The sequence below is a fragment of the Meriones unguiculatus genome, chromosome 8 (genome assembly GCF_030254825.1).
Source record: "Meriones unguiculatus strain TT.TT164.6M chromosome 8, Bangor_MerUng_6.1, whole genome shotgun sequence".
Lineage (NCBI taxonomy): Eukaryota > Metazoa > Chordata > Mammalia > Rodentia > Muridae > Meriones > Meriones unguiculatus.
Window position 1 is genome coordinate 62796297 of NC_083356.1, and position 70878 is coordinate 62867174.

The 70878-nt window shown below is 49.0% G+C and overlaps 1 protein-coding gene, 1 long non-coding RNA gene and 1 pseudogene across 3 annotated transcripts; 1 reads left to right on the forward strand and 2 right to left on the reverse strand.

The window, feature by feature from the left end:
- Nucleotides 1-7631: 7631 nt before the first annotated feature.
- Nucleotides 7632-32018, reverse strand: LOC110556930 (uncharacterized). Of its 2 annotated transcripts, XR_009593725.1 has the most exons (6): nt 29180-32018; nt 19813-24844; nt 18449-18602; nt 15181-15423; nt 14508-14718; nt 7632-14230 (listed from the first exon to the last, which is right to left on the reverse strand). It is a non-coding gene; the product is annotated as an uncharacterized LOC110556930 (long non-coding RNA). The 2 variants fall into 2 exon arrangements; XR_002476920.2 differs by having other exon boundaries at nt 18449-24844.
- A 259-nt stretch (nt 32019-32277) lies between these two features.
- Klf10 (KLF transcription factor 10) lies at nt 32278-38471 on the forward strand. Its single transcript, XM_021650960.2, has 4 exons — nt 32278-32601; nt 35065-35295; nt 35390-36302; nt 36812-38471. The coding sequence occupies exons 1-4, from the start codon at nt 32452-32454 to the stop codon at nt 37069-37071; spliced, it is 1554 nt and encodes a 517-aa protein (XP_021506635.1). The 5' UTR covers nt 32278-32451; the 3' UTR covers nt 37072-38471.
- Nucleotides 38472-45346: 6875 nt separating this feature from the next.
- Nucleotides 45347-45468, reverse strand: LOC132656140 (small nucleolar RNA SNORA17; annotated as a pseudogene).
- Between the last annotated feature and the right edge of the window lie 25410 nt (nt 45469-70878).

The following is a 70878-nucleotide window of genomic DNA, read 5'->3' on the forward strand; positions in this document are numbered from 1 at the left end:
TCATTAAGAAGTTGGAAGGGCATAGGGATAGAAAAGACACAGAGAGCTTTTCAATTCAAGTAGTGTCTTAGTCTGTTTGGTTTTTTTTTTTGTTGTTGTTGTTGTTTTGTTTTGTAAAGAGACACCATGACCACAGCAACTCTTATAAAGGCATTTAACTGGGGTTGGCTTACAGTTCAGAGGTTTAGTCCATTATCATCATGGCAGGGAGCATGGCAGAGAGCAGGCAGACGATCCCACGCATTGTTCTTAACTTTCTCTCTCCTTCTCCTATACTGTTTAAAAGATCTAAACACATTGTGTCATTCAGTTATCTTTTGCCCACTTAATGATTAGAGATATTCTAGTTTGTTTTCTGTTGTTATGATCAGTACCATGACCAAAAGCAATGTGGGGAGAAAATGGATTATTTCTTCCTCCTCCTCCCCCTCCTCCTGGAAAGACAAGGCAGGAGCTGAAGCAGAAAACACAGAGGAATACTGCTTACAGTCTTGCTCTCTCTGGCTTGCTATGCTACTTTTCCTTAAAAATAATATTTTAAAGATTTGGTTATTTTTACTTTATATCTATGGATGTTTTATGTGCATGTATTTCTATGTACCACGTGCATGCCAGAAGACTGTGTCAGATCCTCTGGAATCGGAGTGACAAATTATTGTTAGCAGACATGTAGGTTCTGGGAATTGAACCTGGGTCTTCCAGAAGTTCATTCAGGCTTTAGCCCTCCCTTTGGCCCTCCAGCTTCTTACAGAGTCCAGGCCCACCTACCCCTGGATGGCATTGCTAATAATGGGTTGGGTCCTCCTGAATTAACTGCAGTTTAAAATGCCTCACAGACATGGCCACAGAGCAACCTGACCAAGGCAATTCTTCAGGTAAGGTTCTCTCTTCCCAAGTGACTTTAGATTTGTATCACACTGACAGTTGAAGCTAACTATGACAGAGGGAGAATAGAAATGGCTCACAAGAATACAAAACAATATGGCAGATCAGATGTCATGACTTACGAGTCTGCCTTGGCATCTCTCAGCCTCAGCACAGACCCTAAACTGCTCCAAGGGCCCCACAGCTGGCTGGTCCAAAAGCACAGATGCCAGAGAAAGAAAAAAGTGCTTTTTCTCTCTCAGGGAATCTAAAGCACACAGGATCTCATAGAAACGGTCTGAGGCCTCCCCACAGAGCTGAGGTGAAAGAAGGGATGTGTCTCTTCTCAAGGGTGGGAGGCACCTTGCCTCGGGGTTAGCTTTCCAGTGGCAAAGATACATATTCCCAAAGCACTGGTGCTCTTGGGCCTGGTCCCCCTTCATCGATGTCCAGGAAAGTGCCCACACTGCTGGTACCCTTTCTCCTCTTTCTTCCCCCAGGCCCCAAATCCCTGGGTGCCCCAGCCTGACCTGTTGTAGGGTCTACTTACACCCACCTCTGCACCAGCCTGGCCTCTTTCCCTCTCTAAGCTTGCTCAGTGTTCTCAGACACACTGGAACAAGCTGTGGCCAGGGGTGTGATCACAGACTCACTACATGGCAGGGGTGGCTGTGGGGTGGGGTGGGGGCTCCTGGCTCAGAGCCGACACACACTGTTCACGTACTGCCAGAGGAACCCCAGTTGCATCAGTGCACAATAATTTCACCCAGGAACCTCTACCTCAGCATGCCCCACTCGCTGATCACAGTCGCCAACCAAGAATCCAAGTGCTTCCCACTGCAATACTTAAAAGAAAGACCTCCAGAGAAAATATCTAAGTGTTGCCTTAGCAGTTTACCTGGCCTTAATTTACTAGGTGCCATCAACGTCCCGTCCCTACCCCAAGCTGGACAAACAATTCTACTTTCAGACCTGGCCACATGACCGCTCAGTAGGTGGCTGGACACCCATTGGTCGGGAGCCACTGACCCAGACATGTATGCTGGTGGCACGGTGTCCAGCTTTGCCCTGCCCATCCGCTGCAGCTTCTGTGCTTCACACATTCTACCTGCCTGACATCCAGGTAGGCAGGCAGGAAGAGCGTGGCCATGCAGCACCTGGGGTCACGGATCACTATCGGCAAATAGTGGGTGGAAATTCCCACTCATTGGAAACTGGCCAATGACATCGGGTTTATGGATTTTCATACAAGTCAGCCAGTGTCTTCTCACAAAAACATCAACTTTACTTCCCCTTACGGCATGTATGTTTTCTTTCTTTCTTTCTTTCTTTCTTTCTTTCTTTCTTTCTTTCTTTCTCTCTCTCTCTCTCTCTCGCTCTCTTTTTTTCTTAAATACAAAGCACAGCCTTTGGTGTTGCTACAAATGCCGGTTATGGAGACTATGAGCAGTCTAAAACACTCATGACAAGAGCCACAGTACAGACCTGGAGGGAAGAATTACACGCTACAGAATTGCCTTGTGGGATTATGGGCAATGGTTTCCTTAGCATCTAGATTTCCTGTGATTTAGCTTCCATAATGCTGTCAGAACTTAGCAAATTCTCTGGCCATGTCCTGAGACCCTGTCTTCCCTAACCCCTAGCTGGGGAACAGGACAGAACAGTCAGCTCAAGCCTGCCAGTTGCTACCTGACTCTCAATTATTTCATAGACACACAGCTCAGTCGTAGACAGGGCATGTGGGTATATATCTGTGCTATATCTAAACTGCACTTAAGTTTATACGGCATTAGTTACTAAAGCTCAAAAATTACTGATTAGATTTAGTGTCTATATTTTAAAAAGATGTGGTTACTTTTCTCCTCTGACAGCACCACTTAGTCAGTAGGGGTGACATTTCCAGCATGACTTCCTCATGGTGGATGTCATGAGTAAGTTGTGTCATCATTAATAGGGTCTTTCCATCAGGCTGTGTAAAGGAGTTGATAGCCTGTGATATTTGGGGTGGAGGGTTCCATGGGACCCTTTTGGCCAATGCCTCAACACGATGTAAGCTGTTCTCAGCACTGGAAGTTTTACTTGGCAGTATGAGATGGGTAGTTGGTATCATCTTCCCCATAGAGTATGGGGAATCTACATAGAGTATGGTGACTCTATGTAGATTCCTTTCATCTCTGGATGGATTTCAGGAAGCTTCTAAAGTAGTGTTTCCATGGGATTTCTCAAGTGGCCTTTGGTGTTAGCTGTCCCTCCTTTTCCTACCCTCCCATCCCACTCCCCATTTAATCCTTCTCTTCTCCTTCCCCCTTTACCTCTCCGTTACTCTACATTCGAGTTCCCCTTCCTTGGAAGAGCCTGTCCTCTGCCCTTAGGCACCAATCTGTGTGGTTGTTGAGGCTGTAGCACACATACCAACAATTTGAAAACAGTATCTACAGATGAGAGAAACCAAGCAATATTTGCCTTTGGGGTCTGGGTTAGCTCACTCAGGATGCTTCTTTTTCTAATTCTATCATTTGTCTACAAATTTCATAATTTTATTTTTGTTAACAGCTAAATAATGTTCTAGTGTGTAAATGTACCATATTTTCATTATCAATTAGGCTGTTTCCATTTTCTTGACATTATGAGTAGAGCAGTAATTAACAGGGATGAGTAAGTATCTCTGTTTCCATTATCAATTAGACATCTAGGCTGTTTTCAATTTCTTGCTATTATGAATAGAGCAGCAATGAACATGGATGAGTAAGTACCTCAATAGTAGGATGTAGAGTCCTTTGGTTATATGTCCAAAAGTGGTGTAGCTGGATCTTAAGATAGATTGACTCTCAGCCTCCTGAGGACCCTCCACATTGATTTTCATAGTGGGAAATATCTAGTAAGAATTGGGAGGGCATGACCAACATACATGAAAAAAATTTTAAAGCTGTGGATGGTAGCACACACCTGTAATAACCAGCACTCAGAAGGCACAGGCAAGAGCATTGCTGCACGCTCAAGGCCAGCCAAGTCTATGTAAAAATTTCCAAGCTAGCCAAGGCTAAAGAATTAAGCCATCTCCGAAGCCTCTGGCTCCTGTTAGGAGATCCCCTGTGCCTCAGATGTCCCCGGGAGCCACTGCACCATTCCCGTGAGCCCCCGCTTTGTGGAAGACCCCCACTCCGGCACTGTGATCAGCAGCAATGCCTGTCATTTAGGCACCATCCTTATTCCAACAGGTGACGGCTGGCACCAGGCTGGGCAGGACCAGGCAAGAGCTCCCTAACCTCTGTGCCTTCTAAAATGTGGTAATTCACCTCTTGCTCAAACCCTCTACCACACAACAATATAGCTCTTTCTGTGTCTGTGTTTAATGGGTTCTAGTTGTTTCACTTCTTGCAATTAAATAACTTGTAAACAATTAAGTTTATTTGTTTTTTTTGTTTGTTTGTTTGTTTTTTTGAGACAAGGTCTTACCTAGACCGGATGGCCCCGAACCCAGTATGAAGCTGAGACAGGCCTTGACCTGACTCTTCTGCCTCCTCCTCCCGGTTGTTGGGAGTAGAGGTGTGCACCCCCATGCCTGGCTGCAACTAAATGAACGCTCTCCATCATTTGCGTAAGCATTAGACGCCAGGTGTCACCGGGTCTCTCTTCTCAAGCGTGAGTGCTTCGTCAGGCCTGGCTCTGCTTTTTGCTGGGTCCCCTCCAGGCAGATACTGCTAGAAGCAGCCTTAGGGCATGAGAGGGTCCAGCCTCTCTTTCCACCATGTGGGTCAGGAGACCAAACCCAGCTTGTCAGGCGCCTTTCACAGTGGAGCCGTCTTCAAGTTCTTTCCCTGCTGCCTGACATCTGTACTGAAACTGCAGGTATGTGCCCCAGCCCTGGTTTATGCACATCTAGGGATCAAAACAAGCGTTTCGTTCCTGCTGGGAAGTGTGCTGCCAGCCCGGCTACCCTGCCTGCTCCTTCCAGCTCCCAGACCAGCTCCCCCGGGAAAAGCTCAGCCAGCTGAGGAGGAGCTGGGCACTTCCTGAAAAGGAAGAGGAATTAGGAGCCGTTAGGTGCCCTCGGGCACCCTGCCTGAAAACAGAGAGCTGCCTCAGAAGCCGAGGGAGGGAAACAGCCTGAGAACTAGACCGTTCAGGAGGCAGATAATTCTGTAAATCTACATATCCTCTCACCTGCTGAGCAGAACCCTCCTTGGGTGTGGGCAAGGCGCAAGCCTTGTGGAGGTCTGAAGAGCCCCCCCCCAGCCTCTGTGGTCTGAAAGCCACGTGTGGACAGGGCTTGATCTGCAGGTGCCGTGCTGAGCCTGGCTCTGGGATGCTAAGATGCGTTCCTAGCTGTGGCAGCCCACCCTCCTAATTTTACTTGAATTTGGGCTTTTTGGACAATGTTTCACTGTTTTCAGGTCAGATTCTTCTAGGATTTCCCCAGTTTATGCTGAACCCTGAGGTCGGCCCAGAAACTGAGCGCCACATGTCTGGCTGGACACGGAAGTCATGACAATTTTGCCAGAACAGTCCATGCTTTGCTTTGTTTTAAAAAGAGGACTCCGAACCAGGTGGTGGTGTGCGCACCCCTTTAGTCCCAGCACTCGGGAGGTAGAGGCAGGCAGATCTGTGAGTTCGAGGCCAGCCTGTCTACAGAGTGAGTTCTAGGACAGCCAGGGCTCCATAGAGAAATCCTGTCTAAAATAAATAAATACCCCCCAAAAAACCCTCTGACAATTGTGGGGAGAATGGGGGTTGGGGACCCTTTAACAGGCTGGCACTGTGGTCCCTGTGTGCAATAGCACTGGCTCTTGGTGTGCGGTGGTGGCCAGGCCAGGGGAGGTGCCGCTTAGTGGATAGGAACACTCGCTGTGCAGGAGGTCCTGAATTCGAATCCCCAGCGCTCACTTAAAAAATAGCCAGCATGGGGGAGGGAGAGCGGGAGGAAAGGAGGGTATCAGGCAGCTCACTGATAGAAGATACCCACCCAGAATTCCCCTCTGGTCTCTTCATGCCCTTATGTGTGTGCCCCTTCCACCATGAGCTGCACCTCAGTGTTCTTGAGGAGTCTTACTGTCTCCACAAGATAACTATGTAGACCAAATGATCTCTAAAATACTCTAATTAAATGATCCATAGGTTTGCTATAAAACACAATGTAAGAATTCTGACATGTGCTACATTCTTGTTGCAATTATGTATGTGTGTGTGTGTGTGTGTGTGTGTGTGTGAATGTGTGTGTAAAATGTATATGTATGAGTTGTATGAGTGAGAGTGTGTATGTATGTGAGTGTATGAATGTGTATATGAGAGTGTGTATGTGTGTGTGTGTGTATGTGAGTGTGAGTGTGTGAGAGTGTGTGTGTGTATTTTTTCCTACTTTAGGAAAAATGAATTAGGAAATTCAAGCTCAGGGAGTTTACATGATTAACTCAAACACCAATAAAATCAGAGGCAGCTTTAAATCAGCCCTTTTCAGTGGAGAACCCGCCATTTCCTCTGTGCTGACAACTGGCAGCTTCTGAGCGGAGGTGCTGTGGAGACCACAGGCTAAGGGAGTTAAATCAGGGCAAGTGTGTTCAAGGCCAGCTTACAAACTGCTGTCTTTCCCTGTGGCATTCTTACACACGTATGGTTTTCTTTGTTACCTTCTTCCTCCCGCTCCCCACCTTAGCGCTGTTGTGTTTTTGTTTCTCTTTGCTTTTTTACTAAGAGACATTCTGTGTTAGGTTGATCTAGTAGCCCCGAAGGGATTGACGGTTCACACCTACGATCCCAGCTGAGACAGGAGGACGGGTTCCCCTGATCAGTTCCTGGCCCACACGAAGCAGGTATGAGCTGGTGTGAATTTGTTATTTAGTTATACACAGCCTTGTTTTTTATGTAGCTCAAGTTGGCCTAAACAGCCCCAGTCTTCATACTTCATCCCTGTGAGTGCTCAGAATCCAGGCCTCCCACCACACCCCCTCTGCAAGAGCACGGATTTTGTGGTTATTTGCTCACCCCTGCACATTATCAGAGAAGACTTCATTAGCTTTTGTACTCAGAACCACACAGATAAGAGCTTACAGATTTACGTGAAGTCCTATACGATGAGTGTGGGGGTGAGGCTTGCTTCTCTTTTTCCTGAGACACGGTCTCATATCATCCAAAGTGTGCTCAAACTTGCTAGGTAACTGAGGGTGACTTTGAACTTCTGAGCCTCATGCTCTTGCTTCCCAATTGCTGGGAAGGGACAACAGGCATGTACCACCACACTTGACTGTTCATACTTAACAACATATATATGCACATATATAATTCCAGCTGCCACATATATTAATATGTAATACATGCATACTTATTATATATAACACACATGCATTTTATATGTGTAGTGTGCGTGTGTGTGTGTGTGTGTGTGTGTGTGTGTGTGCATGTGTGTGTGTGGCAGCTGGAAATGATGCTTGGAGCACACAGTCATTCAACAAACACTGTCACACTCTTCAGTAGAGTCCTTGTCCTGAAGACAGTGGTGGTTTTATAGCAACTGTTGAGTTATCCTAATTACAGCAAAGGAAAACGCAACTGAAATGAAGCTTTCCACTCTAGAGGAGAGAGAGGAAGGGTGTGCAGTTGGGCAGGTGGTGGGTGAGGAGGCGAGGACCTGGGAGAAGCTGGATTTTCTATATGAAAAAAAAATTCAATTAAAAATGGAGTCTTTCTTATTCATGATTTCATTCGTTTTACATAAATTAAATGTCAAGATCTGGTGTGCAGTGGCTAGGCCAACAACAGCTCCCTCCAGGGGAAGATGGCACGTGGGAAGCAGAGCTGTCCGGGCAGCAGCCACCGTGCGGCCAGCAGCCGCCGTGGCCACAGCACCCTGTTAGAGTCGGCATCTGCTGTTGCTTCCCAGCCTTTAAGTTCGTCTCTAGACTGACTTACTTTGTTTACATGTCTGCCTGGTTGTATATATGCCACTGTCTACATCCCCACGGTTGTATGCATACCATGTGTGTGTGGTGCTCACCGGAGTCAGAAGGGAGCATGCGACTCCCCGGAACGGGAGTTACAGTTGGGAGCCGACATGGACGCTTTGGGACCTGAGCGAGAGTCCTCTGTAAGAGCAGCAAGCGCTGTTGACCACGGAGTCATCTCCCCAGGCCCCATTCTTTTCTGCTGACAGTGTTTCTCTCCGCTGCCCAGACTAGCCTAGAATGTACTATGTAGTGCAGGCTGGCCTCAAGCTCATGGCAATCCTCCTGTCACATACTCTGGAAAGTTGGAATTTCAGGTGAGTGCTCAAGCCCAGATTAGACTGGGATTACGGTGACGAGTTCAGAGGGTGTGGCTCCTTCGTGGCTCCTTCAGCTGCGGTGCCCATCACCCCTCCCCTAAGTCCTCAAGAGTTCTGTGACCTCAAAGACTGAGTGACCACTGCCATGGGAAAGTGGTGGACACCCCATCCCCCCCACGTTCAGACAAATACCAAATAATCAAAATCCACAAAAATCAGCCAAATTTCCACACCTTCCTCTTGCAGAATAATATTACTGTGGATATATGTACAGTTATGAAATAGCAAAGAAATTTTACATTTGTGAATTCTTTTTTTATAAGCAGACCACTGTATTAAGGTGTTGTGAGAAAAAAAATCGCCAAAGAGTTGGGGGGGGGGGTTTGTTCCAAGGAAGTAACACCTGAATTTTTATTTTGCTTAAGACAATTCTTTAGACCAGAAGCTGGCACCTTGGGGCCAGTGTTCTGTCCACAGTTCTGCCCGCCATGACCGGTTAGGCCAACATCCAAACACTCAGTGCTCTCACTCACACAAATGTCCTGGGGTCACTGTTTGATTTGAGAAGACAGGAGCTGCCTGCAGTGTGAGTCTCCACTGTCTGCTGTGTGCATCCAGTGTCACCGTGTGGAACCCCATGGCCCGGCAGCTACTGGCCTCTGTGACCATGGAGAGATTATTTTCCTTCCGGCTGCAAGCTGCTAACTCCTGCCCAGCCTTGCGTGGGGCAGCGTGTGCGTGTGTGCGTGGCAGTGGTGGTGACAGCGGTCACTGTTAACCTGTGCCCAAGTGGCTGCCTGCACTTGGCAGCAGAGGGTGCCGCTGGTGACACCACGGGGCAGCAGTGAGCTTCCGGGCCGTTATTTTGTGAGGGTACATGGCTGTGCGGAGCCAGACCTCTTGTCAGACTGGCCCAGGCTTGACCCTTTTAAGCAGTTCATTCTTCTGGAGTTGTTCTGGCTTTCACGTGATTAAAAGCAAGGCTCAGCCAAGTTCTAAGTCCAGCTCGGAAATGTTTATCCTTTACTGCCCAGAACACGAGGCGAGGAAGTGGCCAAGGCTCGTGGGTCAGGTATGTGTGTGTTTGCCTGATACACCAGGGCACATGACCACAGGTGGCCATTGGGTAGGTTTCAGGCCTTGAGCTCCTGGCAGTTTCTAGAAGCTGTGGCCTCTGCTGGTTTGAGGGGATTGGGTTTCCTTACACCTGTCACCATCAAGAAATCAGGTTTAATTTTCTGCCTGTGTAACACTTCATTTTAGATTTCTCCAGAGATTCCAAGTACAGTTGTATATTAAAGCCAATGTCTAGCTCACTTAACCTAAGTTCCACTCAAAAAAAAGAAAAATGACTGAGGCCTTAGAAATGCAAGGTTGTTTCCCAGGAGGTGTGGGAAGGGGGAGGGGAGAAGGCATGAAGCAGGGAGCAAGCGGGGGGGGGGGGGGTAGCAGGGGAGACAGATTGGGAGCTCATTTCCTGAGACTCCCCTCTCCTGCGGAATTTGAGCTCCACCGTCCACCCAGGCCAGAATCGGCTAAGCCACATTTGGTGCGCTGTATATGATTAGTGTTTTCCAGCCTAAACGGGAGATGTCAGCAGCTTCATTTTGGGTCAACCTAGTTATCAGCTCCCCCAACGTCGTCTGCCTGTCCTCCATCAGCCTTGTTTTCTACCTGTATGACCTCTTTCTCTACTCGGTTAGGAGGTTAATTGAGAGCAGAGGCCTTAGCTTGCTCATCTTAGCTCATGATGTGGTCTATAGTTCTTGAACACAGCTTGAGAGACAGCTACCAAGTTTAGATAAGGACACCTGGGGGAGGGGCAGATGGGTCTGGGCTATGTGCACAGTGTACGGGACTAAAGGCTCAGTCAACAAGGTCACTGCTCAGCATGGACCTGGGGCTCAGGGAGACCCAAAGAGCCCCTCTCTTACCACGAAGCAGGAGTCTTGGTCGTGGTACGGTGGACATTGGTGCGGGCAGCGGGCCGTGTGTCTGGGATGTCTGGCCTCTGTCTCCAGCAGCCGGTGCGCATCTGTGCCCTGCTATCCATCAGTTTAAAATGTCCTCCCCAACAGTGGACGAGGGGAGGGGCCTAGAGAAAGAGGGAGGGTGGGGCTGGGAGATGAGGGAGGGGGCCATAGCCGAGCTACAAAGTGAATAAATTGTAATAAATGATAATAAAAAAATTTAAATCACAATGAAAAAGTTTTTAAAAAGGCCCCAGCTCCTGCCAGGTTGCCCAGGCTCACTCCAGAACTGCTATCACGTGGAGCAGTGCCTCGCAGCGTGGTGGCTCAGAGGCCTCCGGGGAAGGCTGGCGCCTGGCTTAGGTTTTGAGAGATAAGTAAGAATCGTATGGTGACGGGAGACAGAGGCCACCGCACAGGCCAGGACACGAGCTCTCCTCACGGGACCAGGTGTACGGGTGACCCACACAACTGACAGTCAGGGGATCCAAACTCAAACTGAGCACAGCCCCTCTCTTCTCAAAGTGGCTTTCTGCCAAACCTCGGTTTCAGAGCTACCTGTTTTCCATGGCTGCCTCCAGCCCCGGAAAGCGAACGATGGCAACAGATCTCTGTGGACCCGATGAGATCACTTAGAGCAGGCTTGGTGCTAGAGCAGCTTGGGAACCTTCGACGGCACTGCTTTCCTGTGATAAGAGACTTACTAACTTTTTTTCTTTATTGAGGAGGTGCTGGAGTTTGAACTGTGGTCCTTGAGAACACTAAATGTGCACTGTACTGCTGAGCTACATCTCAACCTTGCATTAATATTTTAAAGTGTTTTCATGAGTTGATTAAAATGCACAAAAGACAGGCGGGCATGGTGGCTCACACAGGTAATCAAAGCCCTTAGGGAGGTGGATCTCTGTGAGTTCCAGGCCAGACTGGTCTACAAAGTGAGTCCAGGACAGCCAGGGCTACACAGAGAAACCCTGTCTCGAAACACTATCCCCCCCACAAAAAAAAGTACAAAAGACTTCACCATACAAGCAACAGATACAGTGTGCCCGTAACTGCCTGTGGGCAGAGACCTGGACTCTTCAGAAACCCAGTCAGCGCCCCACTGGGGACTTCAGCCCTTTCTGCTCACCTGTCTTCACACCTGTTCATTCCACAAACATTTCTCTAAACATTCCACTGTTGTACTGTGGTTAGCTGGGTGTGAGGAGCCATAAGAGCCTCAGGGGTCTGTGACCTACATGCAAATGCCACCAGAGTCTGACGTGGGTCCGGGGCTGCTGTGCGTGTGGTTCCAGTAGTCGTGAGGAGGAACTGGCGGTGACGTGGAGAATATCAGGGGCAAGCTGGCCCCTGCTGGTCCTCTACATCTGTTACCACAAACAGCTCAGAGGGGACCAGCGGCTGCTTCCCACCAGGTGGGCACAGCAGCTCTGCCCTTGCTCCCTAAAGCGTTTTCACACAATCCAGTATGACTTCCTGTTCTCAGGGACTCCATGAGAAGTGTGCACACAACTAACAATGACTCCCCTTTCACAGATGACAAAAAGGAGGCTCAAAATGTTGATTGTCCCTCCCAAATCACACGGTCTGTAGATGGCAGAGGTGGTGCAGGGAGTTTCATGGCTGTCTCTGGTCACCCACGACCACTGCATCATGGCCTCCCCTGACAGCAGGCACGCTGTGGGGTCCGTTCACCACTGCACAAGGCCAAGGCTTAGGAGCTGGAGAGGATTTGGGACCTCCTGGCTGCCCTGGAGGGGTGCAGGCAGTCTTCAGGGATAAGGGCCCACACAAAAGTGATGGCATTTCCTGTTTGTTTCTCCGGGGTGGATTGGGGGTGTGCTAGGTGTCTCTTATTCAACTTGCATAAACTTGGCACCAAGTATTTACCATCAGTTTCCACGGCACGGCAAGTATTGGCTTTCTTTGGTAAGGGCCTTTCCATAACCTCAAACACTGGTGATGCCTCAGTGGGCCTAGGACAGGAAGATGGGTCTCTGTGCCACCCTGAGGTAGAGGCGACTCTGTGGATGGCAGCTCTTTAGTTGGTAGTGGCTCTCTGGGCTTGGGACAGTTCACGGAAAGCAGGGTGGGCGTGTGGGTAGGGCTCGTGTGTTACATGCTCATCATCCTTGACATGGTCTGTCACTGGATGGTATCTACCACATATCAGGGCACCTCAGACCAAGCCGATCCTGGGTGGTCCCTGGCGCGCGCGCACACGCACACGCACACGCACACACACGCACACGCACACACACACACACACACACACACACAGGAAGGCAGAAATATGGTCTATGGTTCTAAACCCTTCCAAGCCAGATATGACCTCTGCATGACACCGTCACCTCACAAATATTTACTGCCTACTCCCCTGTGCCAGGTGCAATGCTGGCCACTGGGATCCAAAGGTGACCAGGTCAGGGACTCTGTTGGAAATGTGCCTGCTGTCTAGTGGGCAGAGATATAAAGTACACAGGAACCTACAACAACAGCAGCAAGGAGGCACCCAGCAGGGCCCATTCACAGTGGGCAGAAAAGCACAGCTACCCATGGCTCTGCGGCAGGGAAAATTTGCACACAGAACCAAAGAAGTCGGGCCCCTCCCTAGTACATTTTGATGCTTTTTGCCTGGTCTGTGCTTGACCACACTAAAAGGAAGCTGCTAAGTAAGCAGGTAAGAAGGTTGGATTCACTACGGAAGGAGCATGGGCACCTCAGGCTCCAACTGTGTAGGTTGTCGGACCTGGTTTATAGGAAAGGTAGGGAATAAACAGGAAGAAAAGATGGCTTTTACCCACATTGCTGAAGCTGCCGTCGGAGAGCCTGAGGAACCATGCATGGCCTCTTTTCTCCCTTTACCTTCCCCCACATTACTTTCTTTTTGTCCTTTGTTTGCAGGGTTTTGTATGCTAACACTGTAGCCCAGCCTTGCTTGGAACGCACAATATTACCCAGAGTAACCTAAACTCATGGCAATCCCCCTGTCTCAGCCTGGGATTATAGGTGTGAGTTACCATGACTGCACTTTTTCCATTTTCCTATAGTTGTAGAAGGAAATCTGATCCATTGCCTGTTCACTGCCCCTGTGGACAGATGTCCATGTTTCTTGATATTCTGTGACCCCTTCTTTGGATCCAAAGGGGAAACATGCTCCTACGCGTCGCTGTGTTTGAGACATGGGGCACACTTCTTGCTTGGTTGGGGCTCAGAGAAGCAGAGCCCCTTGAGTTGTCTCATGGGAGTGGATTCTGTGCAGCCAGCGGAGGAGCTGGGTGGTAAAGGCCGGGCTGGAGGAGCCAGCGGGCCGCTGGATGCCTAGCTGAGCACACCTCTGTGGGAGGACGCCAAGGGGCTCCGAGGGTCGGCCTTGAGGGGCGGAGCCTCGTGTAGGCATAAATACCACCTGAGCAGGGTGGGGCACCTGCATGGGCCTGACGCTGCCAGGGCCCTGAAGCCAGAACTCAGGAAGAGCTGCAGGCACCAGGAGGAGGGCTGGGCAAGTTACAACCTGGTGACCCTGGGTCTGCACTTAGTTGGTCTTGATCACCTTCAGAGAGCAGCAACCGCTTTACTGCCGTTTTCTAAATCATGTATCAGTTCATCTTCTGGCCTTTCCGGCCTGAGAACCATCCAGGGGACGGTTTCTGAGAAGAGCAACTCCATCTGTGACAAGCTGAAGGGTTCAACACTTACATTTGAAGTAAAATCATTGATGGAGACAGAATACCCTGACATGCTAGGCAGACATTTTTCAGAAATGGCTGAATAGTTCCTAGACCTCTTTTCTTAAGGGCACAGGGAGGGCGTGTGTTTGCCCAACAGATGGTAGTGGCACAGAGGAAAGACTGCAAACTTCTGTGCTCACAGCAGACCAAGTTGTAATTCATTCAGCTTGAAGGTCCTGCTGTGGAAGTCTTCCCTTGAGAGCCTGCTGTGTGAGGACAGAGACAGGGACCTAGTGCTGAGGTTGCCTCACGTTACCTCCCAAGCCCGACTTCGAGTCTTCCGTCCTCTCTCTTGCTGTCACAACTCTGCAGGTCTTCAGAGCAAGCTGAGAGCGTAGATGTCCCCAACACGAGCCCTCCGGTGAGCTGCTAGGTGTGGATGGCCAGCCACCAAGGCTCTCACGCTCATCCTGCCAAGGGGAAGAATGAGTTGGGCAATCAGAGGGGTGCCCCACCCTGCACACTGGGCTTACTGGCAGCTCACACAGTTGATTTGTCCCATTCCAGTGATCACATTAGAGAGCATGTATCTGACACCCCGAAGTGTGTGGGCATCTAAGTGGGGTCCAATATGAAGCAAGTGAAAATACTAGGGTGCCTGCCCTGGAGGTCAAGATGAACAGACTTAGAAACCCTCCCACAGGTCTCATTTCCTCTGCTCTCAGACATACCCACCCTCCCACTCACCCGACAGAGACCTGTGCCCCAATGTAAGGCTCCTGAGGGTGCCACTCCAGCTCCTTAAGTGGACAGTGCAGAGACTTGTGAAGAGTCAGAGGAGGAGGAGGAAGGGTCCAGGAGGCACAGTGCCAGGCCAGCTGAGATTCATGGCCACGCTGAATGAAGCATTCCTGCATGTGCCCCGCAGACAGCCCCTCCTGTGCCTTCTTGTCCTGTCCTGTCAAAGAGAGCAGCAAAGGTGCATGGGAAAGCCCTTCTTCTCATATGGGTCAGCGTTAGCGGTGGTCTGGTGGTTCTGCTGTATCCACATCCCCCACGCCCTGCAGAACATCAAGTAACTCTGTCAGTGATGTCTGCAGTTGAGTTCCTAGTGAGGCAAACTCGCTTGGTGGGACAGGGAAGCTGCATTTAAAACGTGCGCCCAGGGATTCCCAGGCACATTTATGGAAAACATTGCACAAGGCAGAATGCTTGAGGATGTGGGCAGGAAGGGGAGGAAGGGACAGCGTGGAATAAGGCTGTGACGTCGAGTGGGAGGGAAGGTCACACACAAACAGGTGATGTACACAACCTACAAATCTCTAGGACACTGAAGCTGGGGAGGCCTTATGGCCTGGCCCTGCTCCATGACCTTGGGGCATAGATCCCCTTAAATTCTGTACCTTGACTCCTCACTCACCTCATCTTCTTCAAAGCCCTGGTGTCCACAACCAAGCCTAGAGGTAGAAGGCTTTCTGAAAATGTTGATGAGTGAGTAAATACATGTATTTAACAGCCATGCACTGAGTGCAAACTATGACAAGAGGTATTGGCAACTATCCGCTGTTAGGCCAACCAGGCAGAAAGCGTGTCTGGGAATGGGCAGATCAGTGCCTTGGTGTGGTTTCTGCTGCTGTGGTAAAGCACCGTGACTGTAAACAACCTGGAGAGGAAAGGGTTTATTTTACTTCCACATCACAGGACATTGCTGAAGGCAGGCAGGGCAGGAACTGATGCAGAGGCCATGGAGGGGTGCCACTGCCTGGCTTCGTCCATATGGCTTTTTCAGCCTGCTGTCTTAATTACCTGGGACCACCAGTGCAGAGGGGGCCGCACAAGGGGTGAGGCCCACCCACACCAATCATCAGTCAAGAAAATGGACCGCAGGTTTTCCCCGCAGGTTAGCCTGGTAAGGACATTTTGCTCAGTTGAAGTTCCCTCTTCCAAAATTACTCTAGTCTTGTCAAGCCGACATAAAAACTCTGGCACAGATGGGGCCTTGCTGGGAAAGAGATTAACAGTTTAGGAGCTTGGCTGTCTTCACAGCTAGTGGGAAGGACAGGGCTGATGGGTCCACACACCTTCAGCAGACAGTAAGCTCCGAGAGGCAGGCCTGCTCTGTGGGGAGGAACCCATCCAGGGCACAGCCTAGGGACACGACATATTTCATGGTCACTTGACAAATGACAGAAAGACAAATGCCAGCCTCGGTGTTCTAGGATATCCACCCAGGTGTCAGCAGTCTGATAACTGAGCTAGGTCCAGAGGAGCAAGTGTTGCAATTAGTAGTGGTCCACCATAAAGGACCTGCTGACCACCTAACCCAGAGGCCCCATGTGTGGTCCATCTCCAAGGCTCCTGACCTCCACACCTGTAAGAGGGGTCTGTCCATATCTTGGCTCCTCAAGTTCCTGGTCACCTAAGCTCAACAACTTTCATTGAGGCTTGGGAGATCGGGGGTAGTTGTGAACCCCAGGGAGGAAGCTTCTACCCAAGACCCAACAGTGGGATTTAGAAACCTGATTTTGGAGCCAGGCTAGGTGGTGTATATTTATAACCCCAGCATTTGGGAGACGGAGGCAAGAGGATTGCAAGTTCAAGGCCACCATGTGCTATATGGTGAGCCTCCAAAACCGACAAAACCTTCCTTTGCTATTTGGGGGCTAGGATATAATTAAGTGGTAGAACACTTGCCTAGTACACTTGAGGCCATAGGCTCTATACTAAGTACTTCAAGATAAGAGTTGGGAGTGGGGAAGAAGAGCGGGAGGGGAGGCCGTGCCCCATCTTACTGTTATGAAGTGAAGACCCTGCCTGCTCTCATTCTCTGTCCCTCTTTACCAACTGCTGACGGCTGAACCTAGGTCTCAGCACATGGCAGGAAAGTACTGACAATCCTCTGTGGATCTCCAGTTTTCTTACAGTACCCCAGATCTTCCAGCCCTCTACAACAACTGAGGGCTGGGCAGTTTAAACGGCCGAGAGGATAGACCTGTGGTTTTGGAAGTGGCGACCTTGTGGGCCAACAGGGGCATCCCAGCAGGACTTGTTTCCCTCATGAGAAAAGGAGGTACCATCTTCATTCATTCAATCATTTTTGAGACAGGGTCTCACTCTGCAGGCTGGCCCCAGGCTCTTGGCAATCCTACTACCATAGCCTCTCCAGGGCTGAGATGACAGGAATGAGCCTCCGGGCCTGGCTGTGCCATTCTTCATGTTGCTGTCTTAACATGATTTCTTCCTCAAATAAATGACATTAAAAACAGCCCAAAAAAGGCCTGAATGGCCCCAACTCAGATGGCTCTGTCAAGATATATATAAGAGAAAACAAACAGATTGCCTCACCCTGCCGGACACTGTCCGCCCGCCTCCCTGAGGAGTAGCCTCTTCCACCACATCATCTTTTCCTGAGAGGCAGTGACTAACCAGTGTCTACAGAGACTCACTCGGCCTTAACAAGCCTTGCTTCCAGAAGGGGTCAGTTTTCAGACACTGATTCCTCTCTCGCTCCCCAGGGAACTGTGGCAGGAGGCAGACAGGCCCTGCAGGGCCTGGGCCCACCGATTCCTGACCCCACAGTCCTCTTAGTGCACTAGGGACCTCATCTGCACCCAGGTGTCTGAGGGAAGAGCTCCCTTTGGGGGGATTACGTAAAGACTTTTTGCAAGTGACTTCTTTCTTGGCCTGTGTTTAACCTTTATTTAATTGGCCCTAATTTACTTTACTAATTGATGCTCAGGTCTGGGGAAAACCTTCCGTTCTAGGTTTACAGCCTGCTGGAAAGGTGATTAAGGAGAGCAGGTGACATCTCACGCAGATTGGGGAGAACCTGGGCTCTAGAAACAGGGAATGCTGTGTGGCTGGCAGTGCCACAGTGACAGAGCTGCCAAGGGCAGGGGAGCTTTACATGGACTTCCTCCTGATGCAAAGAATAATCAAATAAAATAAACATAGGTGTGAGGATGTAGCTCAGAGACTGGGGGTGTTCCAAACCACAGGCTCCCTAATACTGTGAAGGTGGTGGGCATCTGAGTTTTGAGCAGTTGGGGCAAAGGGCCAGACTGGTGGGGGCAGGGTGAGCCGTCTGTCTCTTTTTGTTTCCCAGCCAGAGGGGTCCCAGCTAGGCCTCTGTGACTATGACTGTTTGGGCTGGAAATCCATCTGCAGACTCATCTTCCCGTCAACACACAGAGATGCTTTCTCAGGCTGAAGTAAAGCAAGGGGCTTTGTGCGTGTGGAGACCTGTCACAGAGCGCTGCCAGGGATTGCAACAGGTAGCTGGCAACGCAGACTGCGCACATGACAAGTTACAAAACCAGGACTGTCGTGCATGCTCACAGGGCCGCCGTGGTGCTGGGACATCGGAACAGAGGCTGGACCGGAGCCCTGACTCCATGGTCATCAGGATGACTGTACCTAAGAAATACTACTCCTCGTTCAAGGACACAGTCATCCGACTGCTGCTAAAACCACCTGTTATGCAAGTTTGCAAACCAAAACTTAGTTAATGTGCCCTGTTTTCCAGGTACAGGACGTAGTTCTGATGTTTCCAATCCCATAGTCAAGTACCAGGTGCAACAAGTTATAGTAGCCAGTGTATGCTTTCTAGTATACACTCGACTCTTAATGGTATGTCTATGAGGACACACAGCATAAACATGTATATTCGGAATTATTCAAGTGTTTACCAGCTCCTTGAAGGCAGGAAATTGAAGATGGTCATGTATAATGCTGGTTCCTTGTCTGTAATCTCAGCACTTGAGAGGCAGAAGCTGGAGGGCCAAGAGTTTGACAACTCCAGCTACACAGTGAGTCAGAGACTCGCCTGGGTTGTGTGAGACCCTGTCTCAGAAAACAAACACAAAAAATAAATGAAAAATACGTGTTTATGAACAATCACTTCTATACTTGTGCCCTATTAAACACCAGTCCTCGCTACCACCACTCACCCTCCTGTAGGCACTGGGTCTCTGTAGGTGTGTCACTCACTGCTCTAACAATTCACTTAATGCAGCACAGATACCGTATGAGCTGCCTGAAGCTGGGAAGAGTAATATTGGCGACTGACTGGCTCGCAGGCAGATACCTGATGAAGATGTATAACTGAAGAGCAGAGCACGAGAAAGGTGTGTGTCACATGCAAATGCATGTTGAAGGAAATAGCCAACAAGAAAGAGCCTCAAACCTATAAAATCTTAAGTGTTTCATAAAACAGCTACACAAACAACTTCGTTTTTAGAGACAGGTTCTCACTAGGTAGCCCAGGCTATCCTGGAACTCACTGTGTACCCTCAAAGTCATAGTCCTTTGTTTCAGTCCCCCAAGGGCTGGGGCTACAGGTGGTCCCCGACACCTGGATGAAATCTGCCCCTGATTTCATTCGCCTACAGGGCTTCACAAGCATAAGCAAAGCGGAAGATGCTGCAAGAACTACAAACTGAGGCTGGAGATGTGGCTTTGTAAATGCCTGCACGGCACACGAGATCCAAGACGCAGTGCTGAAAGCAGAAAGGTGTACTAAGAAACCAACAGATTCATTCTTCATTCACACAGATTCACTCATTCACATGGATTTGCTAAACTTCAGAAATTAGATGTTAATGTCTTTGAGTTTCACATCTCAGCAGGAAGTATTAATCAAACTTTCCCCTCACTGATTAAAAACAAAACAAAAAAACCCAAAAACCTTATTTTTTAAGAAAGCAATTCATATTCAATGCCTCTGCCTGGTATCCTAACATGTGGAAACAGGGAGGGAGCGAGAGCAAGAACCAAGGTCCTCCTTAGCCACTTAGGGAAGAGAAAGGGGCCCCTGTCTCTCCCTCAGTCCCGTGAAATGGAGGGAGAAAGGTATTCTTTTTTCTTTTTTAAAGGTCTTTCTTATTTTTAACTGTGTGCATCCATGTGGAGGCATGCGTGCATGTGCAGATGTGTGCCCTAGGAGAACGGAGTTCAAATCTCCGGGACCTAGAGTTATAGGCCATGTGACCCGTCTGAGGTGGGTGCTAGTCTCTGAGCTCCGGTCCTCTGCAAGAGCAGCACGCACGCTTACCCACTTAAGCCAGCACTCCGGCCTGGAGACATTTCTTCTCGAGAGAAAGCCCTGGAGAGTCGCCAGAGCACTTTAACCAGAGTCTCCCTGGAATGGTTTGTGGGTCCCAGACTGCAGAACAATTCTAAAGTTAGTCGCGGGGATGTCAGCCTGCCTTTCAAACCCCATTTGAATGGCTTCTTGGGATTTCAGAGCTAAGAAACCATCCTAGGGGCAAAAAAGAATGACCTTCCAGGTTAAAAAAAAATGTTGTTTGTGGCCAAATACATTTGCAGGGCAATTCCTTCATTCTGTAGGTAAGAAAACTAGAGGGAAAATAGATAAATAAGTCAGGTGACTTTTTAACCATGCTGGCTACTAAAGGCTTCACTTCAAGCTCAAACTTCTGAATCTCCATCTGCTGTTCTTGATCTGGGCTGCACATCCGTGGAGCGTTGTCTGTTGGGTTTCTTGTTGTTGTTTGTTTTTGAGACACGGACTGCTTAGCCTGGACTGATCTTGAGCTCCTGATGTAGCACAGGCATGCCCAGAGTAAATTAATAAATGGTAATGAGACAGTGAAAGGGCTGAGGGTGCAGCCTGGCGGCAGTGTTAGTTACAGCCTTGTGGCACGCCATCATGGTCCTCTCCTACCACGTACTCAGATTTAAATTATTTACCTTTATTTTATGTACATTAGTGTTTTGCCTGCATCTGTGTCTGTGTGAGGGTGTCAGGTCTCCTGGAACTGGGACAGTTGTGAGCTTCCATGTGGGTGCTGGGAATTGAATCCAGGTCCTCTGGAAGAGCAGCCAGTGCTCTTAGCCCTGAGCCATCTCTGCAGCCAGGTACTCGTATCTGTAACAGCAGATAATTTGACCTAACTCATGCTGCCAGGCTGGGTGACAAGGGCTCTTAGCCAGCGAGCCACCTCACTGAACCTGTCTTTAACTTTTTATTTTGAGCCAAGGTCTCAGTAAACTTCTAGGCTGGCCTTCACTCACATGGTAGCCATGCAGGCCTCAAGCTTCTGATCCTCTTGCCTCAGCCTCCCCAGTGGCAGAAATGACCAGGCCTGTACCACCACACTCAGCAACTATAAGGCCTGCTGTACTAGGTTTTGTATCAAAATAGCTCACTGTGACTGGTGAGCTCTCTCTCTCTCCAGACTGTTCCTCCTCCTTCTCCCAGGCTAGCTCCCCTGAAATCCCGAGAGCTGTGGCCAACACCCCTGGAGAACTCACCAGTAGCAGTTACTAATTATAGTCTGATTTGGGACGAGGAGTCTCATGGCTGTCACTGGGTCAGTGACAATAGGAGAAGCAGGTGTCTGTCCTACCTGGCAAAATACACACCATACCTGATTAAGACAGCTTTGGTTTTCCTGAAGGCTGCAAGGCACTGGAGATGGACACCCACCACTCACAATCACTGGTAATTTCATATGATTCTACTTGCCAACCCAAGCCATGGGAATCTGCGAGCTGAGCACATAGGTAACACCTACTCTTCCCAAAGAAGTGGCCCAGCTGATGCTCTTTACAAGTCTAACTAACTAACCCACTAACCCACTAATGCACTAACCCACTCCTAGGGTACTTAGCCACTTGGGGTGTCATCACTGGTCGCCGCTGCCAGGGGCCTGGGATAAAAGGACCCCTGCTTCTTAGTTCCCCCTCTCTCTCTCCTCTCTTGCTCTCTCTACCTTTCTTTCTTTCCTGGTGGGGAAACACCATCTCTCTCTCTCTCTCTCTCTCTCTCTCTCTCTCTCCCTCTCTCTCTCCACATCCATCCAATAAATACCTTTCATATAATACCTGTTGTGTGCATGGCATAATTTGTAAATAAATACTAACACAAACCCTTTCCACCAGTGCTAAAGAGGTCCACTCTCTTAGCTTCATTATGTCCTCCATGATGTGAGCCATTCCTAGACAGAAGCTGAGAAGAATTGCAGCACATCAGTCATATGGGTGTAGAGGAATTTTAATTCAGAAAATGACCGCTCTGAAGACTTTCTAGGTCTGTGTGATCCAGCTGGAATAAAAACATGACTGTAATCCAGGAGGCAGAGGCAAGCAGATCTGAGTTCAAGGCCAGCCTGGTAGAGAGCAAGTTTCAGGTAAAGAAAAGCTTAGATCCAGCTGTGGTGGCACACGCCTTTAATCCCAAACAATGAAGGTAAAGTTATTTTGCAGAAGGAAGCACCCATGTTTGAAAGTGATGTCTAATTGAGTGGCAGAAAAAGGGATGAACCAGAGAAAATTTGACTGAACAAGATACACTCTCAGGAGAAGAGAGATGAAAGGGAAGCTACTTAAGGGGCAATGCAGAGAGAAAGAGAGAGAGGAGAGGCAGTTTTACCAGGACAATAATAGACAGGTTGCAGAGAGAGAACTCAGGTGAAGACTGAATGATACAGAGAAGGAGCCAGGAGATTAAGCAGATTGCTGGAATTTGTTTGAGGTCAAGCAGAGCAATTAAAAAATCAGGGCAAAGAGAAAAGCCAGATTGAATCAGTCAGCTGGGAAAAAAAGTTTGAGCCAGAACAGCTGAATTGTTGGTGAGCTTATTCAGCAGTAAGTCCCAGTGACTGGAAACCTTCTAAGCCTAGGTTAGATTGTGTGGAGGCTGGAAGCTCCCAGAGCTAGGCCTAGGTTAGCAGACAGAGGCAATAATCCTCCGAGACAACTGAAGCAGGCAAATAAAAGTTCTCTTTACATATGGGGAGCTATCAGCATAGAGCCACCAGCAAGGGGCTGCATTAAAGAACTGTGCGTTAAAGAACTAGCTGATGTACATGGTCAAGAGGTTTGACATAGGTCCAGGTGTGGTCGTGCACGTCCGTAATCCCAGCATTTACAAGACTGAGTCAGGATGATTAGCATGTGTTTGAGGCTGGGGCTGCTAAGTGAATACCAGACCTGCCAATGCTACCAGCAAGACTGTCTCAAAACAAAACAAAATAAACAAAACTGCAAACTTTTTTTCTGCATACAATCATTCAGCTCTCTTCTCCTCGCCTCCCCTCCCCCCCAAAATCATTCAGCCTTTGCTCCCACTCTTTGTGCTTGAGTGCCCTGTACTGCCTTGGCCAGAAGCATTCCTGAGTTGGCAATAGCCAGTCCTCAGCACTGCCTGGTGGTGGGAGGCAGGAGGGATGTGGATGCAAGACCGGAGTATCCTGCTGAGCAGAGTCCGCCTCACCTGAAAGTTCTGCCTCCCTCCTACTCAGTGAGATTTCCCAGGCCGGAGGAGCAGGAAGAATACTACACTGACAGGAACAATTGTAGAGTTCTTTGGACCCCTGTAGCAGCTCAGGTCCCACCTAGGACACTGAGTAAGAAAAATTCAGAGTCTTGGGAGCTGACCTGGACCCATTAAAAGAAAATCTGCTTCAAAGATGGGTGTGATTAAACACATCTGTAATCACAGCAACTCAGCCGGCAGGAGAATCTCAAGTTCCAGGCCACCCTAACTATACTGAATATACCTCAAAACCTACCAGGGTCTGTACTTCAGTGGTACAGCCTTGCCAATAATGCACAAGGTCTGGGGTTCATCTCTAACACAGAGAACAAAAGTGTGGGCAGAGGAGAGAAGATCTGCTTTTAGCAAGATCCACAAGAGAGTCAGAACACATAAAGGCTTGGGAAGCCATGCTTCCGTATTTAACAAACATTTTCCCTCACTGACTGTTTTAAACTCTTCCTGACACCCCCTGGCTTCCTTGCATATGTTAAGTTTCAAACCCCAGACAAGTGGCTGAGGAGCCTATTTAATATATCAAAGCAGAACTGGCCTCCAGGTTCTCCCAGCATCCCTCAGTCCTTCAGGGTAGAGGGTTGGCATATTCCACCCTCTAACCTGAACCATCCCAAGGGCTGGGCTGCCCTCTCCCCAGAGACTCCTCCCTCTATCATCCAGGCATTTTGGTTACTGGCCCTCTCCTGTGCTTCTTTTGTACCTTTGGCCTCCTGGCTGCTGTACCTGGCTCCCCTCTCTTCCTTCCCCTCCCCCTCTCCCACATGGTTCAGGGTCACGTCCACTCTGGACTCTCCCATATGGGTCTGCCTCTGGCTGTGCTCTCCCACGTGTCTACAGTAAACTTTCTCCTCCACCATACGTAGGCGCAGTCACGGCCTTTCCTTTTCATTTCTTTCCTCCATTCATCGTATGGCTGTCATTCCCAGTTCATGACTGCGGAAACCGAGCAGCCCAACAGAACCCAGCGGGACCTTGGCACACAAGTCTGCAGGGCATGTAGCTGCCCCTCACCTCATGCTTTGTTTACAACAACAGCCAGAAATAATTCACTCCCAGCCCCAAAGCTCATTCTTAGATTAATCAAAGGCCCATGCAAATGGGGTCCCCAGTCTTACCGTTCTGAGTTGTTCCTGCTGTCTGCTTGAGACCACACTCACTGCCACTTCAGATTTAACCCTCTCCATGTTCAAAGAAACTTGGAATTAGGGCACATGTGAACCCCCAAATTTATGTTGGAATCCTACCCCCTGTAGTGACAGCATTAGGAAAGAGGGCCTTTGGGAAGGTAACTGTAGGTCATGAAAGATGGTCATAGAAGTTCATCCATAGAAGACAGTCCATGGGAAGTGGTCCTTCCCAGACACTGACCCTGTCAGTACATTGATGGGGAGCACCCCAGCCTTAGAACCGTAAGAAATAAATGTTGGCTGTTCATAAATTGCCCAGCTTATAGCATTTTGTTATGACAACCCAAAGGGGCTAAGAAACAAGGACAGCTGGGTCTTTGTGTGTGCAGCATGACGAGGCAATAGCTCACACCAATCCTAAACAACCACCAAAGACAAGTGAGACCTGTAAGACTGCAAAGGAAACCGTTTTAGCAGTAGGCTGTTATCAAGTGATCCACATTTGAGATGGTCATTCCCCACTCCAGGGCTCCTTTACAAACCTAAGGATCCAGAGTGGCTTGCACAGTGCAGCACAGATTTTGAGGTGTGGAGAGAAATCCGTGATGTCTGTTAGCAAAGTCACAGGTCCTGATGATGCTACTACCGTGGTTTCTTTCCTATCAGTACAGGGAAGAAAATGTTGGGAGTTTAATGAGAAAAAAAAAAAAAAAGCTAAATTTTTTTCCAGTCAGTTTTACAGACCCTTAAATTCTATCCACAGATGCCTGGAGAGTCTTGAGACCTCCCGATTATCATTCCTGTTTAGCCTTTGAAAAGTAAATTAAAATCTCAAAAATAACAAAACTGTTAAGGAAAAAATTTTGTTTTCATTTTATGTGTAGGGGTGTTTTCTCTGCATGCCTATCTGTGTACCATGTGTACAGTGCTTCTGGCGGTAAGATGAAAAGGTGTTAGATCCCCGGAACTGCAGTTACAAATGACTGTGAGCCACCATGTTGGAGCCAGAAATGTAATCTGGTCCTCAGAAGCTCAGCTCACTTTCTCTTTTTCATTCAGTCTGGACCCTCAGACCATGGGACAGAACTGCTACAGTTAAGGTGGATTTTTCTACCATTATTACAATCAAAAAACTTTCACAGACATAAGCAGAGATTTGTCTGCTGAGTCTAGATCCTTCCAAGTTGACAATGAATGTTAAACATTATACCTTATATAATGAGGATTTTGAAAACCAGGACTGTCTCTGAAGCTTTGAGTAGACACACAAGCATGTGCGTGAACACATATTCTCTGCCCCCACCCTCCAGTTTTCTGCAGAAAAGGGACCACCCCCTCCCATTTCCCTAAACCCTGTCACCTTCTGCAGAGGCTGTGGGGAGAGCCCAGGAAATTCTACCTGGGCATTTGTCTATTACTGTCCTGACTCTGGGTCACAGCTGGGCTGGGAAGAGGGACAGGATGGAGGGTCCCAGGTAACCTTGCTCTTGTGTAGGCACACTTTAGCAGTTGGTTGCAGTGTCTTCTTCTCCTCCAAAGGACTACTCACCTCCCATAGTCTCTCACTGTTCTGTAGGTTAGTCTAAGCTTTAGTGTCTAATGGCTGATTTCCAACAGGGCGAAGAGGGAAACTTCCAACTCTTATGCAGACCGGGGCTGGGGAGGCCTCAGTGCCACCTTTGAATCTACCAGTGTACGCAAGTAACAGATAATGGATAATATAATAGATAATGTAAAGAACTAATAGGTATGTGCATGAGGACATCATGATAAGATCTATTTTTCTGTATGATAACCAAATTTTAAAAAGAAAAAGAGCCAGGTGGTGATGGTACGTGCCTTTAATCCCAGCACTTGGGAGGCAGAGGCAGGTGGATTTCTGTGAGTTTGAGGCCAGCCTGGTCTACAGAGCAAGCTCCTTGACAGCTATGGGACATAAGGAAAAATCCTGTCTTGAAAGAAAAGAGAGAGAGAGAAAAAAAGAAAACCTAGCAAGTTATCATTAAAATCAAGGTACGGAGATAGCAGAGGCTATGAAAGGAGGCAAGATTATTATTTGTTTTGGGGAAAACCGGGTTTCCTACACAGACAAGATTGTCCTCTAACTCGCAGCCATTTGCCTGCCTCTGCCTCCTGAGGGTTGGGATTACAGGCGTGGACCACCAAATCCTTTGTGGGCATCTAGAGAAACAAATTTACTCATCCATATCACCCTGAATGAACAGGATCTTGAAAGCTAAGCAGGACTGAGCTTAGTCAGCAACATCACGGAAGACATGGTTTACTTGAAGAGAGTTAAAGACTAAAAAATATATCTTCTGTTAGTTTTAATTATTATATTTTTCTTTTTCTTTTCTTTTTTGAGCTAGAGTCTACTATATAGTCCAGGCAGGCCTCAAACTCATCATGTGGTATAAGTTGGCCTGGAACTTGTAATTCTACTGTTCAGCCTCCTGAGTGCTTGAATTACTATGCCACGTTTAAAGTTTTTTCTTGGCTCTTTTTTTGTCTGTTGTTTGTTTTTTTCCTTCTCTGAGACAGGGTTTCTCAGTTCCAGCCCCGGCCGTCCTTGAACTCACTCTGTAGACCAGGCTGGCCTTGAACTCACAGAGATCCACCTGTCTCTGCCTTCCAAGTTCTGGGATTAAAGGCATTCGCCACCACGCCCGGCTTGGCTGGGTTTTTAATTTCAACACTCAGGAGGCAGAGGCAGGTGGATCTCCCAGTTTGGGGCCAGCCTGATCTAAAAAAAAAAAAAAAAAAAAAAAGTGTTGGTAGATTGCCCACGCCCCAGTGAATAGCTCTACATCCATGCACATACAGACAGCACTAAGCGGACTCTGAGGGAAAACAACAGTCCCAAAGGACACGGGGCGCTAGAGGGAGTGAGAAGCAATGGCATATGAATATGAACAAAATACACTATATGGATGTAGGACATTTACAAAGAATAAATATTATCAAATAGGCTGAAAACCATGTACAGTAGTTGAGTTTTCTTTCTGTTGATGCAGGTTTTCATTATATAGCCCTAGATGCCCTAAAACTCCACATGTAGACCAGGCTGGCCGTGAACTCAGGGATCTGCCTCCAGAATCCTGGGGTGAGAGGCATGCACCAATGAATTCCAAAGTGTGATAATTAACCTTCATTGTTAGTTTGAGTGGCTTGAAAACACACCTGTGGGTGTGTCTATAAGGGTGTTTCCAGGGAGGTTTAAGTGAAGAGAGATGACCCACTGTGAATGTGGAAGACACTGTGTTCTGGGCTGGGCCTTACAGGAACACAAGGAGAAAGGAGCTGAGCAGCTGCATTCATTTCTCCCAGCAGCCTGACTTGGGACACAGTGTGCCCAGACATTCCACGTTCCTGGGGCCATGCAGTCCTTGCCACCATGGACAAACAGGGAGGCAAATAAAGGATTCCTTAAATTGTTTTGGTCAGGTATTTGAGCACGGTGTGAGAAGCAATTAATGGACAGCATGGTAATGAAGGTAAATTCACTGGCCAAGGGGAGAAGCTCTTTCCCTCTCCTCCTTCTGACTCTTTGTTTCTCCATTAGGTCCTGTTTGCCTCCCATCTCCACTTTATGTCCCACTAGGCCAGAAAACCAAGCCAAACCTACAGGAATGGAGTTCTGGCCTGGTCACCCTTTGCAAGAGGGAAACACAGTGTTTCCCTCTGTGCCTGTAGCTGCTTTTCTCTGGTTTTTCTTTCCTTTGGGGTTTCATCTGTTCCGAACTTCAGGTGCTGCTATACCCTGAGAATTTTTTACTTTTCATCTCCAGCCCACACATTATCACCTCCTGAACTTCAGACAGGAGACAGTGCCACTTCTAGACTTCTCTGTTCCGTGCCTATCTGGACTCTCCGCTCTGCACACCTCACACCAGCTTGCTAGGACTAGAGCGAGCACTGGGCTGTTCAGAACACGTGCAGCTTTTGGAGAGCATCTGAGCTGATTTTCCAGCACAGTGACAGGTAACTTGCAACTGTCCCTAACTCCAGATCCAGGGGATCCAATGCTCTCTTGTAGCCACTGTCCCCTCACATACACATAATTAAAAAAAGAAAAATAAAGCCAGCTTGACAATGGCTTCCTGTCCTCTACAACCCATGACTTTTCTGTGGTCCCTGCTTCAGGCAACAATATCTCATTACATCTAGTGAATAAGCCAGAAACCTAGCAATCTTCTCCAATATCCTCTTCTTCCTCACGCATATACCCAGTAAACAAGTCAGATCTCTGCCCAGGCCTCTCTTGTCTACCTCTACTTCTTTCGGCTTCATCTTCACCACCTACACATCAACACTAGTGTTAGACCTACTCCTCAGGTCCATTCTCCACACTGCCTAGAGTTAGCGACCTACACAGCCATCCCTCACTAATACTTAACTTCCCCATCCCTGGCATCAATGCCTTGTTACATCCATTCAATGGCACACACAGGACTATGCTCCTCACCCTGCCTCTCAAGTGTGTGATTCAGATTTTAGAGTGTATACCGAATTTTGGTGGTCCCCACGCCCTAGGCTTTGAGGATTATCCCGGGGAAGCTTTTTCTGGCACTGCTCCAGGCACCCCTAAACTTGCCTGTGTACCACCTCTCTGAGCATCTTCCAGAATGTAATTGCTTCTTCCGCTACACTTCAACACAGGAACTTCTTTTTTATGATGGCTTTTCAGTGTTGAGCTAATGCCTGGCATGTGGCTTGGCAATAAACGATTGAGCGGGGATGAGACTGAGTGACTAGGAGGAGCAAAAAGAAGCTGGCTGGTAGGTGCTGTGTATTCCAAGATCCATATCTAAATTAGGGGATCTCTATCTTCATTATCCTGACTGAAGGGAAAACAATCCCTTCAGCAACAAGGGTCAGCACCTGAGGCACCACTTCCTCCAGCTCAGGCTCCTCTCTACTCATGCCCAAGATGACTACATCTAAAAAGGGCCTTATAACAGCACAGTCTGAGAGAAGGGTATGGAAGGACTCACACTTCCACTCAGGTATTGGCCCACATTCTGTCTGCAATCCCATGGGGTCTTCAGAGACCATCTACAGTTCTGTCTTCATTGACAAAGACATATTAAGTGCCTACAAAAGAACAAATACTAAACAAAGATAATTATGAAACTGGGCATATCAGCTCATATCAGCACTTTGGGGCTGAGGCAGTAGACTTGCCTAAATGTGTATGTGGGAGGACATTATGAAATGGCCACTGTCTGATAGGAGCTTGGATCTGGATGGAGTGGGCAGGATTCAGTGCTATAAAACAGGTTTTGTAATAAGATGTAATAAGCACTTGACCCTTAGCAGAAGGTGCACTGGGGCATAGGCAGACAAATAATTCAGCCCGGAGTTATCAAGGAAGGCTTCGCCAACATGGCAAAGGAGACAGAACCCTGAAACCAGGAAGAAAAAAAGAACCCTTCACTTAAAAAAATAAAATAAAATTATATATATATATCTTCCAGGACAGTCTAGCCTTTCTTTGCGCCATAGCCTGCAAATTCCTTGTAGTAAGTCTCTACCTGAAACTCACTATGTAGCTCAGACTGGTCTCAGAATTTATGCCAATCTTGTATTAGCCTCCCCAATACTGGGATTAAACTTTAAACCTTAATGTAAAGCAGGCTGTGGTGACACACCACTGTAATCCCAGTATTTGGAAGGTAGGAAGAGCAAGCTACTGTCCAGCCTAGAACACACAGATGCTCACTAACATTTGCTGAATGAGGTGGACACATGAATGGAGGCACGAACAAGTGTCTATTCAGTTGGGATGTGGCACAGTTTTCTGGCTCTGGGCAGGAAAGAACTTACAGAACGTTGGGAAGGTTGAGCAGACACCTGGAGACCCCAGCTAATGGAGGGTCTCCTGATAGCAGGCAAAGGTCATTTACTCAAGCAGGGAGTATTGTGATCAGATCTTAGTTTTAAGCATGGAGTCTGGGCCCTGGAAACAGCTGGGGTGTGGGTGGACGTCCTAGGATTACAGAAATAGCTTCATCCAAGCAAGAGGTGAAAGCAGTAAACCAGTGCCCATTATCCCAGCACTTGGGGGGCTGTGGCAGGAGAGTTGTCTTGAATTAAAGGAGCAGCCTGGTCTACATACCAAGGGTCAGGCAAGCCACGGCTACACAGAGACTCTGTCTCATAAGAGAAAAAAGGGGGGGCTAAGGGAAGAGGCTGAAATCAGGCAGACGAGCAACATTGCAAAACAGACAGTAAATAGGTGTTTCTGGGGCAAAGCTGCCTTGGGTGGGACTGACTGGATCCCTCTTAAATTTTGAGGGAGGGGATAACGGCTGGACCGGCAAAGAGCAGCCCTTCAGACCGCACAGAAACAGGAGTTTTAGATTTAGTGATGTCGGGTCTGAAGTACCTGGGCTTTCCCTGAATCTCCAGGAACTGTGCCGCCGCCACCCTGCTCCTCCTACCCCGTTCTCTTCTCTGTCCTGCTCTGATCACTCCAAGTCCTGAATGCTCCCTTCAACTCAGCACGCGGGGTGGGAGTGGGAACACTACGCCAGCAGGCCCCGCATTCTCCAAGACACACGTTCAGGCTTGGTGGGTCGGGCTGTGGTCCTCCGGAGGCGGCTCCCTGACAGGAAGGCGGGCAGGCCTGCCGCTGGGCACACAAGAGCTTCCTGAGCTGCAGCAGGTGCCCGGGCCAGCTGCTCCGACCCTTCAGACACAGATCAACAGGATGGGCCAGCCCAAGCGGAAGGAAGCCTGCAGGGAGGGCCACTCCTGCAGACAGAAGCAGGGGCACCGGGTGGAGAGAGGCAGGAAGAGCTGCCTGGGCTGCTGAGCTGGCGCTCCTCCAGCGGATTCAGAGCAGGCCAGTGACAGGAGGCCATTCAGTCATCTGCCCCACCCCCACACAGCCTCTGGCCGGTGGGATTATCATTACTCTTGTTGCTGGCTGGCTTTAGGTATGCCAGAAGGAACCATCGGATAGATGCTGGTAGAGCTGGCGGCCTCTAAAACAGTTCCCTCCTTTACCCATTCTGCGATGAGTGGGAAAGGCCACTTGCATTAGCCCTTTCAGTCGCGCAGGCTGAGAAAGCCCGCAGGAGGGCAGTGACTTTTGTCTCACTATTCGCCTGTCCAAAGGAGAAGATACAATCTCTGGTTTGCCTAAAGCTCCGTTATCACCGCCTCCGGCTCCGACAGCTGCGGTGAGCCCGCACAAACGGGCAGGGGGCGGGGCAGCGGGGCGCCGGCCAGGGGCCCGGAGCTCTCCGGGAGAGGCCACAGCCCCGCCCCGGCGGCTGCACAGTCCCTGCAAGAGGCTCAGCTTGCCTTGGTCCCTGGGGCGGAGAGGGGGCAGGGACGGGGATGCCACCGCCTGGCGTGCTTTCCTCACCCCAGCCCACAGGCGGCTTCCTGGCTGGGCGGGTGGCGGCGCAGGCTGTGGTCCCGCGGGCGGGGGAGGCGGGGTCCGCCTCGGAAGCAGCTCGCACGGCGTATTTTAAACTTCAACGACGCCGGGCTCAAACTCGCTTCTGCCGCTCGCCCTCGGGTCTAGGGCTCCCGGGCACACCACTAGCCCTGCGGCTGCCCCCAGCCCCCAGGCGGCCGCCCAGAAGGAGCGGGGGGCCGCGCAGAGGCGGGCGTGCTGGCAGCCCGCGCCGCAGATGGGAGCGCGAGCCAGCGCCCGCCGCCGGAGCGTGGGCGGCGAGCGCGAGCAGGTGTCTGCTCCGTGACGGGCTCCGCCGCCCGCCCTCTCGGCGAGCGCGGCCACGCCGGCCGGAGCCCGGGAGGCCGCTCGGCGCTCTCGCCCGCCCGCCAGACCCCCGAGACCCGCGCTTCCGAGCAAACCTCCGCGCGCGGCCCCGCGCCGCAGCCTCCGCCTCCCGCTTGCGGTCCCGCCCACTCCCCGGCGGGCCCCGGCGCGGCGGGCGCGAAGGGGACTGGGCGGAGCGGGCTTCCCTCCCCACCCCCCACGTGGGGCCGCTCGCCGCCGCCGCGCCTCCCCGGCGAGCCCCGCGGGCGGCGCCGCCCCGGGGCAGGGGCGGGGGGCGTCACGCGGTCAGGTGGTCCCCGGAGTTCCCCCGGGCAAGACCGAGGGAACGCGGCGCCCGGGTTGTGTACACGCTCCACTGACAGAGCTTCTTGCAGCCGGGCAGCCGCTGATCACGCGTGGCCCCGCGAGCCCATTGGCCGAGTCCTCACACACCTTTGCCGCTGATTGGCCGGCGCCAGGCCCCGCCCGCTGCCCCGCCCGCGGCGCGGGGCAGGCAGAGCGGCTACCTGAATGGGGAGGGGGCCAGACAGCGCGGAGCGCGGCGGCGTCGACGTCTGGAGTCTCGGTGCGCCCGTCTGTGGCCAGGCAGCCGGCGGCCAGGCGGCCAGCGACCCGCGGCCAGCCATGCTCAACTTCGGCGCATCTCTCCAGCACGCTTCGGTGAGTTACCTGGGGATGCTGGTCCTTTCCTGCGGCTCAGCCTTGGCGCCAAGCCCGAGCCCCCGCCTCGGCCGTGCCCGGGAAGCCGGGGTGCAGCGAGGTCCTGCAAGGGCTTCCTCCCGGCAGGCTGGGTCTCACGGAGGGCATGGGTAGGATTGGGGTCGGCAGAGGCAGCCTGGGACCTAGACCAGGGCAGGGCGATCGTGCTCCTGGGTGCCCAGTAGACCAGGGGGAGCCGCACGCGCGCTCAGGGTGGAGGGGCGCCCTGCACCTGGCGCGGGCTGCCCCTGTCTGCACCGGGGATGCGAGCCGGGGCGGCGAGGGCTGCCCACGAGCTGTCTAGCCGAGAGGCGGGCGCCGGCTCGTCGGGAGGGCGGGGAGGGGGCTGCCAGGTGGAGCGCGCGGCCAGGCTAGCCGGGCTGGGGGAGGGGACGGCGGCGGCGCACGGGGTTCTCGGGGCCCCGCGCACGTCGGGGGGGGACTCCCGTCGCGGCGGCCTGCTCTCGGCGGGGGCAGGGCCCTGCCTCGGGGCCCGACAGCTGGGCGGGGGAGTCGGGACCGCGAGACGCGGGGGCCGCGTGTCGAGGCGGGAGCCCGTGGGGCCGCGCGTCTGGAAGCAGCGCCGTGGGCGCCGCGCGTCTGCGAGTCCGCGGCCGCGACGGGCGGGAGACAGACGCGGGCGGGCCGGGGTCGCGGGGCCGGGTGGGCGGAGCGCCCCGGGCTCCGGCCGCTCCCCGGGGGCGGCGGGCGGGCTTCCGCGGGGACGCTCCTCCTCCCGCGGCCGAGGCGGAGGCCGGGGCCGGGCGGCGGGCGGGCGCGCCCGGGGAGCTCCTCGTCCCCGGGTGACCCAGCCCCGGCCTCCGCCAGGGGCGGGAGCGAGGCCCGGCCCCGCTGCGGGTTCCTAAGGGAACCGCGGCCCGGGGGAGGCGGAGGGGGCGGGCGCCTCCGCGGCAGGCACCGCCCAGCCCTGCGCCGCCCGGCGCGCACTGGCGAGCGGTTGGCGGCGGCGCCCGCGGCCCCTCCCCGGCCGGGCGGGGGCGGGGGCCCGCGCTCAGGAAGTAGGGGAAAGGTGACGGCGCGGCGATTCCCAGTTCACGTTTCCTGCGCCGCCCGGAGCAGCCGCCGATCACGCTTTGTTCACATGCCTCGCCCCCTCCTCCCCGCGCCCCCGCCCGCGCCGCCCGGCCAATCCGCGCCCGGGCCGCAGGCCGGCTGGCCAATGGCAGGGCCGGGGCGCGCGGACGTGCGCGCGGCGGGCGGCGCTCCCGGTGACTCAGCCGCCGGCCTCGCTGAGGTTAGGGCGGCCCCTCCGCCGGTCCCCGCCCGCGAGGATCTCCCCCGCCGGCCTCCCGCGCCCCGCCCCTGCGCCCGGCTTCCCTTTCCTGCCTGGCACCAGCCTCTGCTCCCTCCCAGCCTCCCTTCCGGGCGCGCATTCCTCACCCCTGCCCGCCTGGTGTTTTTTTCACCCTTTCTTCGAGTTGGTGTCTATAGGCTTTTTACACTTACAGTGTTCATCTGTTGCAGCTTACATAAAGGCGCGAACCACTGTGCAGTTGCGTTGTTAGTGATAACTCAAGAACAATGTCTTGTTTCCCACACTCCCAATAGGCGGCCAGGCATTTCTTTTTAAAGAGCTTTTGAGATCTTTGATTTTTATTAGGTTTTGCCTTTTTGAGTGAAGCTGGCCCTGAACTTGCTGTATGGCCAAAGTTGGCCTTGACTTCATCTTATTTGGCTCCCGTTCTCGATTTGTAATGCCTTTCATAATTTTTGCAACCTCTCCATTAGCCGGAAAAATTTGGAAGTTCTTTTTAAGAAGAAAGTAAACGTGATTCTTATGAAATGCAGTTCAAAGAACTTTTAATGTGAGACATTAGGTTTAAGGAGTTGCACAAACACAAAACATTAACTGTTATCAAGCCTCGTTTTAAACATTAACACCAACTTGTACTCAATAGGTTTTTTTTTTTTTTAATTTCAGGAACATTAAATTTTATGCCTGTCTGGTCCTTTACGGTACAGAAACCATTGCATTGAATAGATCCAGGAAAATCACAGAAAGAGATTGAGGCTTGACTGAAATACAATTAATTGGATGTTCTTTCCCCTTTGGCTGTTTTGTGTATGTTGGGTTTTGTTTTTTGAGCTGCAGCTCCGAAGGGCTTGGCCTCTGCAGTCCTGAGAGTACACATTTATCCCACCACGCCTGGCTACATTCTTCGTTTGCCCACTCATTTTACTTATCTTTACCATACACGGTGAAATTACCGATTTCAGGCTTTGGATAGCTAGATCCACTTTTACCTGAAGTAGTTTAAGTCAGCCTGCACTTTAGGATGCTGGCCTTGGCCCCTTACTGGCAATATGGGGTGTTCTTTAACTTCAAGGGGTGTTTTAAAATAGCTAAAAGGTTGCACGTCCCTGTCATTTGGATAAGAAGAGCCTTAACTTTTGTTTTCATAGGAGGAAAAAATGGAACTAATTTCTGAAAAGCCGAAAGAGAGTACACACCCCTGGAACAAGACGGAGCAGAGTGACTTTGAAGCTGTGGAGGCGCTCATGTCCATGAGCTGCGACTGGAAGTCTCATTTCAAGAAATACCTTGAAAACAGGCCTGTCACCCCAGTGTCTGACACCTCAGAGGAAGAGGGTGTACCCCCAGGGACGCCTGACCTTCACACAATCCCGGCATTTGTGAGTATTCTTAAGCGGGTATAAGTGACAGCATTTCTTAGTGTTTATGTCCTGGGTTTCTCATTTCTCAGGAGCTGTTTGTTTCTCTTTGTAGTGTTTGACTCCACCTTATAGCCCCTCTGATTTCGAACCCTCTCAAGTGTCAAGTCTGACCCCACCAGCGCCATCTAGTGGCCACTTCAAATCATTCTCCGACGTTGCCAAGCCTCCCAGTGCTGCTCCTTTCAAACAAGAGAAGAGCCCAGTAGCTGTCGCTCCCCTCCCTAAGGCTCAAGCGACAAGTGTCATCCGTCACACAGCTGATGCACAGCTGTGTAACCACAGATCCTGCCCTGTCAAAGCAGCTAGCATCCTCAACTATCAGGACAACTCCTTCAGGAGAAGAACCCACCTAAATGCTGAGGCTGAGAGAAAGAACATACCTTGTGCAGCTGTGTCACCAAACAGATCCAAACGTGAGCCAAATGTAGCAGCAGCAGATGGTGACGAGAAGGCGGATGCTGCACTGTATGACTTTGCTGTGCCTTCCTCAGAGACAGTCATTTGTAGGTCTCAGCCAGCACCTGTGTCCCCACTGCAGAAGTCAGTACTGGTCTCCTCCCCTACGGTGGCCACTGGGGGCGTGCCTCCCATGCCTGTCATCTGCCAGATGGTTCCCCTTCCTGCAAACAACTCTCTTGTTACCACAGTTGTCCCTAGCACTCCACCCAGCCAGCCACCAGCTGTCTGCCCCCCTGTGTTGTTCATGGGCACTCAGGTGCCCAAGGGCACTGTCATGTTCGTCGTACCCCAGCCCATTGTTCAGAGCCCAAAGCCTGCAGTGCTGAGCCCCAATGGCACCAGACTGTCTCCCATTGCCCCTGCTCCTGGATTCTCCCCTTCAACAGCAAGAGTCACGCCCCAGATTGATTCATCCAGAGTGAGAAGCCACGTCTGTAACCACCCAGGATGTGGCAAGACTTACTTCAAAAGTTCCCATCTGAAGGCCCACGTGAGAACACACACAGGTACTGACCGTGTGAGCTTTGTCTTTGAAAGCAGTGTGTATGTGGAGTTTGACTTCCGTCACAAATACGAATGGGGTAGGGGTAGCCCCTTGGGAGAGTTTGTGCTACGTGTAAGCTTGAGGGTGATAAAGTATCTTAAGACTGTTCAGTGTGTCCCTGGGCCTGGCGACACACCTTTGTAATCCCAGCACTTGGGAAGTACAGGCAGAAGAAACAACACACGTCTCTGAGACAGGGTTTCTCTGTATAGCCCTGGCTGTCCTGGAACTCACTGTAGACCAGGATGGCCTCCAAACTCCGAGATCTTCCTGCCACTGCCTCCGCCCGAGTGCTGGGATTAAAGGCGTGCGCCATCACACCAAGCACGTCTACTGAAATACTTTGATGGTTCACGAGCTGACCAGCTTTCCATTTTAAGTCACCCCATAGATAGCTCTAGGTGTGGTAGGATGTGTGATTAGAGGGTCTGCGAGCAGTGTGTGCTGACCATCCGGCTTTCTTTGCTTCAGGGGAGAAGCCTTTCAGCTGCAGCTGGAAAGGCTGTGAAAGGAGGTTTGCTCGCTCCGATGAACTGTCCAGACACCGCCGAACCCACACGGGAGAGAAGAAATTTGCCTGTCCTATGTGTGACCGTCGGTTCATGAGGAGTGACCATCTAACCAAGCACGCCCGGCGCCACCTATCAGCCAAGAAGCTCCCAAACTGGCAAATGGAAGTGAGCAAGTTGAACGACATCGCTCTGCCTGCAACCCCCGCTTCCGCGCAGTGACAGCCAGAAGATGAGGAGTCAGAACTAACTTTGGTCAGAGCCAGGAGCCAGTGATGGAGCCAAAATGCCCTCCAGCAGGGGTAAAGCAGAAGCCCCTGGCCTTGGGAAGGCCCAGCCTGGCTTAGATGACAGAAGCGCTTCAGCCATGGGCAGGTCGCAGAAGGGCAGGTCTCCTCCCCACATAGAGATGAGAGCGCTTCTGTTCTTCTGGATAGCCTGGAAGGGTTCAGGTGAGGTGAGCGCAGCACAGGTTTTGAATCATGCACACACACACTGGGTACTTTGTTTTCGCCGTTTATACTTGAGACCAGCTTTGCAGTGTGATTCTTTTAAAGCATTGGTTTCAAGAACATAGAGGCTGGAAATTACGGTACAGAACAGGAGCTAGACAGTGAGTTTGTGTTACACAACGGTGTCATCTTCTCCTAGAGTTATCTTGTTTATTATTCTTGGTCTTTCCAGTCCACTCTGTGGATGTGATTAAGTATATCTAAAACTATCATTTTCCACTGTTGTTGGTATTTGAAGTTGAACAGCTGTACATTGCTAAGGGGGAGCCGAAGAATTGGAACCCTCATTAATTTAATTGCTTGGAAGTACAGCTAAAATAAATTTTTTTTTGGCATTTTGTTTTGAAAGTTTAACAAATGACAGCATTTAGGCATTTTACTCTACTTTAGATTTTAGTTTGCCTGCAGTTTCCTGTGTAGATTTGAAAATTGTATACCAATGTGTTTTCTCTAGACTTAAGATACACTGCATTTTGTTTAGAAAAAAAATCTCAAGATGAAAACAGATTGTAAAGAAGGATGTCAAGAGTTTGAGATAACTCCTTGAGAAAGACAGATGGCTTTATGTCATCAGTAAAAGACACTTATGTCCTTCAAATTAGGAAGTTAATGATCATTACAGATGGACAATTGTCTTATTTTTAGGATTTTTCAGGATGTCAGAGTAGGTAGGAAAATTGTTAATTAGAACATACACTTCCAACTCGAAAATGATGTTCACAGCGCAGTTCTTACCACTGCAGTGCTCGGGCACCTGAGAAACTCACACCTGCAGTTCTGGGGTTCGAATCCAGGGCTTGCATGTGTTCTGCAAGCGCTCTACCACTAGAGCAGTGACTTTTGCTAACCATGCTTCTATTCTGTTGTAAAGTATCTGATAAACTCGGCGGTAAAGATAAATTGTTCAAATACGTAGTGAAAAACTGTCACTATACCTTCCCATTTAAACTGTTTCTGTATCTTGGGTGTAGGTTTCTAACATGCAAACTTGAACCCTTGAAAAAGATTTTTCTTAAAAAGTATAAAAAAAAAATCACGAGTTACAATTTGCACAATATTTTTTTGTTGTACTTTATACCTTGTTTACAATAAAGAATTTTCTTTAGTATATACAGTGGGCTTATTGCATTTGTTAAAATCCATTCTCCCATCTCACCTTGACATTGGTCTCATTCAGATCAGAACCGAGGCGGTTTTCTTTGAGATGACTACTTTGACAGAACGTAACTGCTCTGACCAATGAAAGAAGGCCTATTTTTCCACCCAAGGAACTTCTCCAAGTTACACTCACTCAGACCAGGAAGTGATACTAGATACAGTGGACAAACTGGTACTTAAGAAAGCCCACTCTGCCTCTGGAGAGAGACACCTGCTAGTCACTTAGGAGAGTTGTAAATAGGGTGTGAGTTTTAGAAGATCAGTATTTGAGTTGGTTTAAAAGTCTCACTGCTCTTGAACATCCACCTTAACCCTTGACCTAACAGCTGGCTCATTTTCTGAGACAAAGTCTCACTGTAGCCCAGGCTAACCTTGGAACGCAAATAGCTCAGGCTCTCAAACTTGTAGCAATTCTTCCTCTGCCTCAGAAGAGCTCGGATTAGGTGTGCACCACAATTCCAAGTTCAGGTAAGCTCTGCTTTGACTAACCCACTGTGCTTGTATGAATCCTGCCTAGGTCATGCTAATTCCATTGTGTAGTCTTTGGGATTCTGTAAGAAAGATGTGTTTATCGAGTTAGTTATGTGTGTCAGTCTGGATCTGTGGTCTGTAAGTGACTCCTTTAGCTGTAGACGCTTGGACTCTGTGAACACAGCTGCTCATCCCATTGTAGCCCCTGTGGCAGAGTAGTTAGCGGTTGACAAGGGTGGGGATTCTAGGATTCGAGCCCTTTCTCCCGAGTGACAGTTCCTAATGGTTGCTGTGAGGGATGGGAAGCAAGTTCCCTGTAACGGACTGGCCTTGACCTTGCCAGCCTCCTGTCTCAGTCTAAGTGCTGGGGTTTTTCTCCTGTTTTATGAGACAGTCCTGTAGCCAAGGTTGGAGAGTTTGCCCCATCAGCCCTGCCAGTCAGTCTAAGCTGCATCTCATGGCCCTTGCCTGGTTTCTGTCTAGTTTCTTGCTGCTAACTATAGTCTTTCCCTTTGGAAAAGGGAAATCTGACTGAGTTTGCTCTGTCTAAAACTTTAAAACTTCCAGTGACCTCAGGGTAAGGTCTAGATGTTTCTTTCCCTCCTTGCATAACTGGAGACGGGTTGGCCCTGAGTTCCTGACCCCTGGCCTCTGCTTCCCATGTCAGAGATCACCATTCTCCTTTTGGTTTTCATAAAACAAGGTGGGCCTTGCTTTGGAGCCCTGGCTAGCTTAAAACGTGTGGCAATTTTGCCTGAGCCTTACTCTCCTGTGTGGAATTCCAGGCAGGAGCCCCTGCCTGCAGCACTGCTGTGTAACACATGAGTCACATATGTAATTTAGATTCTTTCCACCAGGCTTGCTTGAGCCCACCTCGGATTCCAGCACTGGGGAGGGTGACTGCAAAGTCAAGGTCACTCTGGTTTCCCTAGTGAGTTCCAGGCCAACCAGTACTACATAGTGAGTAGTACTGTCTTGAATTATTTTCTAGCCGCTGCATCAAAGAAGGCTGAAAAATTAACATTAACCCTGTATATCCAAAATACTTCTACACTGAGTCAATTGCTAATTTATAGGCTATCTTTTCTGAAACTAATCTTGGAACCCACTCTTATATGCTTACAGCACATCTTCCTTAGGACCAAACACATTTCAGGTGCTAGGTCACAGGTGGCTTGGGGCCCTTCTAAGGTCCCCAGTACCCAGCATCATTAGGCTTCTCCCAGCCGCTCCCTTCATTTCCACTTGTCCCTCACCCTGTGTCCAAGCACTGAGCCTTCTTAACATGCGACCTCATGGGTAGAGAATGTTTTTTCTGCCCTTTTCCCTTGACATTTTCACTATCATCATAATCATTACCCTTTACTGAAATTGCTTAATGTCTCTGTTTTCTTCCTTGACTGTAAAACTCCGCAAAGACAAGGAGTCTCTGAACCTTGCCCTCAGCATCTAGCATAGCATCTTACACATAGCAGGAGCTCAAGCAGTTTTTCAAACTGAAAGGAAGCCTGTGCAACTAGCTGCAGGAAGACAATAAGTAGGAGGATGTTACATGACAAGCAGGATACAAACAGGTAGGAAATGCTGAAGGCTGCTCTTCCATTTTTTGCTAGTGCTGGAAGGACCACTTATTCCACCATCCAAAGTTAAAGGAGGCTGATAGAGTTCATTGGTACAATACTTGTTCATGTGCCCGGCATCACAGAACAAAAATAGGATGGCAATCCATTGGCCAGGGTTGTTTGTCTTGTTTTTGTTTTTAAACAAGACTGGGATAAAAATCTACAGGGATGACACACACAAGACTTGCATAGGCCCTTCAGGAGAGTCAATTCCTTGCTAAGAAATGTCACGTCAATAATCCCTCTAAGCTTTCTCATTGCTCTCAGGGTGGGCAGAGAGTAATGAGAGTGTCAAGAGTGCTGGGCAGGCACTGTGCCCTGGAGGCCGCAGTGTTCCTGAAGCTGCATGGGAAGTCTTCCTTCTGGAGCTGTGCTGCTGCCCAGGCCAGGTGGGGAAGCTCAGGCTGGGACATGACCTTGAGCTGACTGCCTGAGAGCAGGGCCCTTCCACCATGTAGCTGGGCCACAGAGGAAGCATCAGTTGTAGAGCTTCTGGCAGCTGGAAAGGCCTGGTGTCTAGGATTCTCTAGAGAAATCTAACTGCTAAAACAAACAACTTCTTACATGTACGTACATACACACACACACACACACACACACACACACACACACACACGGAGCACAGAGAGATTTATTTATTTTTTACAAGGAATTTATTACAAGAACTGACAATCTTACAGTTGGCCCAGGACAGTTCTAGTACACGTAGAAGGCTTGCTTTGCTATTTTTTTTAAAAATAGTTATTTATATATTTTGCTAACCAAAAAGTCATTTATTAAGTACAGACATCTGAAAGGGCTTTAATTAATGAAAACTAGGAGTTGGATTAGAAAACATCAGAAGGATGGAAGAAAGACATTCTAATTTCTGTTTGGTGTATTCTGGTAATTTTTTGTTTTCTCCGTACCTAGTTGTCTGACCATCTGCTGGTGGGTAACTTTTGGAAGATACTCCTTCTTGGACAACCCATAATTAAACGGAGCCCACACAACCCTTGTTTATTTATTTAATGTATGATGGCTCTATCTGCATGTACACCTGCATGCCAGAAGAGGGCATCAGATCCCAACACAGATAGTTGGGAGCCACCATGTGGTTGCTTGGAACTGCACTCAAGACCTCTGGAAGAGCAGACAGTGCTCTTAACTGCTGAGCCATTTCTCCAGCCCCCTTGCTTTGCTATTTTTGACAAAGGGCCCTGAACTTACAATGTGGTGAGTATGACTGTGAACTTCTGATCCTCCTGCTTCTACCTCCTTCCTATGTGCTGGGATAATGGATGTGCACCACCATACATGGTTCATTCAGAGGTGGGGGGTGGCCTTACAGCTGATTGAGACCCCACCAACATTAGAGAAGGTAAGTCTGCCTTACTCAGTTTGTCAGGCATGTTCTTAGAGACCATCCAGGATATTCCACCATAGATGGTCACTCTGTGGTCCAACCAATTGATACACAAAACTAAGCACCATCCTCTCGACTCCAGTGCTGGTTGCACTGACAAGTAGTTCACTGCTGGGAAAGGTGCTTTATTATTCTGAGTGTTCATAGCCATGCCTCTAATAATGGGGCCAAACATGGCACACCTGCTCTCTTCCATTCCTAGAGCCAACAGCAAGCTCCAGTGAGGTTTTGTGCAGAAGAGCTTTTGAAAAGCATAATCCATTGTATTTTGTTGGTACTATTCCAGGGTCTATGTCTGGGACATGCAAGCTGCAGTGCATGCATTAGGATGCCCACCGAGGTCGGCCATCTGTTCTGCAAAGAAAATCCACCTGGAGTTTGATGTTTACAGAGTTTTGATGCCCAGTGTTCCCACAGTTCCACTTTATATCTAATTATTTGGGTGACCCATTTACAGAAGCTCACTGTAACGGGGCCAGTCTAACAGGAAGAAAAACACGGAGCAGAAGCCATAGGTATTTGCTGAGTTGAGCGGAAGCCTGGTCACTTGTCATTTGATTAGAAAGCACAAGTTTGTACAGAGTAACCCCAGACACAGCCAGTCCATGAACCAAATTCATCAGTTTACCCTTTGCCCTGCTCAAAGTGATCCAAGCTTCAGTAAATTCTGTGAGTGAGGCTAATTCCTGACCGATGCCCAGACACTCTTCAGAAGAGCTACAAATGTCAGAAAGTTATGCTTTCAACTGTACATGACAATCCCATGGGAATGTGGCTTAGTATGAGGGACAAAGGCTTCTTTCTCCCAAAGAAATTATTATAAGTCATATATGTACAGGGTCCACCCCAATGTCCTGGTTTCGAGTGACAGAATTCCAAAGAATCATAACTCTCTCGTGTCTTTGGTTCATTATGGCAGGAGCGGAGTGAGACGGGCCTGTCTGTTGTTCTAAGCCTTCCCTGTCAAATGGCACCGTGCCCTTCCCCAGGAGCTGGAAACTCACTACTGGCTCAGTGGGTACCACCAGCCCAGCGCGCCCAGCTAACCAGCTGGCATTGGGTGGTGGAAGGAGAGGGACTCTACAACACATCAAAGGTGATACTTTGCCTCACTTTGAGTTTCTTGGAAGAATTTACTTTTGATTTGAAGTTTAGCCTACCTTTGGAAAAACAGCATGAAATTCTGCAAAGAAAATGAAGTAAAGGAAAACGAAGGCTGAGAACTACCAGCCTGTAGTTCCAGCAGGGGGAGGTAGAGGCAGAAAGATTAGATCAAGACCCTTTCTCGGAAACAAGATAGTCAAACAAAACAGAAATAACATGAAGCAGAGAAGCCATGACCCTGAGGTAGGCTTTGAGAGAAGTCGTTCTTTATCTGATTAGATCATCAGAACCTTGAATATCAGTTTCAAAAAGACAACTCATAGCTTTCACAACCTGACTAAAAGGTAAGTGTGAGCACTTCAAGTTTATTGCCAGTAGACAAAAACCCAGGGCGTCCTCGTGCAGGGAGCCTGTGGGGCCATTGCCCTGCATGCTTCTGTCAGTTCTCTGCTGACCCGGAATCATGAACCAGTTGAACCATGTCCTGGGTTTGTTTCACTATCTGTAAGTTTCATCTGACCTGTTTTCCAAGATAGGATTAGACCAGGGGACTCTGGGAAGGGTGTACTGAGGGTCGTGTCTGCTGAGAATATATAATGCCCTAGCCTTCACCCCTAGTAGGGAGGAGGTGGGAGGAGAAAGGGAAGAGGAAGGAGAGGAGGAGGGTTTGAAAGGAAAGGGGGAGAGGAAAAAACAGGGGAAGAACCAATAAGCTTGAAAAGGGCCACCTACACACAATGGTCGCCATTCCACTGCTGCGTCTCAGCTGGATTATCAAGACAGAAAAGGCTCTACAGCTAGGAGACAGCAATCTGGCATCAGTCCTGAACTTGCCAAGTCCCGGATATTCTCAGATGGCGATGGAGCCATGCCGTGGTGATTTCATACCAGGTGCTCATGATCCCATGCAGTCTTCCACACTTCGGAGAGCCAGGCTGTGGAACCAGCGGAAGGCTGAATAACCGACCTGTGGCTTCCAGGGCTTCTCCCAAGCTGTACGGGAAAGCCAGCTACCATGTTGCGAGGACACTCGAGCCGCCTGTGGGGAGGTGGTACGCTGGGGAAGGGACCTTTCGCCAGCAGCTGGCACTATTACAAGCCTTGGGAGAACACCTCGGAGGTTTATGCCACAGCCTCACCAGATTTCCCTGAGATTTATCACTACATAGTTAAGACAAGTGACAAAGTCTCGGACAGAGCTGGCAAAAGGGCACAGTCCTGAGAGATGGTGTTAAGCTGTGTCAGTTTTCATGCTGACTAGTGATGAGCAGAATGTGTGTGTGTAGAATTGTGTGTGTGTGTGTGTGTGTGTGTGTGTGTGTATGAGAATGTGTGTACTGTGTGTGTATTAGTGTGTGAGCACATATGTGAGGGTGTAAGGGGAAAGCATGTGACTGTGTATTTAAGTATGAGAGAATGTAAGAGTGTGTGTGTGTGTCTCTCCCTCAGAGAGAAAGAAGGGTGTGTATGAGAGTGTCTCAGAGAGAGAGAGAGAGAGAGAGAACCTGTGTGTCTCAGAGAAAGAGAGCGCATCTTACATTGCAACTTTGCGTTCGTTTTCACTTCTGAGGCAGGTTGTCCTTACGTAGTTCACGGTGGTTTTGAACTCCTAAACCTCCAGCTGCAGTTTCTCAAGTGGTGGAATTGCAGTTGTATGCCATGACACCTGGCTTAGACTGTATATTTTGAGGAGAAGTGAAGTAAAACAGAGAGACAACAGGCATGTTGGTTTTAGGGATGTTACAATTTACATTGTACCCCCAAAAGTGTACTGCCAAAGTGTACCCCCAGAAGTATGGTGCTTTGGAGGCTGGGTACCCCCATGGTGGTGCTGTTTTGGGTGATTCTGGAAGTAACTTGGAGTGGGTCTTGGCAGTTGGTGTCTTGTTCCAGGTCTCTTGCCCATGAAGTGCACTGTGGTCTTTTTTCTTGTGGTCGTAGAGGGTAGAAACCCAAAGTCAAGGTGTTGGCGGTGTGGTTTTTCTTAGGTCTCCCTCTTGGGCTTTCGATGCAGCCTTCTCCCTGAGTTTTTACAGGACATTGTCTGCGGTATCTGTCTTGGGTTTCTATTGCTGCAATGAAATACCATGACCAAAAGGCAGCCCGGGGAGGAAAGAGTTTATTTGGCTTCACGTCTCAGCTCATCATCAGGACTGGTGGCTGTCTCAGGCTCGCTTTCCGCCTGGGCTCCCTGAAGCTGCGCTGGTGGTCATCTCAGGCTTGCTTTTTTCAGGGAATGTCAGGTGTTCTCAGGTCTGAGCACTGAGCATAGACCCAGCCTCACTCCTCTCTCCCACCTACTGGCGTGGGACACAGCAGCCACACCTGCAGCGCCTCTAGCAGCAGGTTTCACTGGATATTTATAAGCATTATTTGTGACTGTGGTGGTGGATTTGTCAACTTGATGGAATTTGGAGGCACTCAGGAGACAAATGTCTAGCCATGTTTGTTAGAATGTTTCCAGAAAAGATCACATGGGGAGGGGAGGCCCACCCTGACTACAGGGAGCCATCTCATGAACTGGAGTCCCTGACTGGATGGAATGGAAAGAAGCAGTAGGACATCAGCATCCATCACTGCTTCTGGACCACGGATGCATCGTGACCACCTCACACTCCTGCTCCTCAGCGACGGCTGCTCAGCACCGGGCCTTCCCTGCAGTGATGGACTGTGTCACCCCCAACAGAGAGCCAAAAGAAACCCGTCTCTCCTTATGATGCGGTTGTTAGGTCTTTGTTACAGCAGTGAGAAAAGGAACTGATACCATCACCTCCCCCTCCCGCCCCAATTCCCAGTGAGGCTTGTCCTCCAGAAGATGTGTTCGTCTTGCCTTGAGCGTGTGCCAGATGCCTTTTTGTTAATGTATATTTGGACTTTTTCATTTTGATTTTTCTAATTTCTAAATGTTCATTATTATTGTGTGTGTGTGTGTGTGTGTGTGTGTGTGTGCCAGTGCACACATGGAGGAATCAGAGGGCAATTTCACGGAATTGGTTCACTCATAACGTTATGAGGGTTTCAGGAATTGAGTTAAGGCCATCAGGCTCATGTGTCAAGTGCTTTTATTCTTTGAGTCATCTTGCGTCCTTCAATTTGATTTTTCTAAGGAACTGTGTATCTTCTTCTAACTTTTAAATTTAGCAAGAAAAATTGAAGGCTGGAGGTGCAGCCTGGCTGTGATGTTTTCTGACAGGTCGCCTCACATCCCTTCTTGGTCAGAGCGATTCTGGTTGATTTTGGTGAAGGTAGTAAGGTGGAACCCCAGGAGCAGTTGATGCTGTTTTTCTGACTCAGAAAGCACTGCACTGACCCCTTGTGGCTAAATAGGGTTATGATTCCAGAATGGTCAATGGGTTGTGAACAGCCGTTTTGACACCTCTTTTAAAAGGTCACAGTGTAGGACCCTCCACTGCTGGGTCCTCCAGAGCTCTTTTTGCACAGTCATGACAGATATCTAGGCTCGGAAACCCAGTCTCAGGAGTCTGAGGAGGCTGCTTGGCTCCTAGTGGACTTCTTCCCGCCTCCAGGGGAATACTCCCTTTTATCCAGAGGTGGTGAGGAAGGGTGTCTTAGGGGATAAAAGAGCCCATCAATGGACCTGGTGGTACAGGCCGGTAATTACAGGACTTGAAGGGTTCAAGCTTATCTTCTTCAGCTGCACATCAAGCTTGTGCCCAGCCTTGCCTACATGAGACACAGCCTCAAAATACAAGAGCAAACACTCTCCAACCAACCAACCAAAAGCTGTCACCCTCTTCCGGTGGGACAATTCACCCCAGCGTGGAGGAGGCCCCCTGCAGGTTGTAGTGCCCACCTGGTCTACCCAGAGAAAGAGACAAAGAGCCTGTTCTCCCGCTCTCGCTGCCAGAGCTGGGCACCGTAAACCACCCTTTAACAGCTGCCATGACACGGATGGAAAGGATTTCAGTCATAGGAACCTCAGGAACAGACGCCTCCACTGGGGACCCCTAAGAACTCCATCACCTGAAGCATCTACGTGTGGGTGACCTTGGCAGTACTTAAGACGGCAAGAAAGGATGAGTGAGCAGCTCCTAGAATGTGGTACCCAGCAGTTCTCATAAAAAGCCTGGCCCTGTCCTAGGAAGCCAGAGGCAGAGGCAGGAGGACTGAGGCCTCCTCCAGAGGCAGGAGGCCTGCCTGAGCCGCACAGAGACTCACAGTGACTGGTTTCGGTAGTTGAGATTTTCTAACTGCTGTGTAGGTAAAATGGTCATTCTCCCCTTGCATGTGCTTTGCATGGATATGTACCCACATGTCCATGCATGCACGTATGTTTGCATATGTGCATTGTGCTTGTGTACATGCATGTATCTGTGCACATGAAGCTGTAGGTCAGCCTTGGCCACCGCCCTTCAGATGCTCTCTACTTTGTGCTTTGAGACAGGATGTCTCATTGGTCCTGGGCTCAACCACTAGGCTAGCCTGGCTGTTCGGTGAGCCTTGGGGACTTGGCTGTCTCTGTCTCCCCAGCCCTGGGATCATGAGCTCATGCCGCCACATCTGGCGTTCTGTATCTTAAGATTTACGTTTATTTATTGTCTGTTTATGGGGACCTTGCATGCCATGGTGCTTGTGTGGTGCTCGGAGGACAGCTTATGGGAGTCAGTTCTCCTCTACCATGTCATCTCCAGGGATCACTCTCAAGGCTTCAGGCTTGGCGGCAAGCTCCTCTATTACTGGCCCCCTCACCTGGCTTTGTGTGACCTTGAGGGATCAAACTCAGGACCTTATGCTTGCAAATCAAACACGCCACAGACTGAGCTAACCCCTAGGCTCTTCCCATATATTTTAAGAAAGGTTTAGTGTGGTTACAAGTGTAAGCTCTGGACGCTGGGCTTCAGCCCCTGATTGCACCACTTCCTGCCGCCTGCTTGGCGGTAGCATGGAGGACGAGGAGGATTTAAATGCACAGATGCCTGTGTTTCCTCAGCCACTCCATCCTGCCCAGGGGTAGGTCTGACAGACGCTGGAATATCTGGAGTGACCCGAACGCTGCATCCCTGGCCACTCAGTGCTGGAGTGTCTTCTTTCAGGCCTCACTGCTTGAATGAGGAGGTGTTGACTGTTCTCCCCTGAGCCCATTTTGTGGGGGATTGTTCTATTCTGCTTGCAGCCTTCTTCAGTGGCTGTGTAACAAACGCTCTTTAAAGACGGTGACTGTGGCCTCACCCAAACCACCCCGCATGGCTAGGTCAGTGTGCAGGCCCCCGGGTGGTCTCTGCAGTTGTCTGAAGGTCACTGTGGGAGCGAGCTGGGGGAAACTTGGCCTGGTCCAAACACTCCTCTCATCTGGTTCTGCAGTAGCCCTGAGCCTGCCCAGTGGGTACTTCTGCGATTAGGGTTTGCCAGCAAGGATGACTTTGGGTCAGGGCTCAACCCCGGGGGACAGTCATGAAGAAGAAACCCCAGAGGAAGCCATGAAGCCCCAGTTTCATTCTCCACTGCTTTGAAGGTTGAAAGCAAACTGCTGTGCACCTGAACTCAGCCCAGAATTCCTTTTTCCCTCATCTTGAGCAAAGTGTTTTCCTTCCTGGAGGAAATGCCACGTTGCTTTTTTTCAGCTACAAAGTGGACAGTACACTAACCTTTACCCAGGCGAGTTTGTTTAAGGGACGGCTGCATGCACTGCTGCAGTCCAGCTGTCTGTCAAACAAGGTGCTCAGGAAAGAAAGGTTAACCACGAGAGCAGGTGTGGCAGCACCCGCCTGCAAGCACACAGCGGTGGGGGAGCAGGGAGCACACTGGGGGTGGGAGCACAGCGGTGGGGGCAGGGAGCACAGTGGTAGGGGCAGGGAGCACAGCGGTGGGGGCAGGGAGCACACTGGGGGTGAGGAGCACACTGGGGGTGAGGAGCACACTGGGGGTGAGGAGCACAGCGGTGGAGGTGGGCCAGGGACCATAGCAGTCAGGGGAGGGGTGGTGGTGGGAGGAACACAGCGGTCTCAAGTCTGATGCCAACCCGGGCTCTAGCAGTCTCAAAGCTACAGTGTGAGAACTTGTCCCCCAAACACAAACAAACAAATGTTAGTTTATGTTATATTTTAAAAACTATATTTAATGGGGCTAGAGCAATGGCCCAGCTGGTTACAGGCACATATTGCTCTTGCAGAGGACCTTAGTTTGGGTCCTTGCCGAGGACCCCAGCACAGTGGCTCTCAATAGTCTGTGACTCCAGTCCCAGGGAGTCTGACACCATCTTCTCACATACAAACAAAACACTCACACATACAAAATAAAAACAAATAAATCAAAGTACAACAATACAGTAAATAAAAGGATATTTGTTATTATTATTTATTGTTGTAGTGGTGATAGTGTGAGAGTGCCTGTGTGGAGGTCAGAGGGCACCCTGTGCAGTCAGCTCTCCCTCCCCCAAGCCTTAGTTCCAGGGATGGAACTCAAACTGCAGGCTTTGCACAGTTAGGTGGCAAGGGCCTGTGCGGGGCCTGTGCCCACCAGCTCACGTCATCCGAACACCTCCCTGCCCATCTTACCAGTCCTCCAGTGTGTAGAAACTTGTGTTACTTCTGCCTGGAAATCTCTTTCTTCTCCACTGTCCATCATTAGTCTTGTTCATTGTGAACGTCCATTTCAGGCCAGCAAAAGGAAAGGGCCCATCCTAAAACCAGCCAGAAAGAGCCGCTGTGAATCTGGATAAATTTTTGAGGGCTGCAAAATAAAGAAACTGGTTCTGTGGGCCTGACGGAAGGGAGTGAACGGGCTAAAGGACCCCAGGGAAGCTTGCTGGCCTGAGTCTCCTCCATATTTGCGCATGGGCAAAGCTGCCTGTGACAGAGCCACCAGCTGCGGCCTTGCCCCAGCCCCTGTCTGAACATGATCAGTGTGACCAAGGTGGCCCTTTCGGGTAACAGACAGGGCCTCTCCAACCCTCACCCTAGATGACCTGTGTCTTCACTAGCCAGGTCTCGTGTAGGAGAGCCCCTCAGCCACACTGCTGTCCAAGGGGTCCCCTGGAAACAAGTCACCACAGAACATCTTTGCTTTGGGGCCTTGAGTTTTAAGCAAGAATATGAGACAGAAACTGAGATATGTTGTGTGAAAAGCACTGATACCGAATTTTGCACACACTCAGTTACACACTTGATTTCGGCTCACTCTGCAGAGTCACTGGAAAATGCAGACCTTTCCTACCGCAATTCCTGCCACAGCTGCCTGCTGTGCATTACGAACCAGCGAACCAGTGGAGGGATGTGCAGGCCCCACCTTCCAACATGTCGGCCTGGCATGGACAGAGGCCTGAGCACCTTCCCGGGGAAGACTGACACCGAGGAGCTGATGCAGACGGAACACCAGCTGTCCAGTTTAGAATGCTGTCGCACTGGGGGTTGTGGGGGTGTCTGAGATTTGGAGTCCTAGTCTGACATCAAGACTTCACTGTACTCGTGGAGGGTCCACCTATGTTGACAGAGTAGACGGTGACGTCTCCAACACTGCTCATCACTTTACGGAAGCAGAGGGTAATAAATCAATGTGAAACACTCTTTAAATGGCTTCCTACAATAGCAGTACTTCTGCCCCAAGGAGTCTCAGGAGTCCAGGTATGTTCTGTCATGAAGCTTTACTCCAGAGATTATGCTAGCCAACCATGAGGAAAAGGGCGCCATTGGCCTAATGAATGCAGGTTCAGGAGGGATATCTGCAGTAGTGAATAAAAAATAAGTGGTTTATTATTGAAGTTTACTATTAACCTGCTGTCACAGACAATAAGTCAGACACCTGTGTCCTGTCCAGCGGGAGTTCAACGAGTTCCTAAGGAGGGGCGAAAAGAATGAAATAGAGACAAAGAGACACAAAGAATGAGAGCAAGTCTATAATCTGATCTCGCTCTCGTTTATTTGAAACATTTCACACAACTTTATAGGGAGAAGGCAGGAAGGGGAAATGTGTCAGCAATATAGTTTACAAAACATAACAGGGTGATTAATGATGATGCAGAACACCGCAAGAATGCTTACTAAAAGAATACTACAAGAATGTCAACTAAGATATCCCAAAATGTCTAGCCTGACACACAGGTGTGTCATAGGTTCCGGAAACGTAAATCTCTCACCTACGACCTTGTTGCAGCTGTCTGTAACTTTCCACTAGCTGGCCTTGGCTCCCGGCACACCTGTAGATTTAGAATTACCTTACTTACCTTGGGCCGGGCAGATATTTCACTGTCTCAATATCCTCACCATCCCTCTCCCATCCTCCACCCAATGCCATCACCTTAATCCTCCTCGTCTGCTCTACCTTCCAGCCATAATCCCATGATACTTGCTTGTATTCTTCATCTGGGTTTTTTCATGCCATTCCTGGAGTCCTTCCTCCAGGCCCACATGATTTCTTCCCCAGGCTAATCCATTCTGGCGTCCTCCTTCCTCTTCTCCCTTCTGTTTCCCTGTGAACCCCCAAAGCCTGGAGAACCTCAGCCACACCTACCCCATTCTGCCCCACCCAGGTATAGGCTGTTTAATCAACCAATCACAAAGCAAGGACAGGTGTAACCAGATCATAAGGGACAGTAACAGCCATCAGACCAACCTCCAGCAGACATCCAAGGTAATTTTTTGTGTCAGCTAGGGGCCCTAGCTCGAGCTTCTGCTTAGTAGGAGCTGTTTCAGACAAGAGCAGCTGAGAGTCACCAGGTTACAGAAGAAAACCTTAGCCACTTATTTGAAAAGTGTTCAGTTCATTGAAAATGTCTTTATTTGTAATTCCTCCCTAAATACAGTATGATTAATGGCATAAAAAAGAAAGGTGGATTATTGTATCTCCTTTTAGACTAGAACACAACAAGTCTCAAATATTTTACATGGGTGTGGATTATTGTATATTGATGGAAATTTAAGGTTATTTTGTTCAATTCTTGCTTAATGCATTGTACATATGCCACTCATTTAAAATGTAATGTAAAGTTTGAGTGTTATGAAAGCTAGTGTTGCAAACTGTTTAGGCTAATTAGAAATGCAAATTAGTCACCTATACATAATCTTACTCATAGGCTTGTTAAGTACTAGTTTAGTTAATTACAGAAATAAGCTTTATTTAGCCTCCTGTGTATGTTTTCAAAATTAAGCAGAGAGTAAGTCGCTGGAAACAAATAACAGTTGCCTGTTCAAATGTACTATAGATAGATGGATGGTCTTCGAACACTTTAGAGGTCTATGGAATACGGTATTTAAGACGTTTTAATAACAAAAGGCATTTTTGACAGAGATGCATCTGCTCCTGACAGCACCCCTAGTCTGCTTCAAAGATAATGGCACTGAAGAACCTCCACATGGAGTTCGCTTCCAACATGGCAAAGCTCGCCACTGGGACAGCAGCTTTACAAGCTGTGGACAAGCAGGACTCTGGAAAGTCTACTGCTCAACTTTCTAGAGGTAAAGTAGGCCGTTCCTTCAAAATTCCTGCTTCACAGAAAAGTCCGTCACATATTCTGGGCCTGTAGGCTGAAGACGGACGCCCCAACAAAACGGAGAGAGCTTATGCAACTGCCTGGGGAGCCGGCAGTCTGTCAGCTCTATACTTTCGGAAGCCGCTTGCTCTGCACCTATTATTTACTCAGGTCATGTCTGTTCTTCTCAGGTCTCTGATGAGGTTGAAGATGTCATAGTTATAGTCATAGTTTTCTTTATTAAAGATTAAAGACATAAAATCTTAAGTTGTTTAGGATCTAAGAAAATGTTTCTCAGGTTGATAAATTCAAGTTATGAAAGAAAGTGATTTAGGTATAGACACTTGGCTTCACCAGGATAGGATAGACAGTGGATTGCTTTCCCCAGGTTGCTAAATACTCATAAACTAGACATTGTAAACACAATTCTTACTTGATAGTTTTCATAATTCTTCTTATTGTATATAGTTTATTAATGTTAGAGAAAAGGCCATTTTTGGACTAAAAGGGGGACATGTCATGAGAATTTTGGCTTCTTCAAAAACCCAGTTACGTTTTGTAAATATGCTTTTGTTTTAATTCCAGGTATGTGGTATGTGGCTGCTGCAGTTCGTCCACAGCCATTGACTAAGATTGTCTCCTGCTCAAGTTGTGAACCTTGTCCTCCCACAGTCCCAGAAGACCTCCCGCACTGTGCCATCCCTGAGGTACCCAGTTAGAACTCTCTCCTCTTCCTTTGACAAGGGCTTCCTCTAGGCAGTGGTTCTCAGCATATGGGTCATGACCTTGTTGGGATTCAGAAGACCTTTCACAGGGGCCACCTAAGGCTATCAGAAAACACAGATGTTTACATTATGATTCAGAACAGTAGCGAGATTACAGTTACGGGGAGTAGCAACAAGAATAATTTTATGGTTGGGGGTCACCTCAGCATGAGGAACTGTATCAAAGGGTCTCAGTGGTAGAAAGGCTGAGAAACTGCTCTAGGGCGAAACAAAATTCGAGCTTCCATGAAAATGCATGTCAAGTCTCCGGGAGGTAGCTCTGCTTTCTTGGCCGATGCTGGCCTCACACTGCACAGCGCTGTGTGTCACTCTAGTGAGAAACCAGCTGTATACAAAAAGTGGAGTTCAGAATGTGAGCTTCCCACAGATGATAGAGCTGACAGACAGCTGGCGCAGCTCAGTGACAGAGCACCTGCTCTGCCTGCGGCACCGGGTTTAGTTCCTAGCGTGGAAAGAGTGTGGGGGAAGCTGGGTGTGGTGGCTTACGCTTGTAATCTCAGCAGCACCCAAGAGGCAGTGGGTTCAGACGGGAAACTGTCCCTGAGAAGTCTCTGCCTCCCGTCTCATGTGCTACATCTGACTTTGTGTGTTCTCTGAAGACCCAAATTGGGGCCTCGTGATTGCAGGCCTTTACCCTCCGAGCCATCTCCCTGGCCCACATCACTCATTTCTGAGGTCAAAACCACTCTGTTCCCCAACGCTCAAACATCACACCATGGAGCCCAGACCGAAGCATTTCTGCAGTTCCGTTCTCTTGCAAACAAGCTTGGAACATGCTCTCTGCTCACCTCCCTTGGTAAGGCTGGTTAATGTCTGGTAGACCAGTTAGTTCCATACCGTTGTGTAGTGTAACCCGAGGTCATCGGTTCAAGTGCCATTCAGACACACTTGACACCCCTGTGACAAGCACGAGTGAGCTGCGGGCTTTGCGTGGCCACCCACACATTCTTCCCATAACTTCTAAGGTGAGGTGCACATGAAACACAGAAGCAGACAGGCTGATGCCCACCATCCTGCCTCGTCAGTGGTTAGCGTGCCTTACCTGATAAGATGCAAATTCTCAGAGTGGCTGCCTCAGTCAGTGCCATGACTCTGCTCCCTGAGAGCAGAGACCCTTCCTTTCCCTTCGAGTCCCCACCTCCCAGGAGTGGCTACACTGAGCCATCCACTCCCGTCTCCTAGCTCCACAGTGGCTCTGCATTCCTAGACAGGGTGGAGCAGGCATCTGCTGTGTGAGGGGCAGGTCTGTGGCTCACTGCGGCGTTTCTTCCTTTCTGCTCCAAGAGCAACCATGGAACCCAGGCCTGGACCCTCTGCAGAACTGGCCCCTGCAGAGATGCCATGGGTCCCTTTGAGATGCCATGACGGGATAGTTTAAGATGTGGTAGGAAAGCCTTTTCCTCCTGGGTGTCACTAGATGTGAGCTCTGTGGATGGCGGGCACAGTGCTCTGAGGAGAAAGTGTTCAGCGTGGCCAAGAGGCAGACACCATCGCCTCATGACAGCATGGGAGCCCCGAGCCTTTGAAAACCTTCTTTTGGGCTTTTGGTTTATCTATACCAATGGAAAACTTTTTTTAAAAATGTCTTGTTTTGTATGGGTGGCATGTGTACATATGTATGAATGTTTACATGTGTGTGGGTGCGCATGTGTATTCAGGTGGGCACACACACACACACACACACACACACACACACACATTCATCTTATATATTGAAGCAAGGTCTCTCACTTGAATTCAGAGCCTGCCAGTTTGGCTAGTCTGTCTTGCTCCTAGCACCCTGTCTTTACCTCCCAGGATAGGATTACAGACTACCACGTCCAACCAGCGTTTACACGGATGCTTAAGATCCGAACTCTGTTCCCCACACTTGCGAGGAATTGCTTTACCCACAGAACCATCTATTTTTCTTTTTTAAAGGTGTGCTGGCTAGTTTTAATGTCAGCTTGAAACAGGGTAGACCCATCGGGAAGAGGGAAATGCAAACGGGAAAATGCCCCCACCAGACTGGCCTGTGGACAAGCCTGCTCAATTAATGATTGGTATGCGTGGGGCCTTCCTTTGGAGGACAGCGCCACCTCTGGGCAGGCGGTCCTGGGTACTGTAAGAAAGCATGCGAGGCAAGCCGTGGGCAGCAAGCCAGCAAGCATGTGCTTCTGTGGCCTCCGCGTCATTTTCTGCCTCAGGTTCATGCCTGAGTTCCTACTTTTAGCTCCTAGGATGATGGACTACAAGCTGTAAGAGGAAGTAAACCCTTTCTTCCCCATGTTGCTTTGGTCATGATGTTTTACCACAGCAATGAAAACCCTAACTAAGGAGTCAGCTTGAAGTGTACTCATTGAATGGTTGAGTGAAGAGGGGCGTGAATGAGCCACTGTACACAATAAGAAAGAAAAACAGAGAACAAGAGCTGGGTGTGATTCCAGAACGTGGGGGTGGAGGCAGGGATATCCAGGAGTTCAAGGTCGTCCTCAGTTTACACAAGTTCCAAGCCAGTCTAGCTATGTGAAACCCAGCCTTGAAATACAACAAAATTATGTTTAAATGAAATAAACTTTAAAGACAAGTCAAAAAACAAGGAGTACAAGCAAAGCTCTTCTAATTTTTAAAGACGTTTCCTCCCTGTCTTTCTAATTTGAGTATTGTGGTATAGGAATAAGATAGTTGGAATACAGCAGCCATGTATGGATCACGGGTATATTCGTTTTCCAGGCTGCTGTAGCAGATAGTCACAGGCTTGATGGCTTCAAAGAACTCTGGCTTCCCACTGTTCCAAAGGTCGGCAGTCTGAACTCTAGGGGCCAGCAGGACTGTCTCCCTGGAGCTCTGAGGGAGAATCTTTGCATAGCTGACTCCTGGCCTCTGGCAGCCATCATGGCGTTTCCTGGCTTGCCAACCCATCCATCCCTCTTTTCCTGTTGCTTCCTCTGCCCACTTCTGGTGCTGGAGACCAGATCCAGGGAATTGGAAGCCCGGAATGCACACTAAGCTGCCACCCCTCTTGCTACTCGCCCAGGTGTCCTTAGCCTGTGCATCCTCCTGCCTCCACTTACTGGCATTATTGCTGTGCCTGTCTTGGTGTGTTTGCTTGGCTGGTTTTTGTTGCTGCTGCTAGGATTTTATTTTATTTTTGGCTAGCATGTATTCCTTGTATGGATTAATGAGTTCCTCATGACATTTTATTACATGCATACAGCATGCACTGACCAAGTTTTAACTGCTTTTGGCCACTTCTTCCCTCTTATTTTTAAATGAATACGACTTTATGATGTTATTGTTACCATAGCAAAAGCAGTTTAGAACTGAATCTCTGGTTCTTCTTTTCTAATCTCCCATTCAAAGTGCTCAGCTCTCTCTCATTTCATAAGAATTTTTTAAAAACCTTTTTTAATTAATTTATTTTTATTTTATGTGAGTCGGTGTTTTGCTTGCATATTTATCTGTGTGAGGGTGTTGGATCCCTTGGAACTGGATCTGGATCTGGAGCTCCAGACAGTTGTGAGCCGCCATGTGGGTGCTGGGTCCTCTGGAAGAGCAGCCAGTGAGTGCTCTTACCTGCTGGGCCATCTCTCTAGCCCCCTTTAAAAAGCCTTTTAACTGAAATAGAATTAGAATTACATCCCTTTCCCTTTCCTTCCCTTCCTCCAGCCCTTCCCAGCCCCGCCTTTACCCCTTTCCATGCCCGCCCTCACTCTTAAGTTGATAGCCTATTTATTATTATTTTTACATACATACATTTGTATATGTACCCAATTATATATAAACACAAATGGCAGAGTCAGTGTTTGTTGGTGTGTATATGATTTCGGGGCTGATCACTTTGTCCCCTAGAAGGGGGCTTATCTTTGGGAAAGGCCGGCTCCCTTTTCCTAGCAGCCATTGATTGTCTTTGTCCCGGATTGGAGACCCTTGAAATTTTCCTCCTTTCACACGAACACGTCCATTGATCTTGCCACTGTTCCAGTTTTATTTATGCAGCCCTGTCTGTTTACAGCAGGCTGTCTGGTTTTCTGGCTCATACAATCTTTCTGTGCTCTCTTCAGCAATGTTTCCTGAGTCACAGATGCAGGCGCTCGGATGGAGATGTGGCCACTGGGCTGGGTTCTCCCTGATCTGCTGATCTCTGCATTGTACCCAGTTGTGGTTTTCTGTGATGATCTCCATTTGCTATAAAGAGAGGCTTCTCTGATGAGCGGCGGTAGCTACACTTATCCAGGAAAGATGACTTGTGTTCCTTTAAAATTATTTTTTTCTTTTGATACAGGGACTTACCCTGTAGCCCTTGGCTGACCTTGAATTTGCTGTGTAGACAAAGCTAGCCTAAAACTCAGAGAGCCCTGCCTGCCTCTGCCTCCCAATCACTGGGATCAAAGGTGTGTGCCACTGAGTCAGCATGCTCTTCTTTAATAGCCAGGATTCTCTTAGCTCTGCAGGCGGCCTCATCGTACTCAGGCCACGGCACAGCCCTCTCTGTAGTTTTCACCTGTTTCTAGAAGCTGGGCGTAGTCTGTGCAGTGTAGCCATTTTTCCACCTCCTGGTAAAGGCACGCTTTCCTGGGCACACACAGAATCCTGCTCTTCTTGTGTTTCTGTTTGTGGGCCTGATACTTGCTGCATTGCTGCAGAAAGTCTGGTGGTTTTTTAGAAATGTCCACCTTGTTTGCAGGAACACTGTCAGCACAGCATGAGCACCTCTCCTTAAGGATGCTAAGTTAGCACTCCACAATTGATGGCTTCTGGCTGAGGTTGAGCAGGGAGCAACTTGGTTATATTTAGGGGACAGGACACTGAGAGTTTGACCATGCTCCAGTAAGTATAGAGATAACACAAACTGGACTTGGTTTTTGTTTGTTTGTTTGTTTTTTATTTTGTTTTTTCTTTTCTTTTCAGGGGGAGGTTATAAGGGTGGGAGGCAGACATGGAAGGACTGGGAAATGAGTGTGATTAGGGAGCATGATGGGAAATTCCCTAAGAACCAATAAAAATATTACCTTGAAAAACAAAACCAAAACAAATTAAACTTTTTAAGCAATGATGAGGATTGAACTCAGGTCTCTGGAGATCTGGCTTACCATCTGGTTTGCACAGGTCAAGCAAGAGCTTGACCTACGGGGCCACCCTGTCCCCCAGAGGATGTATTCTTGGCTTGTGGTCTCAGAGGATTTGGTTCATGACCATGGGTCTAATTTTCAGCATCAAAAGGGAAGCAAAGGCAAATGTTGATTTTCAACGGCCTCTGTCTTCTTCTTCTTCTTTTTTTTTTTTTAATTTGGAGTGTGGGAGCTCTAAACCCAGGTCCTGTGCTTTCTAGGAAAGTGCTGTACTGCTGAGCTACTATACGAATCCTCTTCTCTCTGTCTGTCTGTCTGTCTGTCTGTCTCTGCACTGCTGAGGACTGACCCAGGGTTTCAGGCCATGAGACAATCAGCTGTCTCTCCCACCCCTCCTGGCCCTTTTATTCAGGCCACACCCCCAGCCACACCCCCAGCCCGTGGAATGGCGCCGCTCCACTGCCCACAGAGCAGCCGCCCCCCTCCCCCACAAGTTAGCCCCTTCTCACTGAGACACCACAGGTTTTCCTTCAAAAGTCTCCTGGGTGAACCTGAGTCCAGGCAAGCTGACAGTGAAGACCAACCTTCAAAATACAGGTGCAAAACTTGTCCGTGTGTGTAAGGGAAATTGTGTGGCTTCTGGGAGGCGCTGACTGATTTCCGACCTGGGGGACTCATCTCTGGTATCAATTCGCCCAAGTCAGGACTTTTCAGATTTGGGCGTGAGGTTGCAAACAGGGATGTTTTTAAAAGGTTGGCTTGGGGCTGAAGAGGCGGCCCGGTGGGAGCACGCTGGCTGTGGTACTGGCCCCGAGTTTGATTCCTGGCCCCACGTGGTGGCTCACAACCAAAGGTAGCAGCACTTGCAGGGGAATCTACCAACCTTTTTGGCCTCTGCAGGCACCGCATGAACAAACACAAATACAGACAAAACACTCGTCTGCATCAAATAAAGATAGTTTTAAATTAGCTGACTCATCAAAAATTGGATTAGAGGACCAGGGCTACGGCTCAGGGTGGAGCATTTGCCTCCCACGACTGCGGCCCCAGTGTGCAACACCAGCCCTGGGAATAGTCAAACTGGTTAGAGTGTTAGGTTCTTCTGTACCTCGATTTTCCTGGCTCAAGGACTTCTTGTTAATTCACGAGCGTTACACTAACTCATTCTTGAATTCTCGCATAGTGTGCAGTGTGTGTGTATGTGTGTGTGCTCGCACATGCATTCTATTCCTATCAGTGGGCTATCCTGACATTTCCAGTTTTTTCTTCCCTTTTTAAACATTTTCTTCCCCTTCCCGTTCTCCCCCCTGTGCAGCATTCTGCAGTGAACTCCCTGTAAGCATCTCCTGAGGAGCCAGCGCTTCCACACGGGGCGGCGGGGCTCCCAGAGTGACGTCACTGCAACACGATGAACCTGGAAAACTGGGCATGGTGGCTCAAGTTTCTAACAAAAGCACGTGGTAGGTAGAGGCAGGGGGATTAGGAGTTCAAGACCAGCCTCAGCTACATGAGACCCTGTTGCAGGAAAAACAATCCTCCCTACCCCCCCTGTAAAATAAAGCAGGCTGAGTGACTCACACCATCTACAGAGAACCACAGCTGCGTGACTCCGTTTACACAGTGTCCAGTAAACAAAGGGACACAGAGGGCTGGGCCGTGGCTCGCAGGCAGAGTGCCTCTGACCCCTGGGAGGCTGTTTCTGTCAACTCCCTAGAAGGGGGTGGGGCTGGAGAGTAGCAGCAGCAGTTAAGTCCTGGGACTGCGCCAAGCACACACATGCGGCACAAACATACAAATAGGCAAGACACCCCACACGTGAAAGAAATCAAACCTCGCCGAGGGACACAGGTGGTCTGCTGGCTGCCTCAGCGGGCGCAGTACTGGCGAGTGGGTTAAAGAACCGTGCAACGGCCAGGCAGTGCTGGCACACGCCTTTAATGCTGGCACTTGGGGAGGCAGAGGCAGGCGGATCTCTGTGAGCTTGAGGCCAGCCTGGTCTACAAAGCAAGTCCAGGACAGCCAAGGCTACACAGAGAAACCTTGTCACAAACAAACAAACCCAAAAGAATTGCCTTCAGTATTTGGCCGGCCTGGCTACATAGTGAGTTCCAGGCCATCCTGGGCTATAGAATCAGATCCTGTCTCAAAACAAACAAACAAACAAACAAACAAACAATCTTCCCCAAAACCAAAAACAAGGCAAACACAAATGTGACAATGACATTCATTGTTTGTATGCTGACTGGAAATAAAGAAAGAAGAGAGATCAGTCTGGAAGCTATTTGGAGGGTGGGTTGGAGGCTGGCGGACCAATTGGGAGATAGATTTTTCAGGTCCTTTTACTGTGATTAGCAACTAGCTCAACAATGAAAAGTGGACTGTTTGGGCCTCCGTAGCTCAGGCAGGCAGAGGCAGTGCTGGGCTGAGGAGCCCTGGCTTTGGGTGCGGTCCCAGCCCCGATTGCCCTGGTAGACTCTGTGAGGAGGAGAAGCAGATTCAGTTCAGTTACCTGTGCTTTATTTTCTGGAGAAAATTCTGACTCCACCGGCAATCTAGCTACTGCTCCTGGGCTTTCTTCCCTACAGATGGGGCCAGGAATTGTCCTCATGGCATAGGGACAAGTGTTCTGCCACTGACTACATCCTTCCTTCTGGATTTTGATGTGGTGGTGCTGCTCTTCTAGAGGGATGTCCACCGGTGGGATGTTTTGCTCAAGGAAACACAGGAATCTGCCAGGGAACACAATACAATCACAACATCCAGAGGGGCCGAAGAGCAGCCAGCCTGCAGCTGCCTTTCTTTCATCTGTATCCTTCCTTTCTTTCTTCCTCTTTCTGACAGGGTCTCGTGTAGCCTCCTTCTGTTCCTCATGTCTCCATCTCCCAAAGGCTGGCCTTGCAGGCACATGGCACCTCATCTGGCTTATTGCAGGGCCAGGAATGGAACCCATGGTTGTGTGTGTTCTAGGCAAGCTCCACTTTCCTATCCCGGGTCTTAGGTGTTCATGATCCACTCTCCCACATCAGTTAGAGTTGCTCATGCTCCAAACACTGAAGCCTCCTTCTGACTGAAGATGAGGCTCTCTGGCCTGGCCAGGAAGAAAAAGTCCCCTGCACACCCAACTACTCCTCCCATGGCAGCTTCCCAGCTGGAAACGGTGGCTGGCACTGCTCACCTAGCCCTGACTTTGGAGAGCAGAGATGATGGTGACCAAAGGAGCCCTGGTGGCCTTAGCTTACCCTGTTGTGGCTGTGGGCCGAGGGCTGAATCCTGTGGCCCGTGGCTGGGAGGCAGGGTGAAGGGCGCTCAGGATCCTGCCATGCGTCTTCCATTGCTTCTGGCCATGACCTCAGAAGTTGCATCCAGTGACTGCTTAAGAACCAGAGGGAGGTGAGGGATCCATCACACAAATAGCCCTGCAGGGGGCAAGGAGCCAGGCCCTCCCCAAGCCTGGCCAAAAGAGGATCAACGTTGAGAGCAAAGTCCATAGCAGCTTTGGTGGCAGAGAGTGGCAGGAGGAGCTGTTTCCCCGGAAGTTTTTAAATACACACAGGTTCAGTCAGCAAGAATTTGCCCATCTGGAAGAGCCTGGGAAGGCTCTCAGTGGGTCAGACCTCTGGGTTATTTTTAAACACTGGATCAGGTTGCAGACATTGATCTTGTACTCAGAATCACACAGGAAGGCGGCCTCTCCATGAGGCAGGAACCGTGTGAGCAGGTGACCCTGGGTCATGCCGGCAGGGAACACAGCCTCTCCGGGGGATAGAATACAAAACAACACAGGTGCTCACTTCAGCCACTGCCCTGGGGGCTGCCCCCTCCTCAGGAACCCCCTCACCCTCCAGAAGGTCAGGTTGTAGTGAGAGAGGCCACATAGAATAGAGCTGTCACAACACCAGGAATGTCTAGGAAGGGCAATCGGTGCCAGGCTGCAGTGTAAGTGGACTCTGCACTGGGGAACATGGCTCAGGCTTGTCCCTCAAGGAGGAAGCATCTCGGTACATGTAGCTGGGGCCCAGAGTTAAGATCCACACGGTTTATAGAGGCCAGGCTGTGGAATCTGGGAGCCTGGGCATCTGCTAGCAGAAGTCCTGATCGAGAGTGTATGCTGGAGAATGGGCAAGATTTGTGGGACAGATGAGGACGGGAAAAACAGCAGAGAAAACAGACTGAGCCACGTACAGAGAGATTGGCGCACAGACAGCTGCCCACCCAATATCCCAAACTGTGACCGGTGTCTCTGAGTTCAGACTCCAACCTGCATCAAATCAAGTTAAAGCCACATGAACTAGTTTGAAACGTGTCAATGTAAGGGCAGACCACTGGAGGCAGAGTGAGTCAGAGGTGTTTAATGGCAGCCCCTTGACAGGAAAGAAAGAGAGGGCTATTCATTCATTCTGGGGAGCAGGAGATAAAATGAGAATTGGTAATGAATTTGGGGGCTGAGCGGCTGGAGGGACGGGCGTTGTCTCTTGGAGGACAGGGAAAGCAATGGAAGTTTCGGAAGAGCACCGGATTGACCTGGTGAGCTGCGATGTGACCACGATGTGGTCAGGCTTGGAGACGCAGCAGTCATGTGTGGAGGGTGGGACTGACAGAGGTGGGACGGATGTGGGAGGAGGGAGAAGACGACTTGTACTGTGCCCCCAGCTTCAGGATATTGAAGATGGCAAATGTCCCTCTTGAAGCTGCTGCCCTTAATCTGAGAAGGGCAGGAGTTTCATTGTAGCAGCTAAGCATGTCCTAAATTCTCCTCATCCTAATGCTCACAATGCTGACAAAAGAGCCCGTCAGGAGAAAGCTTAGGTAGGTGGAGAACAAAGCGAGTTATCACAGAGAACAGCATGTGGCAATGCTGAGGATCCTTGCCGAGCATTCAACCCGGCAGGTCGTGCCCTGACCGTGGTGAGCACAGTGCTCCAGGCACAGGGCTGAGAGTGGATCCTCAGAATTAATACAAAACCAGGCAACAGGTCCAACTCAACAGAAGCTAGGCACAACCAGACCTCAGGCTTGGGAAACAAAATGGCACCAGATTAACAGGAACAAAGATGTTTGTGTTCATGATGTGAAAGAAGGAATCACCAGCTAGAGTGGTTCTGGGACATCCAGAAATTTCTTTGGCCCTTTGTCCCTGAAGGGAGAGAGAATTATGGATGTACGCCATTTTGAGGGATTGGTCTGTGGCTTCGATGGGGGAATTGTTGGGTCTGGGGTCAGTCAATATCTGGGAAACAGCTCCTTTGGGCTCTGAAGGAGCTGGGACAAGTTATGGGAAGGTGAGGGCAGGCTGTGTGGGGACAAAGTGATTCACAAAGCCTTTAGAACATCCCCAGGCTGTTCCAGAATAGAAAGGAAAAAGTCTGGTCTCAGTCTCTTTGTGATTGATTTTCCCTCATTGACAAGGTGGTAGGAATGAGTCCAGACCAAGGCATTCCTTTGAAGAGTCTTCCTGAGCCTTGGAAGGGACTCTCAGCGGGAACCCCTTCTACCTGGAGAGGGTGAGAACCAGGAAAGGCTGGCAGCAGCTTGACTCTCAGACAGCTCCTCAAGCCTTTGGATTTCCTTTCACTTAGCATGTCAGCTGCTAAACCTTGGGGTATTATATTCTGAGCCCCAGTATCATCCTGAGACCCCATGACTCATGTTGGGGGTTGTTCTCATGCTGGCCCTCAGGATCTGGTTACTCCCCAGATACACCTGTCCTTGTTGTGTAAACCTGCCTAAGACATACCTGATTGGTTGATTAAACAGCCTGTGCCTGGGTAGGGCATGGTGGGGCAGATGTGGCTAAGGTTCCCGGGCTTTGGAGGACAGGAGAATCATGGGAGACAAACCAAGGAAGAGAGGAGGCAGGAGGATGCCACAATGGGTGAACAAGGAGAAGGAACCATGTGGGCTGGGAGGAAGGACTCCAAGTATGGCATGGACGGAGAAAACACCAAGATGAAAAATATGAGCAAGTGCCTTGGGATTATGCGTGGAAGGTAGACCAGATGAGGATGGTAAAGGTGGATGGCATTGGATGGGGGCTGGGAGATGGGTGGTAAGGTTATTGAGACAACATAGGTAAAAATATCTGACTGGCTCAAGGCAAATAAGGCAATTATAAAATCCAACAAGTGTTTATGTCTTATTTGATTGTGATAGTGGGTTAAATAATACCACCACAATAACCATAGGGAAAATAACAAACATTATATAGTCTAATACTCTTTTTTTCTTTATTATAACAGATTTAGTCTTTTGGTTTCTTTTAAAAATTGTAAAAATAAATGGGATTAAAGAGAAAAAAATGTGTTTTAATTTGTGTGTGTGTTCAGGTGCAGTTGCCTACGCCGAGATCAATGTCAGCTGTCTTCTGTTATTCCACTCTATGTTTTGGGATGGACTCTCTCACTGAACCTAGAACTGGACTGGCTGGTCAGCAAGCTCAAGGGTTCTGCACGCCTGGTGTCTCACGTGGGTGCCGGTGGTCAGGACTTGGGTCCCCGTTGAACGTGTCCCCAGCCACAGGGTTCTTATTAGCATTTATTAATCACAAAAGAATGGGATTCTCTCTGACACCTCCTTCTGTCCTCTTTCTCTCTCCTCTTTTGCTCTCCTTTCTTTTATGACAGTCCAAACTGGTGTGGAATTTACAGTAATCTTCCCAGTGCTGGGACACAGGCTGCACTAACATGTCTAACTCATCATGACATTTTCATTTGTGTTTGGTCACATTCACATACCCATGATTCCATTGCTTCACATTGGAAACAATCCTTCTGCCTGGGTCTCCCAAATGCTGGGGACTGTAGGTATGTGCCATCAGGTACGACACTCCAGGGAAAAACTACTTTTTTGCACTTTAGTTTAGAAGTTCAATCTGGGGGACTCACCCCCCTCCTGCTTTTGTTTACTCCTCAGCTGCTGTCATTTGCCTAGGTGGGGGGCGGCTTCGTAATGACACACACTGGCACTGAGTTGCAGCCCCAGTTGGGACTTTGGGAAAGGATGTAGGCTCCTGGACACCTGTGTTCCCTGTATATCAACGATGTCCTTGTTTTTCATTTCCTGGGGCTGTGCAGGTGTCAATGGCAGCGTGTTTGCCAAGCATCCCACACCTTCTTGGTAGAAACCAAATCACCAGGGATCATCCACTTCTGGACACGTGAAAGAACTGTGTGTGGACACGCCTTGTGCCGCTCTCTCGGGGAAGCTGTCTTCTGAAACGAGGGAGTCCTTGTTTTGAAGAGTTTCCTGGTGGATTCAGATTGTTTTGTAGCTTCAGAATCACTTCCTTGGTTTGTCCATCATTAACCCTGAGTTAACAACCCTTTCTTCCAGTGACTGAACCAGCCAAGTCCTGCCAGAAAACGATCCGCACAGAGACCCCTTTGGAGGGGCAGGGTCCATCCGTTCAACATTAGTTCTGTTGTTCATCTCACAATGAGCTAAGATCTGACATTCATCTCATGCTCAAATCCAAAACATAGGCTTCACCCAGGTGTAATAAAAGTGTGAGAGTCAAGCAAACTCGAATCTGTATGATTTCCACAACACAAACGAACACACCCTGAGACAAAGCTGTTTTGGCTTCTTTTATTAATTTTCACATATTCAGTCTAACATACACGGACTTTATCTTAATGTTTTCTTTTTGTTTAAAATATAGTTCATTTCTGCAGCACACTAGGGTCATTATAGTTCTCAGTGTATCTAATTACTTTGATTTGATAGGTATACATTATAGGCACATTCTGAAATATCACATTGTACTCCATACTCTTTATTATTGAATATTAGTAATATATTCTTATGGTGATTTATTATTATGTATAATTTGTTTGTTGTCTGAAGACAGGGTCTCACTATGTAGCCTTGGCTGACCTGGAACTCATCGTGTAGACCAGGCTGGCCTGGAATTCATAGAGCTCCTCCTGCCTCTTGCTCCTGAATGCTAAGAACTGAGGCTTGCACTGGAAAAAGCAGATTTTGAAGTCTTTTCTTCACTCTAAGTCAGTTTTTGCTTTTCAGTGCACGGGGCCTTGCGTGTAGCATCTCTCTGCCTCTGTGACACATCCCAGCCTTCTTCTGCTGTCTATTGAAAAGCAGGACTTCCTTTTCCTGTAGGAAATTAAGTAGTTGTTTAGCTTTTCTTTCATTTGCTATAGTGTGTGTGTTCAGGGTACAGCTTGGGGCCGGTGGTTCTCTTCTCCCATTATGGGCTCTGAGGGGTCAGAGCCATCACCAAGCTTGTACGGCAAGCACTTGTACCACCGAGCCATGTCCTCAGCCCATCCCTCCCCCAACCCCAATGCTTCAGCTCATATGATGATATATTTCTTGTGGTGACTTGAATGAAAATGGCCATCATAGGCTCATAAATTTGAATGTTTGGTCCCCAGTTAGTGGCTGTTTAGGAAGGATTAAGAGGCGTGGCCTTGTTGAAGAAGGTGTGACATGAGGATTCAAATGCCCAGGTCCAGTCCCCATGGCTCTCTGCCCGCTGCCTGTGAATTGGGATAGAAGCTCTCAGCTACTGCTACAGTGCCATGTTTGCCTGTCGCCGTGCTTCCTACCATGATGGCCGTGGACACAGTAAACTAGCCCCCTATTAAATGCTTTCTTTTATACCCTGCCTTGGTCATGCTGTCTCTTCACAGTAATAGAGCGGTGACCAAGACATTTCATAAACCTTGACTCTGCTCAATAAAGAGAATGAAGTTGAACACACACCTTGATCATATTTACATATACTTATTAATGGTAATAAACAGGTTAGCTCTGGCTGGTGGGGTTTAAGTAGTTTTCAATATTACTTTACTTTTCTGAACATTCTAGGAGTGAGAGAGAGAAAGAGAGAGAGAGACTCTCACATAGCCTAGGCTAGCCTTGAACTCACTACATAGCTAGGATAACTGATTACCTACTGAGTGCTGGGATTACATGCATATGCCACTATGGCTGGCCAAGCATTTATACTTTATAGTCAAAATTTATGGAAGGCAAATTTTCAAAAAGAAATACATAGCCGAAATGAAATGAAGAGATGCCACTTTTTAAAGGCTTTGGGCCCGAAGGACACAAAGGCTGAGCGATAAGGCTGTCTAAGCTAAGCCCCGGGTGTGTGTCCCACCACTGCTAATAAAGGTGCACCGTCAGGAAAGACTCATTTATAGACCTGGCTTCTGGCAGCTACTCTGCTCTGGGAAGCCATGTCATCTCCAGGACCTTGGTTTCCCCTGGTGAAGGAGGTAAGCCATGTTAGAGTCCTGAGTTTCAGTTTCACAAAATTAGGTGTTTGTTTTTCTCACATCAGTTGAAAACACTCCGCTCTGGCTGAGAAGGAAGAGTTCATCTGAACATCTTGCTTTCTGGCCAGCTTGTGGAAGGGCTGGGCATCTGGAATTATGGAGAACAATCTCTGCTTCCCAGAACTTTCCCATCTGATGAAGAGGGTCCCATATGAGTGGAGGACATGCTAAAGTTGTCAAGGTGGCACATGCCTTGATCCTAGCACTTGGGAGTAGAGTGGGAACTATCTTTGGCTACATATTGAGTTCGAAGTCAGCCTTGGCTATATGAGACATTGTCTCAAAAAACCCAAACCAGGTTGGTCTGAGAGCTCAGCAGGTAAAGAAAGGCGCTTGCTGCCGAACCTGAAGACCCGAGTTCAGTCCCCAGATCCGCTTAGTAGAAGAGAACAGTTAAAGTCGTTTTCCGACCTCCACATAAAAACAGTGCCGTGAGCTTGTGCACCCAGAATATATACACAAAATAAATAAATGTAAAAAAATTTTTAAAGTAAAAAACAAAAACAAAAACAAACAAAAAGAACAATGCTGAAAGAATTACTTTTCCAGATCCCAAAATATATTACAGAGCCATGGTAATAAAAACAACATAGTTCTGGCCCAAAACCAGACATGCAGACCAATGAAACAAAGCTGAAGACCAAAACATTAAACATAGAAGACCAAAATATGAGTATGCATAACTTCAGCCACGTAATATTTCACAAAAATGCCAAAAACATAAGCTGGGGAAAAGTTTGTCTTTTCAACAAACTGTGCAGGGAAAGCTGATCCACATGAAGAAGAATGAAATTCAGCCTGTATCTTTATCACCTTTGTATAAAAACTAACTCCAAATGAGTTAATGACTTAAACCTGAAACCTGAAACATTGAAACTGCTAGAAAAAGAAACTCTAGGCAGTGTCCTGCATGATATAGGTATAAGAAAAGACTTTATGACTTCATTTGCTCAAGAATCAGGGCCAACAACTAGGACTTTATAAAACTAAAAAGCTACACAGCTAAAAAGAAGAACCAGCTGGCTGAAGAGGAAGCCCATAAAATGGGAGAGAAGCTTTGCAAGTATGCATCTGACTGGGGATTAAGAGGAAGAACTAAAAAATACTAACTAACAAACAAAAACTCACAACCAAAGAGAAAAACAAACCAACCAAATGGCTCATTCAAAAAAAAAAAAAGGGACTGGGAAAAGAGAGTTGTCAAAAGAAAACAAACAAACAAACAACCCATGGCTCAGGAATAGCTTTAAAAATGTTCATTGTCCAGTGCCGAGGGGATCTTGGGAGAGGAGGCCATTTACTGCCAGCTTGCGTCTCTATCCCTACACATCTAGCTTTGTGCTGGTACCATATTGTTTTTATTACTACGGCATACACTGAGATCCAGCGTTGTTCTTTCTTTTAAATTTTTTTTTTTTAACTTTAAACCTTGAAAAATATTCATTTCTTGTGTGTGCATGCCATGGGCTACATCTGTGCAGGGGTTCTAGGTTATCTCCATGCCTGGTACTTGGTTGGAGTATGAGTCTCTGGGAAGACCCCTGTGCTCAGATTTTCTGGTTCTGTTGCTCTCCTTGTGGAGCTCCTGTCCCCTCCAGATATTACTATTTCCCACTTCTTACATAAGATTCCATGCACTCTGCCCAACAGTTGCCCATAAGTCTCAGCGTCTGCTTTGATAGTCTGCAGGGCAGAGCCTTTCGGAGGCCCTCTGTGGCAGGTTCCTAACTTGTTTTCTGTTTTCTTCTTCTTCTGATGTCCATCCTCTTTGCCTTTCGGAATGGGGATTGATCCTTTTAGTCAGGGTCCTCTCTCTTGATTAGTTTCTTTAGATGTACAGATTTTAGTAGGTTTATCCTATGTTATATGTCTATATGAGTGAGTATATACCGTGTGTGTCTTTCTGCTTCTGGGACACCGTCATCAAAACAAAACGACTGCCTACAGATTGGGAAAGAATCTTCACCACCCCTTTATCTGACAGAGGACTCATATCCAGTATATATAAAGAACTAAAGAAGCTGAAAAGCAGCAAACCAAGTAATCCCATTGAAAAAGGGGGAACAAAACTAAACAGAAAACTCTCTGTAGAGGAATATCTAATGGCAGAGAAACACTTAAAGAAATGCTCAACATCATTAGCCATTAGGGAAATGCAAATCAAAAGGACCCTAAGATTTCACCTTATACCCATCAGAATGGCCAAGATGAAAAACTCAAGTGACAACACATGCTGGAGAGGCTGTGGAGAAAGGAGAACCCTCCTCCATTGCTGGTGGGAATGTAAACTTGTACAACACTCTGGAAATCAATCTGGCACTTTCTCAGACAACTAGGAATAGCGCTTCCTCAAGATCCAGCCATACCACTCCTAGGCATATACCCAAAAGATTCTCAAGTACACAATAAGGACATTTGCTCAACCATGTTTGTAGCAGCTTTATTTGTAATAGACAGAAGCTGGAAACAGCCCAGATGCCCCTCAACTGAAGAATGGATGCAGAAATTGTGGTACATCTACACAATGGAGTATTACTCTGCAATGAAAAATAAGGAAATCATGAAATTTGCAGGTAAATGGTGAAATCAGTTACTTTCAACCAGTAGAAAAGGCCCGCAGTGGGCCCGGGATTGTAAAGGGAGCAGGGACCATTTTTGGAGCATCTCTGAGAATTCCCTGGCATCCGGATCTCTCATTGACCCTTTGGCATCTTCCTCTCCCTGTGGGCCTGTGGGGGCCATTTTTATTGAAGCTGCTGCAGCAGGTTAGGACTAGTGGCTGCTGCACAGAAGCACCAATGTCGCTGGCCATGCAAAAAGGCACCCTGGAAGCCTGTCCATTCCACTCCCTGATGACTGGACGGCTCCCTGGTACACACCCCGACTCTGGCTGCAGATGGCTTTGAAAGTTGCTAACTATCCCTCAGACCTCAGGCATCTGCCGACCTGTGGACACAGCGTGAGGGCTTTGAGGAAGAGATGAGGAGGGTGAAGAACACGGTGGCAGGTGCAGGCTGTGTTCACACTGCTGGCTGTGTGGCCGTAAGCCATTTGCTCAGCCTCTCTGAGTCTTGCTTCCCTCCTCTGAAACTAAGAAAATGTCACATGTAGTGACATGTGAGGACATGATAAAATGACTTTCCAAACACAAGAAACGTCTAGATGCTCTTCATGTAAGCAAAGGTACCAGCAGCTCCT

Coding starts and splice junctions, on each gene's coding strand:
- Klf10 (XM_021650960.2), top strand. CDS start 32,452: ATGGGGAGGGGGCCAGACAGCGCGGAGCGCGGCGGCGTCGACGTCTGG. Junction 35,296..35,389: donor TTCACACAATCCCGGCATTT/GTGAGTATTCTT, acceptor TTCTCTTTGTAG/TGTTTGACTCCACCTTATAG. Junction 36,303..36,811: donor CCACGTGAGAACACACACAG/GTACTGACCGTG, acceptor TCTTTGCTTCAG/GGGAGAAGCCTTTCAGCTGC.